Consider the following 72,089-nt stretch of genomic DNA (forward strand, 5'->3'; position numbering starts at 1 on the left):
GTTATGTTCTGGGTGTGGCGCGCTTCTCCGGTAAGCTGTTCCACGACGTGATCAGGTAAGCAGCATTTTATTTTTATTAGAAATGCTTTCACTTTGTAAGTTTACCTGTCGGGCGGACTGTTATGTTATTTTTGTGGGGGGGGGGGTACATTTCTTTGAATCTGTATTTTAAATTGCTTTTTTGACGAAAGCGCTATTGCTGTTACGTTGTAGGTGGGGTGCGCTTCTCCGGTAAGCTGTTCCACGGCGTGATCAGGTAAGCAGCATTTAATTTTTATTAGAAATGCTCTCTTTGTAAGTTTACCTGTCAGGCGGACTGTTATGTTATTTTTGTGGGGGGGGGTGGGTACATTGCTTTGAATCTGTATTTTAAATTGCTTTTTTGACGAAAGCGCTATTGATGTTATGTTCTGGGTGTGGCGCGCTTCTCCGGTAAGCTGTTCCACGACGTGATCAGGTAAGCAGCATTTAATTTTTATTAGAAATGCTTTCACTTTGTAAGTTTACCTGTCGGGCGGACTGTTATGTTATTTTTGTGGGGGGGGGGTACATTTCTTGGAATCTGTATTTTAAATTGCTTTTTTGACGAAAGCGCTATTGTTGTTATGTTCTGGGTGGGGCGCGTTCTCCGGTAAGCTGTTCCACGACGTGATCAGGTAAGCAGCATTTAATTTTTATTAGAAATGCTCTCTCTTTGTAAGTTTACCTGTCGGGCGGACTGTTATGTTATTTTTGTGGGGGGGGTGGGTACATTTCTTTGAATCTGTATTTTAAATTGCTTTTTTGACGAAAGCGCTATTGATGTTATGTTCTGGGTGTGCCGCGCTTCTCCGGTAAGCTGTTCCACGACGTGATCAGGTAAGCAGCATTTAATTTTTATTAGAAATGCTTTCACTTTGTAAGTTTACCTGTCGGGCGGACTATTATGTTATTTTTGTGGGGGGGGGGGTACATTTCTTTGAATCTGTATTTTAAATTGCTTTTTGGACGAAAGTGCTCTTGATGTTATGTTCTGGGTGTGGCGCGCTTCTCCGGTAAGCTGTTCCACGACGCGATCACGTAAGCAGCATTTTAGTTGTAAATGTCTTTTCACTTTGTAAGTTTACGTATTTTCCCGTTTTAGCTCTTAATGTATTTTTTCTGTTTCCTTTGTATGTTCGGCGGTGTCATGTGAGCTGTTATCAGGTAAGGAGCATTTTTATTAGAAATGTGCTTTCACTTTGTAAGTTTACCTGTCGGGCGAGCTGTTATGTTATTTTTGTGGGGGGGGCGTACATTTATTTGAATCGGTTTTTTAAATTGCTTTTTTGACGAAAGTGCTTTTGATGTTACGTTCTGGGTGGGGCGCGCTTCTCCGGTAAGCTGTTCCACGACGCGATCAGGTAAGCAGCATTTCATTTTGTTTACAAATGTGCTTTTAGTTTGTAAGATTACCTGTCGGGCGGACTGTTATGTTATTTTTGTGGGGGGGTTACATTTCTTTGAATTCATGGGAGCTAATGTTTCTTTTTGGCGCTTTGCCCGTGGTGCAAGTGTCCTCAGGTAAGGCATTTTGTATTCTTTTTTTGTTTAAAAAACTGTAGGGATGAAGATGCACCTCCTTTTCAGGATCGTGTCTCATGGTAACTATGGATGCTGTGTAAAGTCGGGTAAACAATTTTGGTCGATTTCATACTTTAGTGTACTTTTAGGTTTACTTAATACAAATTGCGCATGTTGTGTACTTTCTTTGTAGCAAAAATGTTACATTCTGTAAACTCGTGTTTTTGTTGTACATTTCTACAATTCCACTCAGCAGCACGTTCTTTTTTTTTTCCCCTTTTTTTGCAGACCATAAGGGACATGGCTCCAAATTGTCGGACACCATGCTTTGTTATTCAAGATAGGCTGATGTCGCACATCACTGCTAACTATTCGAACAAGCTACAACATCCACAGTCCTTTCATTCTTACAGGCAGCCTCCTATCTGCAATTTACATACGGCGAGACAGCAACATCCTCCGCAACATCACACCTACATGCTGTTCTTTAGTACAAAGAGTTGACCGCTTTTGTTATTTAATTAAGTAACTGTTAGTTTTTCTTTTTACAGTATTTAAAGGAGTAAGGCAACCGTCGGATTCATTTCTTGGAGCGAGCCCAGCAGGTATACTTCGAGGCAGCGGACTAAAGCTTTTCTGGGAAAACAGTAAGTAACTTAGTCTTCCTTTAAAAACAACGCCTCTTGCAATAGCGTGTTTGTATTATTTTCGGCTTTTGTTTTACCCTTCTCTTTGCCCTTTCAATACCATTGTGTTAATATGTTGGTTCTTTGCGTACACTTCACTACGAATTATTTCATAATATGTTGTTTCTTAGCGTACACAAAACTAAAAATTAATTAATTTTTAGAAACGTTACTTACGAGCACAAAGTTCTATGCATTTATGTCCGCTTTTGTTTTACCGTCTCTTTGCACATTTTGCTTTTACAGACCATTGTGTTAATATATTTTTTCGTAGCGCAGACTTCACTGAGAATTTATTATTTTTAGCAGGGCTACTTATGTGCACAAAGTTCTAGGCATTTATGTCCGCTTTTGTTTTACCGTCTCCTTGCACATGTTGCTTTTCCAGACCATTGTGTTAATATATTTTTTCGTAGCGCAGACTTCACGGAGAATTAATTATTTTTAGCAGGGCTACTTACGTGCACAAAGTTCTAGGCATTTATGTCCACTTTTGCTTTTCCTTCGCTTTGCTTATGTTTCATTTACAGATCATTGTGTTAAGATGTTGTTTCTTAGCGTATACTTCACTAAGAATTATTTGATAATGTGTTGTTTCTTAGCGTAGACTTCACTAAGAATTATTTCTTTTTTGCAACGTTACTTACGAGCACAAAGTTCGATGCATTTAGGTCCGCTTTTGTTTTACCGTCTCTTTGCACATGTTGCTCTTATAGACCATTGTGTTAATATATTGTATTTTATTTTTAGCAGCGCTACTAACGTGAACAAAGTTATATGCATTTCTGTCGCATTTGTTTTACTTTGTTTGCTCATGTTTGATTTACAGGCCGTTGTGTTTATGTTGTTTCTGAGCTCAGACTTGACTCAAAATTAATTTGTTTTTACTAGCGCTACTTACGTGTAGTGATATAGTACCAATTTATTGCATGTAAGCTTTAGAGAGGCTTCAACATTACACGCACGTCACTACAAAATTAGATACATTGCGCGCAAAATGTAGTTATACATTTGTTTTGAACTTTGCGTGTTTAACCTTCAACATTTACATGCATGTGCACTTTTCGATATCTTTACACACACACATACTAACATGAAGCAGGGAATTAACACAGTGACATCTTGTAAAATCTAAGAGTAGCACAGGAATGTGGCTCCCGCACATTTTCACGATCTCATAGTAACTATTAGTTGCATGTGATATAATATGTTGTTTCTTAGCGTACACTTCACTAAGAATTATTTGATAATGTGTTGTTTCTTAGCGTAGGCTTCACTAAGAATTATTTTTTTTTGGAACGTTACTTGCGAGCGCAAAGTTCTATGCATTTATGTCTGCTTTTGTTTTACCGTCTCTTTTTACATGTTGCTTTTATAGACCATTGCGTTAATATATTGTATTTTATTTTTAGCAGCGCTACTAACGTGAACAAAGTTATATGCATTTCTGTCGCATTTGTTTTACTTTGTTTGCTCATGTTTGATTTACAGGCCGTTGTGTTTATGTTGTTTCTGAGCTCAGACTTGACTCAAAATTATTTTGTTTTTACTAGCGCTACTTACGTCTAGTTATATAGTACCAATTTATTGCATGTAAGCTTTAGAGAGTCTTCAACATTACACGCACGTCACTACAAATTTAGATACATTGCGTGCAAAATGTAAGCCATTTGTTTTGACCATTACGTGTTTTACCTTCACCATTTACATGCATGTGCACTTTTCGATGTCTATACACACACACATACTAACTAACGTGAAGCAGGGAATTCGCACAGTGACATCTAGTAAAATCTAAGAGTAGCACAGGAATGTGGCTCCCGCACACTTTCAGTAACTCATATTAACTATTAATTTCATGTGATATAATACAAACTTGGACGCTCCTCACAAGTAAACTCTATGCGCTACTTATGTGCACAGAGTTCTATCCATTTATCTCGACTTCTCCTTTCACTTCTCTTTGATCTGCTTTTCTTTACAGGCCATTGCCTTAATATGATGTTGTTTTGCTTGCGCTTGTTATCTTTTACTAACACTATCATTTATTTACACAGGAGCAAAAAAACGTTAAACCATTTGAGACAGCTGCACCATCACCTACACATCTTAAAACTTTGTTCAGTGAACACGGTACGTTTATAATAACAAATGTTTGTTTACTTTACGCATTCTTCTTTGTATTACTTGCTGTCTGTCCTAGGCATTCTTTACTGCATAATTGCACAAAAACTTTCACTCGTGATGCTAACTTCAAGTATTGTTTGTGAGGGAGGTCTGCACTAGTAAGGTCGCATTTAGAAGGAGAGATTAACCAGCCTAAAGGTAAGGAAAACATGTAACAAACACTTTGTTCTACATTTCTGAGGGAGGTCTGCACTAGTAAGGTCGCATTTAGAAGGAGAGATTAACCAGCCTAAAGGTAAGGAAAACATGTAACAAACACTTTGTTCTAGTTTTCTCACACTCTTGCCTTCACTCTCCATCTACCTCCACATTTTATCTTCACTCTCTATCCTGCACTCTATCTTTCCTTTTCACACTCTTGCTCCTGCCTGCTCTCCTTTTTTCCTGTCGTCCCTATCCCTTCTGCTTTCTTTCACTCTATTCCTTCTGCCCTCCTTCTTTCTCTCTTCTGCCATCCCTCTCTTCTGCCTTCTTACTCCCTCCTGCCCTCCCTTCTTACTCCCTCCTGCCCTCCCTTTCCAGCTCTCTTCTGTTTTTTTCCTCCATCTCTCTTGTTCTCTACTTTCTGTTTCAATCTGTTTTCTTTTTGCCCTACCTTTCAATCTCTCTTCCTTTTGACCTCCTTCTATATCTCTCACACTCCTAGCTTTACTCTACATCTACCTCCCCTTTTTCTCCTCACTTTCTATCCTTCACTCTTTCTTTTCTTTTCACGCTCTTGGCCTCCTTCCTGCACTCCTTTCTTCATATCCCCTCCCTTTCAATCTCTCTTCCTTTTGACCTCCCTTTATATTTCTCTCACTCTTGGCTTCACTCTACACCTACCTCCATATTTTCTACTCACTTCCATCCTACACTCTTTCTACCTCATTCCTCTGTCTCTCCTATCTTCACTCTCTCTCAGGCTCTCCTTTAGCCTTTCTACTTTCTTCTCTTTCTTGCCTTCACTCTCCATCTACCCCCCATATTCTCATCACTCTCTATCCTGCACTGCTTACCTATTTTTTCACTCTCTCTTGCTCCTGCCCGCTTTACTGCTCCTTCTTTTTTGTTCTTCTTATCCCTTAGGCCTTGACTCGCACTATTTCCTCTGCCCTCCCTCTTGCTCTCTCTTCTGCCATCTATATCTCTTCTTCCGCCCTCCCTTTCCACCTCTCTTATGATCTTTCACCTTCTTATCCTCCATCTCTCTCTTGTTATCTCTTCTTACTGTTTCAATCTCTCTTCCTTTTGCCCTTCCTCTACATCTCTCACACTCCTGCTATCCTGCACTCTCTTCATTTTGACCTCTTCCTCAATCTCTTATTTCTCTCTCCTTGGTTTCAATGTCTCTTCCTTTCGCCCTCCCTCTACATCTCTCACACTCCTGCCTTTCACTCCATCTACATCCACATTTTCTACTCACTTTCTATCCCGCACTCCTTATCTTTTCTTTTCACACTCTCACGCTTCTGCCCTCCTTCCTGCTCTATTCTTTCCTGCCCTCTCTATCTCTTCTGCCTTCACTCACTCTATTACCTCTGCCCTTCTCTCTTCTGTTATCTCTCTTCTGCCTTTTTAGTCTCTACTGCCCTCCCTTTCCATCTCTTTCACCTTCTTGTCCTCCATCTCCCTCCTCCTCTAGCCCTCCTTCCCCTTTCCGCCCTCCCTCTCTTACCTGCTGCACTCTCCTTTCTGCCATTCTCACACTTTCCTATTTTCCCTCATGCCCGACAGGTAAACTTACAAAGTGAAAGCACATTTGTAAACAAAATGCTCCTTACCTGATTGCTTCTGCACAGGTCCATGTGTAAAGGGCAAGTGAAGAGAATGCATGAGTAAAGATGGTGTGTGCAGAGAAAGTGTTTTGCGGAGAAAGCAAGTTCAAAGAGATCAAGTGCAAATACTGCATGTTTAAGAGGCCATGTATAGAGGCTATACGTTGACAAGTGTTAATAAGAAAGTGAGTGCAGGTGAAAAATCTGCAAACTGCAATGGTGTTGCTTACGTGAGGCACTGTCAACTTGTACACAACTTTTCTTTCCTTTTTTCTGTCTACATTACCATACTAATACCTTTGTCTCTCTCCCTTCTATCCTCTTTCTTGCCCTACATCCCTCCTTCTCACTCCCTCCCCCTCTCCCACTCTGTCTCCCTTTCCACCTCTCTTTTCCATTATTATCCTCAATCTCTCTTTTTTCTCTCCTTTGTTTCAATCCCTCTTCCTTTTGTCCTCTCTCTACATCTCTCACACCCCTGCCTTACACTCTCCAACCCCATTTTTTTCCTCACTCTTTATCCTGCACTCCTTATGTTTTCTTTCCACACTCTCTCGCTCCTGTCTTCTTTCCTGCTCTATTCTTTCCTGGCCTCTCTATCCCTTTTGCCTTTTCTCACTCTAATACATCTGCCCTCCTTCTTGCTCTCTCTTCGGTTATCCCTCTCTTCTGCCTTCTTAGTCTCTACTGCCCTCCCTTTCCACCTCTCTTCTGCTTTCACCTTCTTGTCTTCCATCTCTTTCTCCTCCTCTAGTCCTCCTTCCCGCACTCCCTCTTAACAGCCGCCCTCTCCTTTCTGCCTTTCTCACACCCTCCTACCTTCCCTCATGCCCTCACTCCTTCATGCCCTCGCACTACTTCTTGCACTTTCTCATTCCTACACTACCTCTGTATCCTGTCCTCTCCTCTTTGCATATGCCCTCTCAACATGCGCTATCACTGCACACAGCCTCTCTACACACGGCCTCTCTGCACATGCCTCTCTCCATATGATCTCTCTGCACAGGTCCATGTGTAGAGAGGAAAAGTGAAGAGAAGGCATGAGTAAAGAGGGCGTGTGCAGAGAGGGTGTTTTCCGGGCAGGGCAAGTACAGAGAGATCAAGTGCAAATAGTGCATGTTTGAAAGGGCATGTGTAGAGGCTATAAATTGACCAGTGCTTATGATGAGAAAGTGAGTGCAGGTGACAACAAATCTGCAAACTCCAAGGGTGTTCCTTATGTGATGAGAACAAATCTGCAAACTCCAATGGTGTTGCTTTCCTGAGGCACTGTCAACTTTTTCACACTTTTTTTTCCTCTTTCTGTCTACATTACTACACTAATACCTGCCCCCTCTCTCCCTTCTATACTCTCTCTTTCTTGTCCTACATCCTTCCTTCTCACTCACTCCTTTTCTCCTCTCTCCTTTTCAACCTCTTCTGCTCTCTTTGACTTTATTGTCCTCAATCTCTTTTCTCTCTCTCCTTTGTTTCAATCTCACTTCCTTTCGCCCTCCCTCTACATCTCTCACACTCCTGCCTTTCACTCTCCATCTACATCCACATTTTCTACTCACTTTCTATCCCGCACTACTTATCTTTTCTTTCAACACTCTCTCGCTTCTGCCCTCCTTCCTGCTCTATTCTTTCCTGCCCTCCCTATCTCTTCTGCCTTCTCTCACTCTATTACCTCTGACCTTCTCTCTTCTGTTATCTCTCTCTTCTGCCTTTTTAGTCTCTACTGCCCGCCCTTTCCTTCTCTTTCACCTTCTTGTCCTCCATCTCTCTCTCTCCTCCTCTAGCCCTCCTTCTCCTTTCCGCACTCCCTCTCTTACATGCCGCCCTCTCCTTTCTGCCATTCTCACACTTTCCTATCTTCCCTCATGCCCGACAGGTAAACTTACAAAGTGAAAGCACATTTGTAAACAAAATGCTCCTTACCTGATTGCTTCTGCACAGGTCCATGTGTAAAGGGCAAGTGAAGAGAATGCATGAGTAAAGAAGGTGTGTGCAGAGAAAGTGTTTTGCAGAGAAAGCAAGTTCAAAGAGATTAAGTGCAAATACTGCATGTATAGAGGCTATACGTTGCCAAGTGTTCATAATAAGAAAGTGAGTGCAGGTGAAAAATCTGCAAACTGCAATGGTGTTGCTTACATGAGGCACTGTCAACTTGTACACAACTTTTCTTTCATTTTTTCTGTCTACATTACGATACTAATACCTTTGTCTCTCTCCCTTCTATCCTCTTTCTTGCCCTACATCCCTTCTTCTCACTCCCTCCCCCTCTCCCACTCTGTCTCCCTTTCCACCTCTCTTTTCCATTATTATCCTCAATCTCTCTTTTTTCTCTCCTTTGTTTCAATCCCTCTTCCTTTTGTCCTCTCTCTACATCTCTCACACCCCTGCCTTACACTCACCATCCCCATTATTTTCCTCACTCTTTATCCTGCACTCCTTATGTTTTCTTTCCACACTCTCTCGCTCCTGTCTTCCTTCCTGCTCTATTCTTTCCTGGCCTCTCTATCCCTTTTGCCTTTTCTCACTCTATTACATCTGCCCTCCTTCTTGCTCTCTCTTCGGTTATCCCTCTCTTCTGCCTTCTTAGTCTCTACTGCCCTCCCTTTCCACCTCTCTTCTGCTTTCACCTTCTTGTCTTCCATCTCTTTCTCCTCCTCTAGTCCTCCTTCCCGCACTCCCTCTTAACAGCCGCCCTCTCCTTTCTGCCTTTCTCACACCCTCCTACCTTCCCTCATGCCCTCACACTCCTTTATGCCCTTACACTCTCTTCTGCCTCTATTCCTTCCTGCCCTCCCTCTCTATTCTGCACTCGCTTCCTTTTGATCTTTCTTCTTTCTTACTCCTGTCCTCTTTCATGCCTTCCCTTTTCTTTCTGCCCTCTCTTCTTCTTCCATTTTTTTCTGCCCTCCCACTACTTCTTGCACTTTCTCATTCCTACACTACCTCTGTATCCTGTCCTCTCCTCTTTGCATATGCCCTCTCAACATGCGCTATCACTGCACACAGCCTCTCTACACACGGCCTCTCTGCACATGCCTCTCTCCATATGATCTCTCTGCACAGGTCCATGTGTAGAGAGGGCAAGTGAAGAGAAGGCATGAGTAAAGAGGGCGTGTGCAGAGAGGGTGTTTTCCGGACAGGCCAAGTACAGAGATCACGTGCAAATAGTGCATGTTTGAAAGGGCATGTGTAGAGGCTATAAGTTGACTAGTGCTTATGATGAGAAAGTGAGTGCAGGTAACAACAAATGTGCAAACTCCAATGGTGTTCCTTATGTGATGAGAACAAATCTGCAAACTCCAATGGTGTTGCTTTCCTGAGGCACTGTCAACTTTTTCACACTTTTTTTTCCTCTTTCTGTCTACATTACTACACTAATACCTGCTCCCTTCTACCCTCTCTTTCTTGTCCTACATCCTTCCTTCTCACTCACTCCCTTTCCCCCCTCTCCCACTCTGTCTCCCTTTCCACCTCTTTTTTCCATTATTATCCTCAATCTCTTTTTTCTCTCCTTTGTTTCAATCCCTCTTCCTTTTGTCCTCTCTCTACATCTCTCACACCCCTGCCTTACACTCTCCATCCCCATTTTTTTCCTCACTCTTTATCCTGCACTCCTTATGTTTTCTTTCCACACTCTCTCGCTCCTGTCTTCCTTCCTGCTCTATTCTTTCCTGGCCTCTCTATACCTTTTGCCTTTTCTTACTCTATTACATCTGCGGGAGGGGGCGGGAGAGGACACGGACGGCGGGAAACGTGCACAGGACAGCGAGGGGGGGGGCGGAAAGGCACACGGAGGGGGCGGGAATGGACAGCGCATCTGAAATCACTTTCAGTGAAACGGGAGGGAACGGGAAAAAACGTAACTCCGCCCAGGGAAAAAATCTCAGGAACGCCCCCGAATCTGGTCCGGCCTTGATGGACAGATCCGGCACTCAATGGCTAGCCTCCATTTATGGAGCTAGCCAATGAGAGCCGGGGGACGTTCCCGAAGTCCTTATTGTCAACAAAGGATTTCCTACGGAGTAAACAGAAAAAATACATTAAGAGCTAAAACTGGAAAATACGTAAACTTACAAAGTGAAAACACATTTACAAAAAAAAAATGCTCCTTACTTGATCGCGTCGTGGAACAGCTTACCGGAGAACGCGCCCCACCCAGAACATAACATCAATAGCGCTTTCGTCAAAAAAGCAATTTAAAATACATATTCAAAGAAATGTACCCACCCCCCCACAAAAATAACATAACAGTCCGCCCGACAGGTAAACTTACAAAGAGAGAGCATTTCTAATAAAAATTAAATGCTGCTTACCTGATTGCTTCTGCACAGGCCCATGTGTAAAGGGCAAGTGAAGAGAATGAATGCATGAGTAAAGAGGGTGTGTGCAGAGATGCTGTTTTGCAGAGAAAGTGTTTTGCAGAGAAAGCAAGTACAAAGAGATCAAGTGCAAATACTGCATGTTTAAGAGGCCATGTATAGAGGCTATACGTTGACAAGTGTTAATAAGAAAATGAGTGCAGGTGAAAAATCTGCAAACTGCAATGGTGTTGCTTACGTGAGGCACTGTCAACTTGTACACAACTTTGCTTTCCTTTTTTCAGTCTACATTACGATACTAATACCTTTGTCTCTCTCCCTTCTATCCTCTTTCTTGCCCTACATCCCTCCTTCTCACTCCCTCCCCCTCTCCCACTCTGTCTCCCTTTCCACCTCTCTTTTCCATTATTATCCTCAATCTCTCTTTTTTCTCTCCTTTGTTTCAATCCCTCTTCCTTTTGTCCTCTCTCTACATCTCTCACACCCCTGCCTTACACTCTCCATCCCCATTTTTTTCCTCACTCTTTATCCTGCACTCCTTATGTTTTCTTTCCACACTCTCTCGCTCCTGTCTTCCTTCCTGCTCTATTCTTTCCTGGCCTCTCTATCCCTTTTGCCTTTTCTCACTCTATTACATCTGCCCTCCTTCTTGCTCTCTCTTCGGTTATCCCTCTCTTCTGCCTTCTTAGTCTCTACTGCCCTCCCTTTCCACCTCTCTTCTGCTTTCACCTTCTTGTCTTCCATCTCTTTCTCCTCCTCTAGTCCTCCTTCCCGCACTCCCTCTTAACAGCCGCCCTCTCCTTTCTGCCTTTCTCACACCCTCCTACCTTCCCTCATGCCCTCACTCCTTCATGCCCTCGCACTACTTCTTGCACTTTCTCATTCCTACACTACCTCTGTATCCTGTCCTCTCCTCTTTGCATATGCCCTCTCAACATGCGCTATCACTGCACACAGCCTCTCTACACACGGCCTCTCTGCACATGCCTCTCTCCATATGATCTCTCTGCACAGGTCCATGTGTAGAGAGGAAAAGTGAAGAGAAGGCATGAGTAAAGAGGGCGTGTGCAGAGAGGGTGTTTTCCGGGCAGGGCAAGTACAGAGAGATCAAGTGCAAATAGTGCATGTTTGAAAGGGCATGTGTAGAGGCTATAAATTGACCAGTGCTTATGATGAGAAAGTGAGTGCAGGTGACAACAAATCTGCAAACTCCAAGGGTGTTCCTTATGTGATGAGAACAAATCTGCAAACTCCAATGGTGTTGCTTTCCTGAGGCACTGTCAACTTTTTCACACTTTTTTTTCCTCTTTCTGTCTACATTACTACACTAATACCTGCCCCCTCTCTCCCTTCTACACTCTCTCTTTCTTGTCCTACATCCTTCCTTCTCACTCACTCCTTTTCTCCTCTCTCCCTTTCAACCTCTTCTGCTCTCTTTGACTTTATTGTCCTCAATCTCTTTTCTCTCTCTCCTTTGTTTCAATCTCACTTCCTTTCGCCCTCCCTCTACATCTCTCACACTCCTGCCTTTCACTCTCCATCTACATCCACATTTTCTACTCACTTTCTATCCCGCACTACTTATCTTTTCTTTCAACACTCTCTCGCTTCTGCCCTCCTTCCTGCTCTATTCTTTCCTGCCCTCCCTATCTCTTCTGCCTTCTCTCACTCTATTACCTCTGACCTTCTCTCTTCTGTTATCTCTCTCTTCTGCCTTTTTAGTCTCTACTGCCCGCCCTTTCCTTCTCTTTCACCTTCTTGTCCTCCATCTCTCTCTCTCCTCCTCTAGCCCTCCTTCTCCTTTCCGCACTCCCTCTCTTACATGCCGCCCTCTCCTTTCTGCCATTCTCACACTTTCCTATCTTCCCTCATGCCCGACAGGTAAACTTACAAAGTGAAAGCACATTTGTAAACAAAATGCTCCTTACCTGATTGCTTCTGCACAGGTCCATGTGTAAAGGGCAAGTGAAGAGAATGCATGAGTAAAGAGGGTGTGTGCAGAGAAAGTGTTTTGCAGAGAAAGCAAGTTCAAAGAGATTAAGTGCAAATACTGCATGTATAGAGGCTATACGTTGCCAAGTGTTCATAATAAGAAAGTGAGTGCAGGTGAAAAATCTGCAAACTGCAATGGTGTTGCTTACGTGAGGCACTGTCAACTTGTACACAACTTTTCTTTCATTTTTTTTGTCTACATTACGATACTAATACCTTTGTCTCTCTCCCTTCTATCCTCTTTCTTGCCCTACATCCCTTCTTCTCACTCCCTCCCCCTCTCCCACTCTGTCTCCCTTTCCACCTCTCTTTTCCATTATTATCCTCAATCTCTCTTTTTTCTCTCCTTTGTTTCAATCCCTCTTCCTTTTGTCCTCTCTCTACATCTCTCACACCCCTGCCTTACACTCTCCATCCCCATTATTTTCCTCACTCTTTATCCTGCACTCCTTATGTTTTCTTTCCACACTCTCTCGCTCCTGTCTTCCTTCCTGCTCTATTCTTTCCTGGCCTCTCTATCCCTTTTGCCTTTTCTCACTCTATTACATCTGCCCTACTTCTTGCTCTCTCTTCGGTTATCCCTCTCTTCTGCCTTCTTAGTCTCTACTGCCCTCCCTTTCCACCTCTCTTCTGCTTTCACCTTCTTGTCTTCCATCTCTTTCTCCTCCTCTAGTCCTCCTTCCCGCACTCCCTCTTAACAGCCGCCCTCTCCTTTCTGCCTTTCTCACACCCTACTACCTTCCCTCATGCCCTCACACTCCTTTATGCCCTTACACTCTCTTCTGCCTCTATTCCTTCCTGCCCTCCCTCTCTATTCTGCACTCGCTTCCTTTTGATCTTTCTTCTTTCTTACTCCTGTCCTCTTTCATGCCTTCCCTTTTCTTTCTGCCCTCTCTTCTTCTTCCATTTTTTTCTGCCCTCCCACTACTTCTTGCACTTTCTCATTCCTACACTACCTCTGTATCCTGTCCTCTCCTCTTTGCATATGCCCTCTCAACATGCGCTATCACTGCACACAGCCTCTCTACACACGGCCTCTCTGCACATGCCTCTCTCCATATGATCTCTCTGCACAGGTCCATGTGTAGAGAGGGCAAGTGAAGAGAAGGCATGAGTAAAGAGGGCGTGTGCAGAGAGGGTGTTTTCCGGACAGGCCAAGTACAGAGATCACGTGCAAATAGTGCATGTTTGAAAGGGCATGTGTAGAGGCTATAAGTTGACTAGTGCTTATGATGAGAAAGTGAGTGCAGGTAACAACAAATGTGCAAACTCCAATGGTGTTCCTTATGTGATGAGAACAAATCTGCAAACTCCAATGGTGTTGCTTTCCTGAGGCACTGTCAACTTTTTCACACTTTTTTTTCCTCTTTCTGTCTACATTACTACACTAATACCTGCTCCCTTCTACCCTCTCTTTCTTGTCCTACATCCTTCCTTCTCACTCACTCCCTTTCCCCCCTCTCCCACTCTGTCTCCCTTTCCACCTCTTTTTTCCATTATTATCCTCAATCTCTTTTTTCTCTCCTTTGTTTCAATCCCTCTTCCTTTTGTCCTCTCTCTACATCTCTCACACCCCTGCCTTACACTCTCCATCCCCATTTTTTTCCTCACTCTTTATCCTGCACTCCTTATGTTTTCTTTCCACACTCTCTCGCTCCTGTCTTCCTTCCTGCTCTATTCTTTCCTGGCCTCTCTATACCTTTTGCCTTTTCTTACTCTATTACATCTGCGGGAGGGGGCGGGAGAGGACACGGACGGCGGGAAACGTGCACAGGACAGCGAGGGGGGGGCGGAAAGGCACACGGAGGGGGCGGGAATGGACAGCGCATCTGAAATCACTTTCAGTGAAACGGGAGGGAACGGGAAAAAACGTAACTCCGCTCAGGGAAAAAATCTCAGGAACGCCCCCGAATCTGGTCCGGCCTTGATGGACAGATCCGGCACTCAATGGCTAGCCTCCATTTATGGAGCTAGCCAATGAGAGCCGGGGGACGTTCCCGAAGTCCTTATTGTCAACAAAGGATTTCCTACGGAGTAAACAGAAAAAATACATTAAGAGCTAAAACTGGAAAATACGTAAACTTACAAAGTGAAAACACATTTACAAAAAAAAATGCTCCTTACTTGATCGCGTCGTGGAACAGCTTACCGGAGAACGCGCCCCACCCAGAACATAACATCAATAGCGCTTTCGTCAAAAAAGCAATTTAAAATACAGATTCAAAGAAATGTACCCACCCCCCCACAAAAATAACATAACAGTCCGCCCGACAGGTAAACTTACAAAGAGAGAGCATTTCTAATAAAAATTAAATGCTGCTTACCTGATTGCTTCTGCACAGGCCCATGTGTAAAGGGCAAGTGAAGAGAATGAATGCATGAGTAAAGAGGGTGTGTGCAGAGATGCTGTTTTGCAGAGAAAGTGTTTTGCAGAGAAAGCAAGTACAAAGAGATCAAGTGCAAATACTGCATGTTTAAGAGGCCATGTATAGAGGCTATACGTTGACAAGTGTTAATAAGAAAGTGAGTGCAGGTGAAAAATCTGCAAACTGCAATGGTGTTGCTTACGTGAGGCACTGTCAACTTGTACACAACTTTGCTTTCCTTTTTTCAGTCTGCATTACGATACTAATACCTTTGTCTCTCTCCCTTCTATCCTCTTTCTTGCCCTACATCCCTCCTTCTCACTCCCTCCCCCTCTCCCACTCTGTCTCCCTTTCCACCTCTCTTTTCCATTATTATCCTCAATCTCTCTTTTTTCTCTCCTTTGTTTCAATCCCTCTTCCTTTTGTCCTCTCTCTACATCTCTCACACCCCTGCCTTACACTCTCCATCCCCATTTTTTTCCTCACTCTTTATCCTGCACTCCTTATGTTTTCTTTCCACACTCTCTCGCTCCTGTCTTCCTTCCTGCTCTATTCTTTCCTGGCCTCTCTATCCCTTTTGCCTTTTCTCACTCTATTACATCTGCCCTCCTTCTTGCTCTCTCTTCGGTTATCCCTCTCTTCTGCCTTCTTAGTCTCTACTGCCCTCCCTTTCCACCTCTCTTCTGCTTTCACCTTCTTGTCTTCCATCTCTTTCTCCTCCTCTAGTCCTCCTTCCCGCACTCCCTCTTAACAGCCGCCCTCTCCTTTCTGCCTTTCTCACACCCTCCTACCTTCCCTCATGCCCTCACACTCCTTCATGCCCTCCCACTACTTCTTGCACTTTCTCATTCCTACACTACCTCTGTATCCTGTCCTCTCCTCTTTGCATATGCCCTCTCAACATGCGCTATCACTGCACACAGCCTCTCTACACACGGCCTCTCTGCACATGCCTCTCTCCATATGATCTCTCTGCACAGGTCCATGTGTAGAGAGGAAAAGTGAAGAGAAGGCATGAGTAAAGAGGGCGTGTGCAGAGAGGGTGTTTTCCGGGCAGGGCAAGTACAGAGAGATCAAGTGCAAATAGTGCATGTTTGAAAGGGCATGTGTAGAGGCTATAAATTGACCAGTGCTTATGATGAGAAAGTGAGTGCAGGTGACAACAAATCTGCAAACTCCAAGGGTGTTCCTTATGTGATGAGAACAAATCTGCAAACTCCAATGGTGTTGCTTTCCTGAGGCACTGTCAACTTTTTCACACTTTTTTTTCCTCTTTCTGTCTACATTACTACACTAATACCTGCCCCCTCTCTCCCTTCTACACTCTCTCTTTCTTGTCCTACATCCTTCCTTCTCACTCACTCCTTTTCTCCTCTCTCCCTTTCAACCTCTTCTGCTCTCTTTGACTTTATTGTCCTCAATCTCTTTTCTCTCTCTCCTTTGTTTCAATCTCACTTCCTTTCGCCCTCCCTCTACATCTCTCACACTCCTGCCTTTCACTCTCCATCTACATCCACATTTTCTACTCACTTTCTATCCCGCACTACTTATCTTTTCTTTCAACACTCTCTCGCTTCTGCCCTCCTTCCTGCTCTATTCTTTCCTGCCCTCCCTATCTCTTCTGCCTTCTCTCACTCTATTACCTCTGACCTTCTCTCTTCTGTTATCTCTCTCTTCTGCCTTTTTAGTCTCTACTGCCCGCCCTTTCCTTCTCTTTCACCTTCTTGTCCTCCATCTCTCTCTCTCCTCCTCTAGCCCTCCTTCTCCTTTCCGCACTCCCTCTCTTACATGCCGCCCTCTCCTTTCTGCCATTCTCACACTTTCCTATCTTCCCTCATGCCCGACAGGTAAACTTACAAAGTGAAAGCACATTTGTAAACAAAATGCTCCTTACCTGATTGCTTCTGCACAGGTCCATGTGTAAAGGGCAAGTGAAGAGAATGCATGAGTAAAGAGGGTGTGTGCAGAGAAAGTGTTTTGCAGAGAAAGCAAGTTCAAAGAGATTAAGTGCAAATACTGCATGTATAGAGGCTATACGTTGCCAAGTGTTCATAATAAGAAAGTGAGTGCAGGTGAAAAATCTGCAAACTGCAATGGTGTTGCTTACGTGAGGCACTGTCAACTTGTACACAACTTTTCTTTCATTTTTTCTGTCTACATTACGATACTAATACCTTTGTCTCTCTCCCTTCTATCCTCTTTCTTGCCCTACATCCCTTCTTCTCACTCCCTCCCCCTCTCCCACTCTGTCTCCCTTTCCACCTCTCTTTTCCATTATTATCCTCAATCTCTCTTTTTTCTCTCCTTTGTTTCAATCCCTCTTCCTTTTGTCCTCTCTCTACATCTCTCACACCCCTGCCTTACACTCTCCATCCCCATTATTTTCCTCACTCTTTATCCTGCACTCCTTATGTTTTCTTTCCACACTCTCTCGCTCCTGTCTTCCTTCCTGCTCTATTCTTTCCTGGCCTCTCTATCCCTTTTGCCTTTTCTCACTCTATTACATCTGCCCTCCTTCTTGCTCTCTCTTCGGTTATCCCTCTCTTCTGCCTTCTTAGTCTCTACTGCCCTCCCTTTCCACCTCTCTTCTGCTTTCACCTTCTTGTCTTCCATCTCTTTCTCCTCCTCTAGTCCTCCTTCCCGCACTCCCTCTTAACAGCCGCCCTCTCCTTTCTGCCTTTCTCACACCCTCCTACCTTCCCTCATGCCCTCACACTCCTTTATGCCCTTACACTCTCTTCTGCCTCTATTCCTTCCTGCCCTCCCTCTCTATTCTGCACTCGCTTCCTTTTGATCTTTCTTCTTTCTTACTCCTGTCCTCTTTCATGCCTTCCCTTTTCTTTCTGCCCTCTCTTCTTCTTCCATTTTTTTCTGCCCTCCCACTACTTCTTGCACTTTCTCATTCCTACACTACCTCTGTATCCTGTCCTCTCCTCTTTGCATATGCCCTCTCAACATGCGCTATCACTGCACACAGCCTCTCTACACACGGCCTCTCTGCACATGCCTCTCTCCATATGATCTCTCTGCACAGGTCCATGTGTAGAGAGGGCAAGTGAAGAGAAGGCATGAGTAAAGAGGGCGTGTGCAGAGAGGGTGTTTTCCGGACAGGCCAAGTACAGAGATCACGTGCAAATAGTGCATGTTTGAAAGGGCATGTGTAGAGGCTATAAGTTGACTAGTGCTTATGATGAGAAAGTGAGTGCAGGTAACAACAAATGTGCAAACTCCAATGGTGTTCCTTATGTGATGAGAACAAATCTGCAAACTCCAATGGTGTTGCTTTCCTGAGGCACTGTCAACTTTTTCACACTTTTTTTTCCTCTTTCTGTCTACATTACTACACTAATACATGCTCCCTTCTACCCTCTCTTTCTTGTCCTACATCCTTCCTTCTCACTCACTCCCTTTCCCCCCTCTCCCACTCTGTCTCCCTTTCCACCTCTTTTTTCCATTATTATCCTCAATCTCTTTTTTCTCTCCTTTGTTTCAATCCCTCTTCCTTTTGTCCTCTCTCTACATCTCTCACACCCCTGCCTTACACTCTCCATCCCCATTTTTTTCCTCACTCTTTATCCTGCACTCCTTATGTTTTCTTTCCACACTCTCTCGCTCCTGTCTTCCTTCCTGCTCTATTCTTTCCTGGCCTCTCTATACCTTTTGCCTTTTCTTACTCTATTACATCTGCGGGAGGGGGCGGGAGAGGACACGGACGGCGGGAAACGTGCACAGGACAGCGAGGGGGGGGCGGAAAGGCACACGGAGGGGGCGGGAATGGACAGCGCATCTGAAATCACTTTCAGTGAAACGGGAGGGAACGGGAAAAAACGTAACTCCGCCCAGGGAAAAAATCTCAGGAACGCCCCCGAATCTGGTCCGGCCTTGATGGACAGATCCGGCACTCAATGGCTAGCCTCCATTTATGGAGCTAGCCAATGAGAGCCGGGGGACGTTCCCGAAGTCCTTATTGTCAACAAAGGATTTCCTACGGAGTAAACAGAAAAATACATTAAGAGCTAAAACTGGAAAATACGTAAACTTACAAAGTGAAAACACATTTACAAAAAAAAAATGCTCCTTACTTGATCGCGTCGTGGAACAGCTTACCGGAGAACGCGCCCCACCCAGAACATAACATCAATAGCGCTTTCGTCAAAAAAGCAATTTAAAATACAGATTCAAAGAAATGTACCCACCCCCCCCACAAAAATAACATAACAGTCCGCCCGACAGGTAAACTTACAAAGAGAGAGCATTTCTAATAAAAATTAAATGCTGCTTACCTGATTGCTTCTGCACAGGCCCATGTGTAAAGGGCAAGTGAAGAGAATGAATGCATGAGTAAAGAGGGTGTGTGCAGAGATGCTGTTTTGCAGAGAAAGTGTTTTGCAGAGAAAGCAAGTACAAAGAGATCAAGTGCAAATACTGCATGTTTAAGAGGCCATGTATAGAGGCTATACGTTGACAAGTGTTAATAAGAAAGTGAGTGCAGGTGAAAAATCTGCAAACTGCAATGGTGTTGCTTACGTGAGGCACTGTCAACTTGTACACAACTTTGCTTTCCTTTTTTCAGTCTACATTACGATACTAATACCTTTGTCTCTCTCCCTTCTATCCTCTTTCTTGCCCTACATCCCTCCTTCTCACTCCCTCCCCCTCTCCCACTCTGTCTCCCTTTCCACCTCTCTTTTCCATTATTATCCTCAATCTCTCTTTTTTCTCTCCTTTGTTTCAATCCCTCTTCCTTTTGTCCTCTCTCTACATCTCTCACACCCCTGCCTTACACTCTCCATCCCCATTTTTTTCCTCACTCTTTATCCTGCACTCCTTATGTTTTCTTTCCACACTCTCTCGCTCCTGTCTTCCTTCCTGCTCTATTCTTTCCTGGCCTCTCTATCCCTTTTGCCTTTTCTCACTCTATTACATCTGCCCTCCTTCTTGCTCTCTCTTCGGTTATCCCTCTCTTCTGCCTTCTTAGTCTCTACTGCCCTCCCTTTCCACCTCTCTTCTGCTTTCACCTTCTTGTCTTCCATCTCTTTCTCCTCCTCTAGTCCTCCTTCCCGCACTCCCTCTTAACAGCCGCCCTCTCCTTTCTGCCTTTCTCACACCCTCCTACCTTCCCTCATGCCCTCACTCCTTCATGCCCTCGCACTACTTCTTGCACTTTCTCATTCCTACACTACCTCTGTATCCTGTCCTCTCCTCTTTGCATATGCCCTCTCAACATGCGCTATCACTGCACACAGCCTCTCTACACACGGCCTCTCTGCACATGCCTCTCTCCATATGATCTCTCTGCACAGGTCCATGTGTAGAGAGGAAAAGTGAAGAGAAGGCATGAGTAAAGAGGGCGTGTGCAGAGAGGGTGTTTTCCGGGCAGGGCAAGTACAGAGATCACGTGCAAATAGTGCATGTTTGAAAGGGCATGTGTAGAGGCTATAAATTGACCAGTGCTTATGATGAGAAAGTGAGTGCAGGTGACAACAAATCTGCAAACTCCAAGGGTGTTCCTTATGTGATGAGAACAAATCTGCAAACTCCAATGGTGTTGCTTTCCTGAGGCACTGTCAACTTTTTCACACTTTTTTTTCCTCTTTCTGTCTACATTACTACACTAATACCTGCCCCCTCTCTCCCTTCTACACTCTCTCTTTCTTGTCCTACATCCTTCCTTCTCACTCACTCCTTTTCTCCTCTCTCCCTTTCAACCTCTTCTGCTCTCTTTGACTTTATTGTCCTCAATCTCTTTTCTCTCTCTCCTTTGTTTCAATCTCACTTCCTTTCGCCCTCCCTCTACATCTCTCACACTCCTGCCTTTCACTCTCCATCTACATCCACATTTTCTACTCACTTTCTATCCCGCACTACTTATCTTTTCTTTCAACACTCTCTCGCTTCTGCCCTCCTTCCTGCTCTATTCTTTCCTGCCCTCCCTATCTCTTCTGCCTTCTCTCACTCTATTACCTCTGACCTTCTCTCTTCTGTTATCTCTCTCTTCTGCCTTTTTAGTCTCTACTGCCCGCCCTTTCCTTCTCTTTCACCTTCTTGTCCTCCATCTCTCTCTCTCTCCTCCTCTAGCCCTCCTTCTCCTTTCCGCACTCCCTCTCTTACATGCCGCCCTCTCCTTTCTGCCATTCTCACACTTTCCTATCTTCCCTCATGCCCGACAGGTAAACTTACAAAGTGAAAGCACATTTGTAAACAAAATGCTCCTTACCTGATTGCTTCTGCACAGGTCCATGTGTAAAGGGCAAGTGAAGAGAATGCATGAGTAAAGAGGGTGTGTGCAGAGAAAGTGTTTTGCAGAGAAAGCAAGTTCAAAGAGATTAAGTGCAAATACTGCATATATAGAGGGTATACGTTGCCAAGTGTTCATAATAAGAAAGTGAGTGCAGGTGAAAAATCTGCAAACTGCAATGGTGTTGCTTACGTGAGGCACTGTCAACTTGTACACAACTTTTCTTTCATTTTTTGTGTCTACATTACGATACTAATACCTTTGTCTCTCTCCCTTCTATCCTCTTTCTTGCCCTACATCCCTTCTTCTCACTCCCTCCCCCTCTCCCACTCTGTCTCCCTTTCCACCTCTCTTTTACATTATTATCCTCAATCTCTCTTTTTTCTCTCCTTTGTTTCAATCCCTCTTCCTTTTGTCCTCTCTCTACATCTCTCACACCCCTGCCTTACACTCTCCAACACCATTTTTTTCCTCACTCTTTATCCTCCACTCCTTATGTTTTCTTTCCACACTCTCTCGCTCCTGTCTTCCTTCCTGCTCTATTCTTTCCTGGCCTCTCTATCTCTTTTGCCTTTTCTCACTCTTACATCTGCCCTCCTTCTTGCTCTCTCTTCCGTTATCCCTCTCTTCTGCCTTCTTAGTCTCTACTGCCCGCCCTTTCCACCTCTCTTATGCTTTCACCTTCTTGTCTTCCATCTCTTTCTCCTCCTCTAGTCCTCCTTCCCGCACTCCCTCTTAACAGCCGCCCTCTCCTTTCTGCCTTTCTCACACCCTCCTACCTTCCCTCATGCCCTCACACTCCTTCATGCCCTCCCACTACTTCTTGCACTTTCTCATTCCTACACTACCTCTGTATCCTGTCCTCTCCTCTTTGCATATGCCCTCTCAACATGCGCTATCACTGCACACAGCCTCTCTACACACGGCCTCTCTGCACATGCCTCTCTCCATATGATCTCTCTGCACAGGTCCATGTGTAGAGAGGAAAAGTGAAGAGAAGGCATGAGTAAAGAGGGCGTGTGCAGAGAGGGTGTTTTCCGGGCAGGGCAAGTACAGAGAGATCAAGTGCAAATAGTGCATGTTTGAAAGGGCATGTGTAGAGGCTATAAGTTGACCAGTGCTTATGATGAGAAAGTGAGTGCAGGTGACAACAAATGTGCAAACTCCAATGGTGTTCCTTATGTGATGAGAACAAATCTGCAAACTCCAATGGTGTTGCTTTCCTGAGGCACTGTCAACTTTTTCCAACATTTTTTTCCTCTTTCTGTCTACATTACTACACTAATACCTGCCCCCTCTCTCCCTTCTACACTCTCTCTTTCTTGTCCTACATCCTTCCTTCTCACTCACTCCTTTCCCCTCTCTTCCACTCTCTCCCTTTCAACCTCTCTTCTGCTCTCTTTGACTTTATTGTCCTCAATCTCTTTTCTCTCTCTCCTTTGTTTCAATCTCACTTCCTTTCGCCCTCCCTCTACATCTCTCACACTCCTGCCTTTCACTCTCCATCTACATCCACATTTACTACTCACTTTCTATCCCGCACTCCTTATCTTTTCTTTCAACACTCTCTCGCTTCTGCCCTCCTTCCTGCTCTATTCTTTCCTGCCCTCCCTATCTCTTCTGCCTTCTCTCACTCTATTACCTCTGACCTTCTCTCTTCTGTTATCTCTCTCTTCTGCCTTTTTAGTCTCTACTGCCCGCCCTTTCCTTCTCTTTCACCTTCTTGTCCTCCATCTCTCTCTCTCCTCCTCTAGCCCTCCTTCTCCTTTCCGCACTCCCTCTCTTACATGCCGCCCTCTCCTTTCTGCCATTCTCACACTTTCTACTCACTTTCTATCCCGCACTCCTTATCTTTTCTTTCAACACTCTCTCGCTTCTGCCCTCCTTCCTGCTCTATTCTTTCCTGCCCTCCCTATCTCTTCTGCCTTCTCTCACTCTATTACCTCTGACCTTCTCTCTTCTGTTATCTCTCTCTTCTGCCTTTTTAGTCTCTACTGCCCGCCCTTTCCTTCTCTTTCACCTTCTTGTCCTCCATCTCTCTCTCTCCTCCTCTAGCCCTCCTTCTCTTTTCCGCACTCCCTCTCTTACATGCCGCCCTCTCCTTTCTGCCATTCTCACACTTTCCTATCTTCCCTCATGCCCGACAGGTAAACTTACAAAGTGAAAGCACATTTGTAAACAAAATGCTCCTTACCTGATTGCTTCTGCACAGGTCCATGTGTAAAGGGCAAGTGAAGAGAATGCATGAGTAAAGAGGGTGTGTGCAGAGAAAGTGTTTTGCAGAGAAAGCAAGTTCAAAGAGATTAAGTGCAAATACTGCATGTATAGAGGCTATACGTTGCCAAGTGTTAATAATAAGAAAGTGAGTGCAGGTGAAAAATCTGCAAACTGCAATGGTGTTGCTTACGTGAGGCACTGTCAACTTGTACACAACTTTTCTTTCCTTTTTTCTGTCTACATTACCATACTAATACCTTTGTCTCTCTCCCTTCTATCCTCTTTCTTGCCCTACATCCCTCCTTCTCACTCCCTCCCCCTCTCCCACTCTGTCTCCCTTTCCACCTCTCTTTTCCATTATTATCCTCAATCTCTCTTTTTTCTCTCCTTTGTTTCAATCCCTCTTCCTTTTGTCCTCTCTCTACATCTCTCACACCCCTGCCTTACACTCTCCAACCCCATTTTTTTTTCCTCACTCTTTATCCTCCACTCCTTATGTATTCTTTCCACACTCTCTCGCTCCTGTCTTCCTTCCTGCTCTATTCTTTCCTGGCCTCTCTATCCCTGTTGCCTTTTCTCACTCTATTACATCTGCCCTCCTTCTTGCTCTCTCTTCGGTTATCCCTCTCTTCTGCCTTCTTAGTCTCTACTGCCCTCCCTTTCCACCTCTCTTCTGCTTTCACCTTCTTGTCTTCCATCTCTTTCTCCTCCTCTAGTCCTCCTTCCCGCACTCCCTCTTAACAGCCGCCCTCTCCTTTCTGCCTTTCTCACACCCTACTACCTTCCCTCATGCCCTCACTCCTTCATGCCCTCCCACTACTTCTTGCACTTTCTCATTCCTACACTACCTCTGTATCCTGTCCTCTCCTCTTTGCATATGCCCTCTCAACATGCGCTATCACTGCACACAGCCTCTCTACACACGGCCTCTCTGCACATGCCTCTCTCCATATGATCTCTCTGCACAGGTCCATGTGTAGAGAGGAAAAGTGAAGAGAAGGCATGAGTAAAGAGGGCGTGTGCAGAGAGGGTGTTTACCGGGCAGGGCAAGTACAGAGAGATCAAGTGCAAATAGTGCATGTTTGAAAGGGCATGTGTAGAGGCTATAAGTTGACCAGTGCTTATGATGAGAAAGTGAGTGCAGGTGACAACAAATCTGCAAACTCCAAGGGTGTTCCTTATGTGATGAGAACAAATCTGCAAACTCCAATGGTGTTGCTTTCCTGAGGCACTGTCAACTTTTTCACACATTTTTTGCCTCTTTCTGTCTACATTACTACACTAATACCTGCCCCCTCTCTCCCTTCTACACTCTCTCTTTCTTGTCCTACATCCTTCCTTCTCACTCACTCCTTTTCTCCTCTCTCCCTTTCAACCTCTCTTCTGCTCTCTTTGACTTTATTGTCCTCAATCTCTTTTCTCTCTCTCCTTTGTTTCAATCTCACTTCCTTTCGCCCTCCCTCTACATCTCTCACACTCCTGCCTTTCACTCTCCATCTACATCCACATTTTCTACTCACTTTCTATCCCGCACTCCTTCTTTTCTTTCAACACTCTCTCGCTTCTGCCCTCCTTCCTGCTCTATTCTTTCCTGCCCTCCCTATCTCTTCTGCCTTCTCTCACTCTATTACCTCTGACCTTCTCTCTTCTGTTATCTCTCTCTTCTGCCTTTTTAGTCTCTACTGCCCGCCCTTTCCTTCTCTTTCACCTTCTTGTCCTCCATCTCTCTCTCTCCTCCTCTAGCCCTCCTTCTCCTTTCCGCACTCCCTCTCTTACATGCCGCCCTCTCCTTTCTGCCATTCTCACACTTTCCTATCTTCCCTCATGCCCGACAGGTAAAATTACAAAGTGAAATATCATTTGTAAACAAAATGCTCCTTACCTGATTGCTTCTGCACAGGTCCATGTGTAAAGGGCAAGTGAAGAGAATGCATGAGTAAAGAGGGTGTGTGCAGAGAAAGCAAATTCAAAGAGATTAAGTGCAAATACTGCATGTATAGAGGCTATACGTTGCCAAGTGTTAATAATAAGAAAGTGAGTGCAGGTGAAAAATCTGCAAACTGCAATGGTGTTGCTTACGTGAGGCACTGTCAACTTGTACACAACTTTTATTTCCTTTTTTTCTGTCTACATTACGATACTAATACCTTTAGCTCTCTCCCTTCTATCCTCTTTCTTGCCCTACATCCCTCCTTCTCACTCCCTCCCCCCTCTCCCACTCTGTCTCCCTTTCCGCCTCTCTTTTCCATTATTATCCTCAATCTCTCTTTTTTAGCTCCTTTGTTTCAATCCCTCTTCCTTTTGTCCTTTCTCTACATCTCTCACACCCCTGCCTTACACTCTCCATCCCCATTTTTTTCCTCACTCTTTATCCTGCACTCCTTATGTTTTCTTTCCACACTCTCTCGCTCCTGTCTTCCTTCCTGCTCTATTCTTTCCTGGCCTCTCTATCCCTTTTGCCTTTTCTCACTCTATTACATCTGCCCTCCTTCTTGCTCTCTCTTCGGTTATCCCTCTCTTCTGCCTTCTTAGTCTCTTCTGCCCTCCCTTTCCACCTCTCTTCTGCTTTCACCTTCTTGTCTTCCATCTCTTTCTCCTCCTCTAGTCCTCCTTCCTGCACTCCCTCTTAACAGCCGCCCACACTCCTTCATGCCCTTACACTCTCTTCTGCCTCTATTCCTTCCTGCCCTCCCTCTCTATCCTGCACTCGCTTCCTTTTGATCTTTCTTCTTTCTTACTCCTGTCCTCTTTCATGCCTTCCCTTTTTGCCCTCTTCTTCCATTTTTTGCAGCCCTCCCACTACTTCTTGCACTTTCTCATTCCTACACTACCTCTGTATCCTGTCCTCTCCTCTTTGCATATGCCCTCTCAACATGCGCTATCACTGCACACAGCCTCTCTACACACGGCCTCTCTGCACATGCCTCTCTCCATATGATCTCTCTGCACAGGTCCATGTGTAGAGAGGGAAAGTGAAGAGAAGGCATGAGTAAAGAGGGCGTGTGCAAAGAGGGTGTTTTTTGGACAGGGCAAGTACCGAGAGATCAAGTGCAAATAGTGCATGTTTGAAAGGGCATGTGTAGAGGCTATAAGTTGACCAGTGCTTATGATGAGAAAGTGAGTGCAGGTGACAACAAATCTGCAAACTCCAAGGGTGTTCCTTATGTGATGAGAACAAATCTGCAAACTCCAATGGTGTTGCTTTCCAGAGGCACTGTAAACTTTTTCACACATTTTTTTCCTCTTTCTGTCTACATTACTACACTAATACCTGCCCCCTCTCTCCCTTCTACACTCTCTCTTTCTTGTCCTACATCCTTCCTTCTCACTCACTCCTTTTCTCCTCTCTCCCTTTCAACCTCTCTTCTGCTCTCTTTGACTTTATTGTCCTCAATCTCTTTTCTCTCTCTCCTTTGTTTCAATCTCACTTCCTTTCGCCCTCCCTCTACATCTCTCACACTCCTGCCTTTCACTCTCCATCTACATCCACATTTTCTACTCACTTTCTATCCCGCACTCCGTATTTTTTCTTTCAACACTCTCTCGCTTCTGCCCTCCTTCCTGCTCTATTCTATCCTGCCCTCCCTATCTCTTCTGCCTTCTCTCACTCTATTACCTCTAACCTTCTCTCTTCTGTTATCTCTCTCTTCTGCCTTTTTAGTCTCTACTGCCCTCCCTTTCCATCTCTCTTTCATCTTCTTGTCCTCCATCTCTCTCTCCTCCTCTAGTCCTCCTTCTCCTTTCCGCCCTCCCTCTCTTACCTGCCGCCCTCTCTCCCACTCTGTTCTGCTCTCTTTTTATGCCCTACCTCTCTTTCTTGCCCCCTCTTTCTTCTGCACTCATCATCTACCCTCTCTCGTCCTTTCTTGCTCTTCCTCTCTCTTCTGCCGCTGTCTCCTGCCCTCCCCCTCCTTCCTGACCATACTCTCTTTGGCCTTCCCTTCTTTCCTCAATCTACATCCCTCCCCCTTCCTTTTTGACTTCTCTCCTACTCCTACACACCCACCCCCCACATCCTGCCCTCACTCTCCCTCCTGTCCTGTCTCTCATTCTTTCCTTCTCCCTTCCTCCACCATCTCTCTTAAATTCCATTTCTATCACTTATTCTCTTGCTCTCAATCTCCGTGTCTCTCCCTCTTGCCCTCTCTCATTTATCTTCACTTTCTATCTTGCCCTCTCTCACCTTCTTGCACTCTACACATGCACTCTTTACACACACACACTCTCTACACACAATGTATCATACACACTTAACATACAATATATGCTACATTATTCTTTAAAACTTACTCAAAAACAGGTTTCATTACTACAAATGCATTAATTAAAATCCTTTGCTAAATACTTTTAGATAGAAAGTTATTTAAGAACATACAGACACTTTTGTAAGAGCATAAATGATTTTTTTAAAAAACATTATGTGAACACATTTATAAGGCTTCTTTTCAATCTTTACTAGGTTGCCACTCATATATTGGAAATCAGACTGGAAACATTGTTTGTCAGAACATCATCAGTGAAAACATCACCAAGGTAGAAGTATCTATTTTTTGTATATATCCACCTGTAAGTACAGAAATAGTTAGAAAAAGAACTATATCAACACTTTATATATATATATATATATATATATATATATATATATATATATATAATCTCTATATATACACACCAACATTGACAATTGTTTCATTATTAAGCATTGCTAATTCTTTATCCAACACTCGCTAGGACAAAGTACCTTTATTTTATTAACAGCCTAAATAGTAAAACATAATCACAATATCCGAAGGGTATATATATATATATCAGAACAAATAGAACTCCTCAATATATCTATCTATATATATATATATAGCTATATATATATATATATATATATATATATCTATATATATAGATATATAGATATATATATAGATAGATATTTATAAAGCATTTTTGCAAATAAAGTACCTTAATATTTGCTACTGTCACATAAAGACAAATAGGTACTACCTTCACATAAAAGTAAATAATTACTTCCTTCAAATAAATATATATATATATATATATATATATATATATATATATATATATATATATATATACATACATACACACATAGGTAAAACAAAAATTAAATCAATAACAAAAGTAATCCAATAAGGAATTGCTATTACAATTAGTGAAAGATGCTGCACATACTACACGCAGATTATCATCAAGGCCATTACAAATTTTCAGCTAATTCAAGAGGGTATCAGTGCTTACCAAATAGTACATTGGCAATTTTACATAACTATTCCAAACATGCCAATACATGGACGAAAGAAGACTTGCATTACATTATGGAATTAGGTGATGCTTTATATACAGATATGCATTCAATTCATAAACAAAAACGTAGGCATCCTGACGAGTTACCAAACTTTATAGAACACAATAAGACTATCTATTCACTTAAGCTTAAAGAACCTTCTTATGGAGACATATTACACCAATTTGACCCTTCTTTGCCAAATTTGCAAACAATATTAAAACATGCACTTGATTTAAACTCAGGTGTTTTAATTTGCATGGAAATGTATGTAATATCCATTTTTAAAACAAATAATTCATTCTTTGTTTTTGACTCACATAGTCGTGATAGCACTGGAATGCCTCACCCAGATGGAACATGTATTACTATACAGTTCACATTTGAAAAACTTTTCGAGTACATCACAAATCTGGCACACTATCTTAAGAAACCAAATATAAATTCCGTAGTCTATGAATTAACTCCAATACAGCTTAGTACGATAAAAAAAGAGTCACTTCAAAAAGCAATGGTAATTAATGAACAAAATCAGAATGCTGTAGCACCGAAAACACTTTATGTGTATTCTACTAAAGTAAGTCCGCATTTTTTCACACAGGCATTTCAAACGCGGATAGAAACTGCAAAACAAAGCATTTACCGATCTAAATGTAAGCAATTTAGTTATACAGAACAGCCATTACTATCTTTACATAATACTCCTAGTACTTCTACATATTCAAGTACACTTTTAACTCCAACAACAACTCCTAGAGATATACATAAAACAAACAGCCAAAACATAACTGCAACACAATATACTAATATACCACAAGACACTACTATTACTAACACATATGCAAGTATACTTAAGAAAACACTTAAAGGCAACACAGAAAGAGAACATATTAGTAGCACACACATAAATGTACAACAACACACAATATCAACAAAGAAGTTACATACCAACACATATTCAAGTATTACTGAAAGTAATTCCATAATACTTTCTGAAAGTATAGACAATAGCACATTGCACAACAAGCAAACTAACACACATAATACCAACATACATCAAAATATTTTAACAGAAGCACAACAAGAATTAGCTTATTTAAATAACACACATACACAGGAAACAATTACACAGAATGCAAATAGTATACAATATACACAGTCTTTACAAAATAGTATATTTGCTATTCTACAGAACTACTGTAAACCAGCATATATTTGGGATACTGGAGATTTCCAATGTATTATGAATCTCGGAGATGCTTTGTACACAGACATGCACTCTATTAATAAACAACATTGTATGCAACCTCAAAATTTACCTAATTATATAGATAGCAATGACATAGTATATTCTATTAAGCTAAAGACTTGCTTTAAAGACGAAGTAACAAAATCAGCACAAACTTTACATAGTAAATTGATAACGACATTAGCTTCTACTATAAATTCGCAACATGGTGTATTAATCTGTATAGGTAAATATGCAATTGCTGTATTTAAAACTATACATCCATACTTTATATTTGATTCACATAGCCAAAATGAAAATGCAATACCACATCCTAATGGAACATGTATTGCTATACCAATGGACTCTATTAATCTTATTATGGAATACATACTAAAGTTAGCTGATAGAGAAAAGATTACAAATTCAGCAAGTGTTACTTTAGAGTTCACTACAGTGAACATAAAAAAATTAGCAAAATATCATTACAGAAGACACAAAGAAACCATAAAAATGGAAAGTGTAAGTCTATGAAAAGCATATATGTCCATAAGACACTTATATCTCTAAATGCATTACCAGAGATTCCTTTAAGTAACTTACAAGTAGAAAGTACTATAATAAACATACAAAGCAGCAATAGTCAAGCCAATACACTAGATTTACCAACACACACTAATTTGCATTCACACATAGCTATTACCAATACTGATATAATAAAGACAATAACAGCCAATAATGTTTCTGAGACTCAAACAACAAATAGTACACAAAATCTCAGGAATAGGAAAAGAAAACACACACAACGCACAGAAAATGCACTTAATAGCATGAATAATACAGATCAAACAACAAATGATATAATTAGTATATTCCATGCTGAAATAAGATATGGTCCTGAGTACACTTGCACTATTTGCAATCAACTATGGCATAAGCAAAGTCTAATAAAAACAAACAATATTAGTAAGCGGGCAAAATTCATAGAATGTAACATTAGCAAGTGTACAACTGATGAGATATGCCAAACATGTTACACGTATATTTGTAAGGACAAAATACCTCCATGTTCAGTTTATAATGGGATGACATTCCCACATATCCCACCAGTATTAAACTTGCATAACTTAGAGGAAAGATTAGTGTCACCAAGAATCCCTTTTTTACAAATTAAAACATTACCACGTGGATTCCAAAAATCCCTATCAGGTGCTGTAGTAAATGTACCTGCTGATGTTATGACAACTGTAACTGTTTTACCAAGACAAATGGATGATAACATGACAATTCCGATAAAATTGAAACGGAAATTAAGTTATAAATCTTATACCCATTTTGAAAATGTTAGACCTAACAAAGTAAAACGTGCAGCTTTACATTTAGCAACTACTAGCAGTTTGTTTCAAGAATATGGAATAACTATTAATAAAGATTGGGATTATACAACACAAGATATACAGTCTTGTGATGAGACTTCAGATACAAAAATTACATCTGATTCTTCAGACAACCTTCCAGCAGGAAATTTAGATACTATGTTAAATAATGAAACGATTACTACTGAAACAAATAATATTTTAAGTTTAGCACCTGCAGAATATAACACCCCAAGAGGCTTATATGAAGACAAAGATTCAGAATATTTAGCATTCCCAACTATATTTTGCGGGAAACGAAGGCCAACTAATAAAGAAAGGCATGTACCAATACATTACAGCACAATCTGTCAAGCAGAAGTAAGAAGTAATGATCTAAGAGTAGCCAAGTCTATTACTAATATTTTCTTTAAAGTAAAAGCATTACAAATTAAACAAATACAGAGCAAAATATTTATCTCGCTTAGAAAATACTTAACGAATGGAAACATTATAACTGCAACAGACATAAAAGAAAAATTAGATACCATTTTACAGTTTAATGAAGGTTACAAAATTCTTAAAACAATACGTAGTTCACCACCATATTGGGAGCAATGCAAAAAAGACCTCTTTGCTATGATTAGACAATTAGGATTACCGACGTGTTTTTTAACCTTATCAGCAGCAGAAACAAAATGGTATCACTTAATTAACATATTATTGCGTATTGAAAAACAACCAGAATGCACAAAAGAAGAATTTGAAAATATGTCATGGGAAACTAAATGCAAATTAATCCAGCAAAATCCCATTACATGTGCAAGACATTTCGACTTCCAAGTTAGGAAATTATTTAATTGTCTTTTATTGCATGAAAGTAATCCAATTGGCAAAATTATTGATTACTTTTATAGAGTGGAATTCCAGCAACGTGGATCACCACATATACATGCTATCCTTTGGATCGAAAATGCCCCTCTATATGAAAGTTCAGATATAGATGAAGTCACTACTTTCATTAATAAGTATGTTACATGTGCAAAATCTCAAGAACCAGCTATACAGTCTTTACTACCCCTACAAAGACACGGCCATACCAAAAACTGCCGTATCAAACATAAAAGAACATGCAAATATCATTATCCCAGATATCCAATGCCTGAAACTTTTATCCTAGAACCAATAGAACTAGACAAAACAGATACAGAGCTCTTACAGCAAATTGAACTAATACATCTAACTATAAACAGCCAAGAATTCCAAAATTATACTTTTGAACAGTTTTTAGATACAATGGACATAGATCTAAATCAATATACTTTATGTATACGATCTATAATCCAAAAAAATACTATTTTCCTAAAAAGGACACCAGCTGAATGCTTTATAAATAACTACAATCCAACTATTTTGCAAGCATGGCAAGCAAACATAGATATACAATACATTTTAGATGCATATGCATGTGCTGTGTATATTGTATCATATATAAGTAAATCACAGCGAGGAATGAGCAAACTAATTGCCCAAGCAGCTAAAGAAGTACATCACAATCCAAGTATTAAAGAACAACTTAAGCATATTGGTAACAAATTTTTAAACTGTAGCGAAATAAGTGCACAAGAAGCAGCCTATCTTATACTTCAAATTCCTTTACGGAAAAGTTCAAGATCTTTTGTATTTATTAATACAAGTCCTAATGGAAAGCGTACATACTTATTAAAAGACCTTGAAACCATCAATTTGTTACCAGATACATCTTGTAAAATACAATATGATAATGTTATAGTGAGGTACAGCAAACGCCCTAATAAATTAGAAACATGTACATTGGCTGACTATGCATCTATGTATAATGAAAAGAAAAAATGTCAAAAAAAACAAGAAACAGGGCATGACAATTTCCTTACTGAAAATAACTTCCATAGCTCAGATGAAGAAGAACTTGAGATAAATTTACTAGACGAAACAGACTACATAAAAAGAAAAAAAGCAAAAGTAATTCGCTATTGCAGATTTAATGTAAAAAATGACTCAGAAAATTACTATAGAGAATTGCTAATGCTTTTTTACCCATGGCGAAATGAAAATCAAATAATTAATAACAACAAAACATATTATGAACGCTATCTCCAACTTAAAGACACAGTAGACTTTAATCATAATAAATATAATAAGCATTGTAGACAACTAACAACTGCTAGCAATGAAAACAGTGTATTAGATACATTAATACCACCAATAGATAGTGAAGCAGAAGATTCCATATCCCATGAAATGCAAGATAATGAAAGGCCATTATATGACCTATCATTTGATTTAGGCATTAGAAGTACAAGTATAGAAGAAACACTAACAAATAACATAATGCCAAAAGAACAATATGACAGTATAATGCAAAATCTTACAGCAGAACAACTTAACTTTATATATCATCATTTGCATTAGGTTAAAACAGAAGAAACACCCTGCTACACATTTTGTACTGGTGGTGCAGGAGTAGGCAAAAGCTTCCTTATTACAGCACTTCACCAAACATTTGTACGTTATTACAATACAAAAGCAGGAGAAAACCCAGATAACATATATGTATTGCTTACAGCTCCAACAGGCAAAGCAGCATATAACATTCAGGGCAAAACACTACATAGTACCTTTAAAATACCAATTTCACAAACACTAACTTATAAACAGCTAACTCATGAAAATAGAAGTAGACTACAAAGTGAGCTAATGCATCTAAAATTGCTAATAATAGATGAAATATCAATGGTGGGAGCTAATGTATTTAATTTCATACATAATAGACTACAAGAAATAAAAATGTCTAATCTCCCTTTTGGTGGAATATCTATTTTAGCAATAGGAGACTTTTACCAATTAAAGCCAGTTTTTGACACATACATATTTGACAATCCGAAACATTCATACAGGCCAGTAAGTACCAATTTATGGCAAACACATTTTAAGTTATTTGAGTTAACTAAAATCATAAGACAACAAAATGATTCAGCATTTGCAGAACTACTAAACAGATTAAGAGAAGGGAAACAAACTAATGAAGATATAAGAGAGATACAAACACGAGAAATAGAACCACCTGAAAACATTCGCAAAACTATACCATATATTATGGGAACTAACAATGAAGTGAATAACATAAATAGTGCAGTTTTATTACAACATATAACGCAATACACAGTATACACAGCTACAGCAATAGATACAGTTGCATCAGACCTAAGTGAAGTAGTAAAAAAAAAATACTAAACAAGTTACCAGCAGACAGTACTAAAACAATGGGCCTGCCATCAATATTGCATTACAATTAAGATATGACTTAACTTGCAATATACATGTCAATGATGGATTAACAAATGGTGCAACAGGAATAGTGGAATTTGTAGAAACAATAAATAACAGCCCAAGTGTAATTTGGATAAGATTTGATAAAGAAACAGTTGGAAAACTAACAAGACAAGCAAACAGACACATATATCACAGTAACATTTTGCCTCATTGGACACCAATTCATGCTATAACACGACATTTTCAATTTACACAGAAATATATAACAATAATACGCAAACAATTCCCATTGCGCCAATCATCTGCACGTACTATACATAGGACACAGGGAGAAACTATAGAACCACTTTACATACACTTTAACAATAGCAAAGTACATCATTTGCATTACGTAGCTTTAAGCAGAGCTAAATCATTAGCCAACATATATGTTGGACAGGCCGCATGTTCAGGCGGTCCCCCCTCCCCGCAATGGGACCGGGACCCTGGCTCTCCCTGCATCCCCAGCCAGAGTCCCCAACCGACCACCCAAAGTACCCTGCAATCCCTCCACTACAAGACACCAGCTCCGGACCCAGCTGGCCCGGGTCACCATCCACACCTCGACATCGACCCGGCCGCCATCTTGGGGCACTGCAGCACGAGGCCGCGTGGCCTCAACTCGACCCTAACCCTGGGCCCGGCCGGGCCCGCCACCGAGGCACCAACCTCCCCCCAGGAGGCAGAGTGACCACTTGGCGAGTCAATGGGAGAAGGAATCGTCAACGGCTCTCCTCCGCCAGGTGTCGATCACCCCAGGCCGCCCTGGGCACTGGCTCCACCCCCCTGCTGGGTGTCTGGACTCCCTCATCCCGGACCTCCCGGCCCCCAGGCGCGAGGGTCCGGACATCAAAGGGGACCAGACCTATAACTGGGGCAGTGCCAGACCAGGAAGGGAGTTGTATCCTGGAGTCGAGAGACCCGAGAAGAACTCATCCGTGACTGGCCTCTTGGCGCTGCCTCGGCCCTCTGCCTCGTGAAACCATCGACTTGGCCTGCTGGCGCTGCCGCGGCCCTCTGCCTCGTGAAACCATCGACTTGGCCTGCTGGCGCTGCCGCGGCCCTCTGCCTCGTGAAACCATCGTCTCGGCCTGCTGGCGCTGCCGCGGCCCTCTGCCTCGTGAAACCATCGACTTGGCCTGCTGGCGCTGCCGCGGCCCTCTGCCTCGTGAAACCATCGTCTCGGCCTGCTGGCGCTGCCGCGGCCCTCTGCCTCGTGAAACCATCGACTTGGCCTGCTGGCGCTGCCGCGGCCCTCTGCCTTGTGAGACTACCATCTTGGCCTGCTGGCGCTGCCGCGGCCCGATCCACAGACACTCCAGCTCGAGGATTGTGAGCTCGCCTCTTACCCCTACCTGTACCTATCCGGTACCAAGACTGTCCCGCTACCCCCTTTCCCTACAGAGACTAGAAGTGAGAGGACCCCCGGGTCCGAGATATCCTGTATCGCTGATATCCTTGCCTGAAGAACCTTCTATAAAGCATTGAACTCGACTTGGTGTGGTGCCTGTTTGTGGGGAGGGAGGTAACTTGTCTGTACGATCGCCAGGAGACGGTCCCCCTCGGGGATCTCTCCCTCAGTATCCGGCCGACCCTCAGGGTCCCCGTCTAACATTGGTGGCAGCGGCGGGATCCGAACCTACGCATAATCGTACAGAAAGTCACCCGACCCACGACACACGACCACCATGACAACAGAGAGCGGAACAACGGAGAAATTCCAGATGGAAAAATTGGAAGACTACAACCACCGAGAACTGAAGCAATATTGCATGGAACTTGGTCTCCCAACCACGGGTCTGAGTACGAAGGAAGACTTCAAACGAGCCCTAGAAGCCTGGGCGGAAATGGGTACGGCCGTACCCCGAACACAAACAACCGAAACGAGCCCCGCACCAACTAAAGAAAGAGCGGGTCTCTCCCTGGAAGAGATCCGAGAAAGAGAAAACACCAGACTCCACGAATTAGAACTAGCCCGACTTCGCTTGGATGGAGAACTCAAGCTGGCAGAACAAAAAATAACCCTGGAACACTTACGGCTCAGGGAAGAGCGAGAAGACAAGCAAAGACAGAGAGAGCTAGAGGAAAAGAAACTAGAGTACGAACATGAGCGCAATCTCAAAGCACTGGAGATCCAGAAACAGAATAAAGACCTCGGGCTCCCCGAACGACCGACCCCGTCTGCCTCGACCGAACCCAAGGTTCACATCCCCAAAGATGTCATCCGGGAATACCACAAGAACGATGATATACAGCAGTGGTTTAAAGCCTATGAGGTGGCAATGACCTCCCACCGGATTCCCCGAAGCGATTGGGGAGCCGGATTATGGGGGAGGTTTGTCAACGAAGGGCGGGACGCCCTGCTGCAACTCCCGGACCAGCTGATGACCTCCTACGACCACATGAAGGCCGCCCTCCTCACTCGATACGGGCTCACACCTGAGATGTACCGCCAACGGTTCCGCGACTGCAAACGGATTCCGGGTACAACTTGGGTGGAGTACGTGAACTTTTTTAGCCGAGCCTTCGAGGGGTGGATCAAGGGCAACAAAGTAACCACCTACGAACAACTCTTTGACCTTATCGTATGGGAACACCTGTCGAGCAACTGCTTCGTGGAGCTCCGGCAACACCTCCTGGACAGTAAGCTAACCGACCCTCGACAACTCGCCGTCGAAGCTGACCGGTGGGAAAGCACCCGAGTTGGCCGGAACGCACCCAGCGAATTATCCAGACCGTATCGCCCCCGAGGGGGAGGAGGAAGTCAGGGTCGGGGGAGAGACCCCGGCCCCTCGTCACCCCCCAGAAACCCCTCGACCCCGGTTGGCCGAGGAAGCCCTGCCGTCCGGGCCGGTTTCCGGGCCAACATTACGTGCCACAGGTGCCAGCGACCCGGCCACTACGCCAGTGATCCCAACTGCCCAAAGAATCCGAACACTACCCCCCGCCAAGTTGCCGCGGCGGCCCTAGGGGAAGAACTAATCCCGGAAGACCAAGAAGAGTACGAGACCGATCCCGCTGAATGGGCACCCGCCGCCATGGCACTGGTCTGCTTAGGGGAGAGAGACATGATTCCGCGGGCCCCCCTTCCCGCCAACACACAGAAGTACGGTCAATGGGTCAACATTAATGGCCGCCGGGCGGAAGCCCTCCGCGACACCGGGGCCAGTGTAACGGCGGTCCGACGCCACCTCGTCACTCCAGACCAAATCTTGCCGAACATTCTTTGCCCTGTCCGATCAGCCGACAACTCCGAAAGCCTATGCCATATGGCCTGCGTCCCCTTCGAGTGGGGAGGAGTAACAGGGATGTTAAAAGTAACTGTCCGCGATGATGCCCCCGTGGACTGCCTCCTAGGAAACGACCTTGAAAGCTCTCCCTGGGCAGCTGTCGAACGGAGGGAGCACCTGGGGATGCTTGGCCTCCCCGAATGGGTCTGCGTCACGACCCGGTCCATGACCGCCCGCGCGGTCCCCAGTCTAGAAGAGCCCGAGTGGCCGGAACCTCCTCCCGCGCTCATCCCAGAGGAGGCCGCCCCAGAAGCCAGTCCCTCGACCCAAACCGAAGAAGGACCCGACCAGCTTCGGGACGTCCCTGACCTGGCACAATGGCGGCAGGAGGGAGGCCCCACTCAGGAACAATTCCGGGCCGAACAGAAAGCATGTCCCTCTCTCGAAGGACTCCGGCAGCAAGCCCTGGCCCAGAGCACCGGGGATACCTCGGGGGCCCACTGGATCTACTGGGACCAAGACCTGCTCTACAGCGAGCAGAAAATTGCAGAACTAGGAGCCAGTCGGGTGCTGGTGGTGCCCCTTCGCTTCCGAGACTTCCTCCTGAACTTAGCCCACGATGTCCCCCTTGCCGGACACCTGGGACAGGATAAAACCTACGACCGCCTGGTGACCCATTTTTTCTGGCCCCAAATGCGAAAGGATGTCACCAACCACTGCAAGGCCTGCCCCACCTGCCAGGCCAGCGGAAAAAGTGGCCGAAAAATCAAAGCACCTTTACAACCCTTTCCGGTCGTCACCACCCCGTTTGAACGAGTGGGAATAGACATTGTGGGGCCCCTCGACCCTCGAACAGCCCAAGGACACCGGTTCATCCTGGTCCTAGTAGACCACGCCACCCACTATCCCGAGGCCATCCCTCTCCGGACTGTGACGGCCCCCGTGGTGGGCCGAGCTCTGATGGGGATCTTCTCCCGGGTGGGGTTCCCCCGGGAGGTCGTCAGTGACAGGGGCACGAACTTTATCTCCAAATATATGAAGTCTCTCTGGCAACAATGCGGGGTCACCTACAAATTTACGACCCCCTATCACCCGCAAGGAAACGGACTGGTTGAGAGGTTCAACCGCACCCTCAAAGGGATGATTATGGGCCTAGAAGAACCCCTTCGACGCCAGTGGGACGTGCTACTTCCATGCCTCCTGTTTGCCTATCGAGAGGTCCCGCAGAAATCCCTCGGCTTCAGCCCTTTCGAACTCCTGTACGGGCACCCCGTCCGGGGTCCCCTCAGCCTAGTCAAGGAAGGTTGGGAGCAGCCCCCCCAGAAAACTCCCCCGGACATCTACAGGTACCTCCTGGCTCTCCGCAACCAGACCCGGCGGTTCCGAGACACCGCCAAAGCCAATCTCGAGGCCAGCCAGGAGGACATGAAGAGGTGGTACGATCAGCACGCGTCCTCCATTGAGTTCGAACCGGGACAACAGGTCTGGGTGATGTCCCCGGTTGAACCCTGTGCACTCCAAGACAGATGGTCCGGGCCCTTCAAGGTGATCGAACGCAAGGGGCCCGTCACCTATTTAATCGACATGGAGACTGCCCGAAACCCCCTACGGGTCCTCCATGCCAACAGGCTCAAACCCCATTTTGTGCGATCCGAACTCAGCCTCCTGATGGCTACCGATAATGGGACAGAAGAAGACTCCGAACCCCTTCCGGACTTACTAAGGGTCCTCGAACGGGATGGCTCAGTGGAAGGGGTCCAGCTCTCCGAGGCCCTGTCCCCGGAGCAACGCCAAGACTGCCAAACGCTCCTAAGGCGGTTCGCCTCCCTGTTCTCCCTCACCCCCGGAGTCACCCCCTGGTGCCTTCACGATGTGGACACCGGGGACAGCTCTCCTATTCGACACCGGGCGTACCGCGTACCCGACCGGGTGCGCACCTGCATCCAGACCGAGGTGTCCAAAATGCTGACCCTGGGAGTGATCGAACCCTCAGACAGCCCCTGGGCGAGCCCAGTCGTCCTGGTTCCCAAAGCGGCCGCCCCGGGCGTTGCCCCTGGGCTCCGGTTCTGCGTGGACTATCGGGGGCTGAATGCAGTTACCAGGACCGACGCTCATCCCATCCCCCGGGCAGATGAGCTAATTGACCGGATGGGGGCCGCCCGCTACCTGAGCATCTTCGACCTAACAGCGGGCTACTGGCAGATCGCCCTCACCCCTAGGGCCCAAGAACGTTCCGCCTTCTCTACCCCGGACGGGCACTACCACTTTAAAGTAATGCCCTTCGGCATGAAAAACGCCCCGGCAACGTTCCAACGGCTGGTAAACCAGGTACTGGCGGGCCTGGAAGACTTCAGTGCCGCCTACCTGGACGACATTGCTGTGTACAGCCACCAGTGGACCGACCACCTCCGCCACCTGCGGGAGGTTCTACACGCCCTCCAGCAAGCCGGGCTCACCATCAAGGCCAGCAAGTGCCAGGTTGGCCAAGGGTCCGTGACCTACCTGGGACACCAAGTGGGAAGCGGGCTGGTGGCCCCTCTCCAACTCAAGATTGCTGCCATCCAGGCCTGGCAACCCCCTACGACCCAAACGGAGGTCCGGGCCTTCCTGGGGCTCACCGGATACTACCGGCGGTTCGTGAAGGACTATGGTAGCATCGTAGGGCCCCTCACAGAGCTCACCTCCAAGAAGGGCCCCAAAACCGTCAACTGGACCCCGGACTGCCAATCGGCCTTCGAGAAACTAAAGACCGCCATGTGCACGGCCCCCGTGCTCCAGGCTCCCGACTACAGCCGGGAATTCATTGTGCAGACGGACGCCTCCGATCATGGTGTGGGGGCCGTCCTCTCCCAACTCAACGCCGAAGGGGTCGACCATCCGGTGGTCTTCATCAGCAGACGCCTCTTGCCCCGAGAACAGCGCTGGAGCACCATTGAGAGAGAGGCCTTCGCCGTAGTCTGGGCACTCGAAAAGCTCCAGCCATACCTCTTCGGCACCCACTTCCGGGTGCAAACAGACCACCGACCCCTGCAATGGCTGATGCAAATGCGGGGGGAGAACCCGAAGCTGTTGCGCTGGTCCATCTCCCTGCAGGGGATGGACTTCACGGTGGAACATCGTCCAGGCCAGGACCACGCCAATGCCGACGGCCTGTCACGCTTTTTCCGCCTCAGCGAGGAGAGTCCCCAGGAAGATGGCTGACTCTCCCCGCCTTCAGCTGGGGGGGACGCATGTTGGACAGGCCGCATGTTCAGGCGGTCCCCCCTCCCCGCAATGGGACCGGGACCCTGGCTCTCCCTGCATCCCCAGCCAGAGTCCCCAACCGACCACCCAAAGTACCCTGCAATCCCTCCACTACAAGACACCAGCTCCGGACCCAGCTGGCCCGGGTCACCATCCACACCTCGACATCGACCCGGCCGCCATCTTGGGGCACTGCAGCACGAGGCCGCGTGGCCTCAACTCGACCCTAACCCTGGGCCCGGCCGGGCCCGCCACCGAGGCACCAACCTCCCCCCAGGAGGCAGAGTGACCACTTGGCGAGTCAATGGGAGAAGGAATCGTCAACGGCTCTCCTCCGCCAGGTGTCGATCACCCCAGGCCGCCCTGGGCACTGGCTCCACCCCCCTGCTGGGTGTCTGGACTCCCTCATCCCGGACCTCCCGGCCCCCAGGCGCGAGGGTCCGGACATCAAAGGGGACCAGACCTATAACTGGGGCAGTGCCAGACCAGGAAGGGAGTTGTATCCTGGAGTCGAGAGACCCGAGAAGAACTCATCCGTGACTGGCCTGCTGGCGCTGCCGCGGCCCTCTGCCTCGTGAAACCATCGACTTGGCCTGCTGGCGCTGCCGCGGCCCTCTGCCTCGTGAAACCATCGACTTGGCCTGCTGGCGCTGCCGCGGCCCTCTGCCTCGTGAAACCATCGTCTCGGCCTGCTGGCGCTGCCGCGGCCCTCTGCCTCGTGAAACCATCGACTTGGCCTGCTGGCGCTGCCGCGGCCCTCTGCCTCGTGAAACCATCGTCTCGGCCTGCTGGCGCTGCCGCGGCCCTCTGCCTCGTGAAACCATCGACTTGGCCTGCTGGCGCTGCCGCGGCCCTCTGCCTTGTGAGACTACCATCTTGGCCTGCTGGCGCTGCCGCGGCCCGATCCACAGACACTCCAGCTCGAGGATTGTGAGCTCGCCTCTTACCCCTACCTGTACCTATCCGGTACCAAGACTGTCCCGCTACCCCCTTTCCCTACAGAGACTAGAAGTGAGAGGACCCCCGGGTCCGAGATATCCTGTATCGCTGATATCCTTGCCTGAAGAACCTTCTATAAAGCATTGAACTCGACTTGGTGTGGTGCCTGTTTGTGGGGAGGGAGGTAACTTGTCTGTACGATCGCCAGGAGACGGTCCCCCTCGGGGATCTCTCCCTCAGTATCCGGCCGACCCTCAGGGTCCCCGTCTAACAATATATGTAAAAAACTTCCAGCAAGACAAAATAGCTGTTCATCCAAAAGTACATGAAGAAATGACACGCTTACGCACAGACATGCAATTGCACATATCAGTACCACAGTTAGAGTGCTATAACGAAGACTGTAACATAATTGTGCATAACATAAGATCCCTGCAAAGAAATTACACTGCTATAAAATCTGACAAAAATATCATGAATAGCGACATAATATGCCTCACTGAGATAAATACCACTAGAAAAGCAGATATGAATAGTTTCTTACTAGAACAATATCATCTAGTAATATTTGATAAATTTCACAATCAGCAAACAAAACATGGAATTGCCATTTATTACAGAAAAAACATTTGCTTATTACCAATATATAAAACACTACATGAAATCGACTTTTTATATTTCACTCAGCATCTTAATAATTGTGACTACTTATTTGTTACACTATACAAACCACCACATGTAAGTCTACAAACATTATTACACGATTTAACTACCATACTCAACTTTTATCCAAATTATAAATATGTAATCATGGGAGACTTCAACATAGATTTAACACAAAGAACACTAAACACAACTTTGCTATTAGAATATATGCTAGAACAATTTCAATGTCAGCAAAAAGTACAACAATACACAACAGACTACAATTCAACATTAGACCATATCTATACTAATGTAGATGTAATGCACTATGGTACATTAGAATCATATTATAGTGATCACAAAGCATTATGGGTAGCAGTTTAAATGCAAACAATCTCCTTTAACATGTGCTTTTATTCCAGCTAATTACAAAGGGGAAAAAATGTCCAGAATGTGTACTAACATTTACTCTCATTTCAGATGATTTCCATAGAAGAACTTAAACAAATGAAAGAAGCCGAAAGCAAACCTTACCAAAAATCCATCAGAGCGAACGTTGTGAAATGTTCAACAAAAACAAACTATAAAAACGCAAAACAAGAGGACAGAGTATTATATCACCTTGCTCTAGCTGATCACAGTGCTTCCATCAAAGCAACATGCTACAATGAAGACTTTTATCAACAAACAAAAGAAGGAAATGCAATAATAATTCGGAATTTCCTAACTAAAAACAATGTCGTCATCATCACAAAGCAAACTAAGATAGCAAGATTAAAACCCTTCACTATATCTCCGGAAATATTGCAGGAAGCGGAAAATATTCTACAACCACCTGCTCCACCTATTTCACCAATAAAAACTGTCAAAGGAGCAAAATTACGCACATTAATGAGCATATCAGGAACAATTACTGAAGTAAGCTCATACACAATCTTTACACACACCCTTTCCAAAACTATCTTTAACACACACTCTTCGCACAAACTCATTCGCGCACACACTTTCACACAAAAAAACAACAATCTTTCACAAAGACACTTCCTCAAACACTCTGTCACTCCCACACTCTGTCACTCCCACACTGTCACTCCCACACTCTGTCGCTCCCAGAGTGTGGGAGGGACAAACTGGGAGTGTGGGAGAGACAGACTGGGGGAGTGTGGGCGCAACAAACTGCGAGTGTAAGAGCGACAGACTGTGGGAGCGACAGACTGTGGGAGCAACAGTGTCGCTACTACACTCCCACACTCTGTCACTGCCACAGTGTGGGAGCAACAAATTGTGAGTGTGTGGAAGCGACAGACTGGGAGTGTGGGAACAACAGACTGGGAGTGTGAAAGCAACAGAGTGTGGGAGCGACACTATTGCTCCCACACTCTGTCGCTCCCACCCTCCCAGTCTGTTGCTCCCACACTCCCAGTCTGTCGCTCCCACACTCTGTCGCTCCCACAGTCTGTCGCTCCCACACTGTGGAAACAACAAAGTGCAGGATCAACAGAGTGGGAGTATAGTAGCGACACTGTCGCTCCCACACTCTGCCACTCCCGCACTCTATCACTCCCACACTGTAGGAGCGACATTGTCGCTACTACACTCCCACACTCTGTCACTCTATTGCTCCCACACTCTGTCGCTCCCAGAGTGTGGGAGCAACAGAATGACAGAGGGTGGGAGTGTAGTAGCGACCCTGTCGCTCCCACACTCTGTCGCTCCGACACTCCGTAGCTCCCACAGTGTGGGATCAACAATAAGAGTGTGGGAACGACAGACTGTGGGAGTGTGGAAACAACAGACTGGGAGTGTGAAAGCGACGGAATGTGGGAGTGTAGTAGCAAAAAAGTCCCACACTGTCGCTCCCACACTCCCAGTCATTTGCTCCCACACTCCCACAGTCTGTCGCTCCCACACTCTGGGAGCAACAGAGTGTGGGAGTGTAGTAGCGGCACTTTCGCTCCCACACTCTGCCGCTCCCGCACTCTGTCGCTCCCACAGTGTGGAAGCAACAAACGGAGTGTGGGAGCGACAGACTGTGGGAGTGTGGGAACAACAGACTAGGAGTGTGAAAGCGACGGAGTGTGGGAGTGTAGTAGCGACAATTGCTCCCACACTGTCGCTCCCACACTCCCAGTCTGTTGCTCCCACACTCCCACAGTCTGTCGCTCCCACACTCTGGGAGCAACAGAGTGTGGGAGTGTAGTAGCGACACTTTCGCTCTATCACTCACACACTGTGGAAGCAATAGTGTTGCTACTACACTTCCACACTCTGTCACTCTATTGCTCCCACACTCTGTCGCTCCCAGAGTGTGGGAGCAACAGACTGGGGGAGCGACAGACTGTGGGAGTGTGGAAACAACAGACTGGGAGTGTGAAAGCGACAGAGTGTGGGAGTGACAGAGTGTGGGAGTGTAGTAGCGACACTTGCTCCCACACTGTCGCTCCCACACTCCCAGTCTGTTGCTCCCACACTCCCACAGTCTGTCGCTCCCACACTCTGGGAGCAACAGAGTGTGGGAGTGTAGTAGCGACACTTTCGCTCTATCACTCACACACTGTGGGAGCGATAGTATTGCTACTACACTTCCACACTCTGTCACTCTATTGCTCCCACACTCTGTCGCTCCCAGAGTGTGGGAGCAACAGACTGGGGGAGCGACAGACTGTGGGAGTGTGGAAACAACAGACTGGGAGTGTGAAAGCGACAGAGTGTGGGAGTGACAGAGTGTGGGAGTGTAGTAGCGACACTTGCTCCCACACTGTCGCTCCCACACTCCCAGTCTGTTGCTCCCACAGTCTGTCGCTCCCACACTCTGGGAGCAACTGAGTGTGGGAGTGTAGTAGCGACACTTGCTCCCACACTGTCGCTCCCACACTCCCAGTCTGTTGCTCCCACACTCTGGGAGCAACAGAGTGTGGGAGTGTAGTAGCGACACTTTCGCTCTATCACTCGCACACTATGGGAGCGATAGTGTTGCTACTACACTTCCACACTCTGTCACTCTATTGCTCCCACACTCTGTCGCTCCCAGAGTGTGGGAGCAACAGACTGGGGGAGCGACAGACTGTGGGAGTGTGGAAACAACAGACTGGGAGTGTGAAAGCGACGGAATGTGGGAGTGTAGTAGCAAAAAAGTCCCACACTGTCGCTCCCACACTCCCAGTCATTTGCTCCCACACTCCCACAGTCTGTCGCTCCCACACTCTGAGAGCAACAGAGTGTGGGAGTGTAGTAGCGGCACTTTCGCTCCCACACTCTGGCGCTCCCGCACTCTGTCGCTCCCACAGTGTGGAAGCAACAAACCGAGTGTGGGAGCGACAGACTGTGGGAGTGTGGGAACAACAGACTAGGAGTGTGAAAGCGACGGAGTGTGGGAGTGTAGTAGCGACACTTGCTCCCACACTGTCGCTCCCACACTCCCAGTCTGTTGCTCCCACACTCCCACAGTCTGTCGCTCCCACACTCTGGGAGCAACAGAGTGTGGGAGTGTAGTAGCGACACTTTCGCTCTATCACTCACACACTGTGGGAGCGATAGTGTTGCTACTACACTTCCACACTCTGTCACTCTATTGCTCCCACACTCTGTCGCTCCCAGAGTGTGGGAGCAACAGACTGGGGGAGCGACAGACTGTGGGAGTGTGGAAACAACAGACTTGGAGTGTGAAAGCGACAGAGTGTGGGAGTGACAGAGTGTGGGAGTGTAGTAGCGACACTTGCTCCCACACTGTCGCTCCCACACTCCCAGTCTGTTGCTCCCACACTCTGGGAGCAACAGAGTGTGGGAGTGTAGTAGCGACACTTTCGCTCTATCACTCACACACTATGGGAGCGATAGTGTTGCTACTACACTTCCACACTCTGTCACTCTATTGCTCCCACACTCTGTCGCTCCCAGAGTGTGGGAGCAACAGACTGGGGGAGCGACAGACTGTGGGAGTGTGGAAACAACAGACTGGGAGTGTGAAAGCGACGGAATGTGGGAGTGTAGTAGCAAAAAAGTCCCACACTGTCGCTCCCACACTCCCAGTCATTTGCTCCCACACTCCCACAGTCTGTCGCTCCCACACTCTGGGAGCAACAGAGTGTGGGAGTGTAGTAGCGGCACTTTCGCTCCCACACTCTGCCGCTCCCGCACTCTGTCGCTCCCACAGTGTGGAAGCAACAAACCGAGTGTGGGAGCGACAGACTGTGGGAGTGTGGGAACAACAGACTAGGAGTGTGAAAGCGACGGAGTGTGGGAGTGTAGTAGCGACACTTGCTCCCACACTGTCGCTCCCACACTCCCAGTCTGTTGCTCCCACACTCCCACAGTCTGTTGCTCCCACACTCTGGGAGCAACAGAGTGTAGGAGTGTAGTAGCGACACTCGCTCCCACACTCTGCCGCTCCCGCACTCTCACTCACACACAGTGTCGCTACTACACTCCTACACTCTGTCACTCTATTGCTCCCACACTCTGTCGCTCCCAGAGTGTGAGAGCAACAGACTGCGAGTGTGGAAATGACAAAGTGTGGGAGCGACAGAGTATGGGAGCAACAAAGTTACAGAGTGTGGAAGTGTAGTAGCAACACTGTCGCTCCCACAGTGTGGGAGCGATCGAGTGTTGGAGCAACAGAGTGAGGGAGCAACAGTGTTGCTACTACACTCCCACACTGTCACTTTGTCGCTCCCACACTCTGTCACTTCCGCACTCCCACACTCTGTCGCTTTCACACTCCCAGTCTGTTGTTTCCACACTCCCACAGTCTGTCGCTCCCACACTCTCACAGTTTGTTGCTCCCACACTGTGTGAGCGACGGAGTGTCGGAGCGACAGAGTGTGGGAGCGACAGGGTCGCTACTACACTCCCACCCTCTGTCATTCTGTTGCTCCCACACTCTGGGAGCGACAGAGTGTGGGAGCAATAGAGTGACAGAGTGTGGGAATGTAGTAGCGACAATGTCGCTCCTACAGTGTGGGAGTGATAGAGTGCGGGAGTGGCAGAGTGTGGCAGCGACAGTGTCGCTACTATACTCCCACAGTCTGTTGATCCTGCACTTTGTCACTCCCACACTGTGGAAGCAACAGAGTGTGGGAGCAACAGAGTGTGGGAGCGACAGACTGGGAGTGTGGGAACAACAGACTGGGAGTGTGAAAGCAACAGAGTGTGGGAGCGACACTATTGCTCCCACACTCTGTCGCTCCCACACTCCCAGCCTGTTGCTCCCACACTCCCAGTCTGTCACTCCCACACTCTGTCGCTCCCACACTCTGTCGCTCCCACACTGTGGAAACAACAAAGTGCAGGATCAACAGAGTGGGAGTATAGTAGCGACACTGTCGCTCCCACACTCTGCCACTCCCGCACTCTATCACTCCCACACTGTAGGAGCGACATTGTCGCTACTACACTCCCACACTCTGTCACTCTATTGCTCCCACACTCTGTCGCTCCCAGAGTGTGGGAGCAACAGAATGACAGAGGGTGGGAGTGTAGTAGCGACCCTGTCGCTCCCACACTCTGTCGCTCCGACACTCCGTAGCTCCCACAGTGTGGGAACAACAAACTGAGAGTGTGGGAGCGACAGACTGTGGGAGTGTGGAAACAACAGACTGGGAGTGTGAAAGCAACAGAATGTGGGAGTGTAGTAGCAAAAAAGTCCCACACTGTCGCTCCCACACTCACAGTCATTTGCTCCCACACTCTCACAGTCTGTCGCTCCCACACTCTGGGAGCAACAGAGTGTGGGAGTGTAGTAGCGGCACTTTCGCTCCCACACTCTGCCGCTCCCGCACTCTGTCGCTCCCACAGTGTGGAAGCAACAAACCGAGTGTGGGAGCGACAGACTGTGGGAGTGTGGGAACAACAGACTAGGAGTGTGAAAGCGACAGAGTGTGGGAGTGTAGTAGCGACACTTGCTCCCACACTCTGCCGCTCCCACACTCTATCACTCACACACAGTGTCGCTACTACACTCCCACACTCTGTCACTCTATTGCTCCCACACTCTGTCGCTCCCACAGTGTGGGAGCAACAGACTGCGAGTGTGGAAATGACAGTGTAGGAGCGACAGAGTATGGGAGCGACAAAGTGACAGAGTGTGGGAGTGTAGTAGCAACACTCGCTCCCACAGTGTGGGAGCGATCGAGTGTGGGAGCAACAAAGTGTGGGAGCAACAGTGTTGCTACTACACTCCCACACTGTCACTTTGTCGCTCCCACACTCTGTCACTTCCACACTCGCACAGTCTGTTACTCCCACAGTCTGGGAGCGACAGAGTGGGAGTGACAGAGTGTGGGAGTGTAGTAGCGCCACTATTGCTCCCACACTCTGTTGCTCCCACACTCCCAGTCTGTTGCTCCCACACTCTGTCGCTCCCACACTCTGTCGCTCCCACACTCTGTGTCGCTCCAACACTGTGGGAGCAACAGAGTGCAGGAGCAACAAAGTGTGGAAATATAGTAGCGACACTGTCGCTCCCACACTGTCGCTCCCAGTGTGGGAGTGACATAGTGCGGGAGCGACAGTGTCGCTACTACACTCCCACACTCTGTCGCTCCCACACTCCCACTCTGGGACTGTGGGAGCGACAGACTGTGGGAGCAACAGTGTCGCTACTACACTCCCACACTCTGTCACTCCCACAGTGTGGGAGCAACAAACTGAGAGTGTGGGAGCGACAGAGTGTGGGAGCGACAGTGTCGCTACTACACTTCCACCCTCTGTCATTCTGTTGCTCCCACACTCTGTCGCTCCCACACTCTCACTCTGACACTCCCACACACTGTCGCTCCCACACTCGGTTGCTCGTACACTCCCACTCTGTCGCTCCCACACTCCCACTCTGTCCCTCCCCCACTCTGTCGCTCTCCCCCACTCTGTCGCTCTCCCCCACTCTGTCGCTCTCCCCCACTCTGTCGCTCTCCCACACTCTGTCGCTCCCACACTCTGTCGCTCCCACACTCTGTCGCTCCCACACTCTGTCACACCACACTAAATATTTCGATTTGTCTTACAGGAAGAAGAAACAAAAAATATTTTGGTTGCTGGGCAGGAAACAAAACTTAAATGAATTACAGTAAACGATACAACTGACTCAATCAAAATAACACTTTGGAGAGATGCCGCAGATTTCCAAATACAAATCGGCTCCTACGTCAAAATAACTCACTTATCAGTGCACGAATTTCAGAATAATAAAATGTTAAATACAACACGGAATACGCAATTTCAAGTAAGTAAAACTATTTATTAATAACACACTACTACTAATTTTGCTACTTACTCATTACTATATACAACTATAGCTCTATGATCAATTTCTACTCCCTATGCACTCCCTATGCACTCTGCACTCCCTATGCACTCTGCACTCCCTATGCACTCTGCACTCCCTATGCACTCTGCACTCCCTATGCACTCTGCACTCCCTATGCACTCTGCACTCTTTATGCACTCTGCACTCTTTATGCACTCTGCACTCTTTATGCACTCTGCACGCTCTGCACTCTTTATGCACTCTGCACTCTTTATGCACTCTGCACTCTTTATGCACTCTGCACTCTTTATGCTCTGCACTCTTTATGCACTCTGCACTCTTTATGCACTCTGCACTTCCTATGCACTCTGCACTCCCTATGCACTCTGCACTCTTTATGCACTCTGCACTCTTTATGCACTCTGCACTCTTTATGCTCTGCACTCTTTATGCACTCTTTATGCACTCTGCACTTCCTATGCACTCTGCACTCCCTATGCACTCTGCACTCCCTATGCACTCTGCACTCCCTATGCACTCTGCACTCCCTATGCACTCTGCACTCTTTATGCACTCTGCACTCTTTATGCACTCTGCACTCTTTATGCACTCTGCACTCTTTATGCACTCTTTATGCTCTGCACTCTTTATGCACTCTGCACTCTTTATGCACTCTGCACTTCCTATGCACTCTGCACTCCCTATGCACTCTGCACTCCCTATGCACTCTGCACTCCCTATGCACTCTGCACTCCCTATGCACTCTGCACTCCCTATGCACTCTGCACTCCCTATGCACTCTGCACTCCCTATGCACTCTGCACTCTTTATGCACCCTGCACTCTTTATGCACTCTGCACTCTTTATGCACTCTGCACTCTTTATGCACTCTGCACTCTTTATGCACTCTGCACTCTTTATGCACTCTGCACTCCCTATGCACTCTGCACTCCCTATGCACTCTGCACTCTTTATGCACTCTGCACTCTTTATGCACTCTGCACTCTTTATGCACTCTGCACTCTTTATGCACTCTGCACTCTTTATGCACTCTGCACTCTTTATGCACTCTGCACTCTTTATGCACTCTGCACTCTTTATGCACTCTGCACTCCCTATGAACTCTGCACTTCTTATGCACTCTCTCTGCACTCCCTATGCACTCTGCACTCCCTATGCACTACTATATACTCTCATAAATGCTATCTTCTATTACCTTCACCATGTATTAACTTCATTTGCACCAAAATATAAAAACATTTTTTTATCTTTAGGGCAACAAAAACAATAAAAAACAAAAAAACAGCAACTAACTCATTTCTTTTTTCTCCACAGAAAATACAACCACCACAAGAAGAAATTACGTTAACAATATATGCAATAGAAAAAACAAATCAAGAACATTGTACTATTGCTATACAAATAGAAAATGCTGAAAACTGTCAAAACGCTGACATAAACAATACAGTTATAATGGACTACTTCAATATACCAGCCGACATTGATGACTTGGAAAAAGCATTAATAGAACACCTACCAAAAACAGTAAATGTGATTTTCCAGAATGGATACATCATCAAAATACTTTCCTAAAAAAATACTGCACAAAACTTTGCATTAATAAAAAGTAATAAAAAGTCAATATATATACTTTAATAAAAAAATGATAACCTTTTTTTCATGTCCTTTCATTCTTATAAACAAAGTACATAAATATATATTACTGTGCTATCATATATATATTACATCTCTAAACAAAATGCTAACATTTTTTTTTTTGTAAAACAATTTTTATTGCAGATAATAATGCAAACATTACAGGTATTTCTCATGTAAGAGCATGCGGGATCTCAAAATAATCAAGTCTCTGCTATATAATTTTCCACATCATCTCGATTCGTGGTCTGGGGCTGGGTGGTAGTTGTCACACCAATTGCTTCCCCTTCATCACCACTCAATGGCGTATCTGATGATCAACCGCTGTCTGCTTTTAACTTTACTTTCCCCCCTCCACCAACCCCCCCTTCCAGCATCCGGTCCGTTCAAACTGTTAGGTCGGTGGCAATGGAATGTTGCAACCCCCCCCCCCCCACCTTCCGTACCCTCCCCCCACCCACGGTGGTCAATGGTGTCTCGTGTCTGGGTTGTCGCATGTTGAAGTGTGTTGGTGACCTGCGGAGTCTGGAGATGTCTAAGGAGTGTGTGTGTCCATGGTGGGAGCTATGGCGGGTATCACCTCCCCGGGTTCCCCAGGGTCCTCAGCTTCATCTTCTCCCTCGCTCTCTACTGTGTTATCCCTAAGTGCCTGGACTAGAGTTTCCCAAGCTAGTGCCGCTTCCTGGGCCTTCTCGTCAGGCCCCCGTCGAGCCAGTTGATATCTGATCGTGCTCTCCGCCGCCGCCCATTTCTGGAACTCAGTCAGCCATTTCCTATGTGTCGGCGCTGCCTTCGCTTTCCATCCCCTAGTGAGTTCCCTCTTCGCAAGGAGTAGGCCCATGTCTATAAATTTGCTTGTCAGTTTATTCTTACGTGTGTGCGGAAACCAGTGTAGGAGTGTAGTTGCACTATCGTAGTGTAGCTCCCTCTCTGTGACCGCGTTCATGGTATCGCCCACATCCCTCCAGAAGTCCTGTAAGTGTGGGCAGTCCCTCAGCATGTGCAGTAAGTCTGCGTCCAACCGTGCGCATCTAGGACACGCTGCATCCTCTGCTCCAAAGTATTGCGCTATTTTGTGCGGAGTGAGATAAGCCCTATGAAGGATGTAGAGCTGTATTAACTGGAACCGAGCGTTCCTGGTGCTCTTCTTGGGCCTCTGAACCAACTGGGCCCACGTCGTATCCGGGATCTCCCTCTGCAGGTCAGTCTCCCATTGGGTTTTTAAGCGCGTAAGGGGTCGTAAGGTGCTCTCGAGTATTCTGGAGTGTAGGCACGTGACTGCCTTGACCGTGCCTGCGGCCATCATCACATACTGACACGGTGGCGACGTCGTGGGTTCACACAGTCCCTCGCCCCAGTGCGCTTGGATCCCTCGTACCACCGCCGCGTGTAGCAAATAGTCACCTCTCGGAAGGTCGAATTGTTCCTGTAAGGATTGATACGGCGCGAGTACCCCGTCAGTGAAGAGGTCTCCCACCATCTGTAAGCCAGCCTCCTCCCAACTCTGAAGGCTCGACCAGTCGCCTCCATGCGGCAGTGCCGTGAGCATACCCAGTGGAATTTCGGGTGCGTACGGGTGACCGGTGCCCGCGCGCTTATGCACGCGGTTCCAGCAGAGCCTCAATGTCCGCTCCTCCTGAGATAAGTCTCTGAGTGCTAGCTTCTGCTGCAGGGTGATGTATGCTAGCACATGGCGAGGGGTGCCAGTGTCCCTTTCCTGCTCCGGGCCCCGGTATACCCTTGCCACTTCCTGTGTGAGGAATTGCAGCTGGGCGGCCAAATAATAATACTCGAAATCAGGGACCGCGAGTCCGCCCTCGTTCTTCGGGCGGGTCAGGGTCGCCAAGGCTATCCTCCGCCTGCCAGCCCCCCACAGAAAGGACACTACCTGGGATCTTAGCCGTCGAAATACGGCACTTGGAATCCACACTGGCAAGGTTCGAAAGAAGTACAGTAACCGCGGCAGGGCGATCATTTTTAGCAACGAGACCCGGCCTGTCATTGACAGCGGGAGGGTGGCCCAGAAAAGCATGTTACCCTGCAGTGCTCGGATGCAACGGTTTATATTGCCTTCTAGCAAATCTGCGGGTTCGTGGTAAATGTACACCCCTAGGTAGGGCAAACAGGCCGGCTCCCAGCGGGGCTCGGGACGGGTCATGGGGCACCTCTCCGCTTTCCGGAGGGGAAAGAGGCAAGTCTTCGCCCAGTTCACCTTCAGGCCCGATACATCTCCGAAGCGCGCCAACAGGTCTTCCGCCCCCACCACTGCCTCTTCGGCATTCTCCAGGAACAGTAGGAGGTCGTCCGCATATAATGATATGTAATGACGGGTCCCGTCCACCTCCAGTCCTTGGTAGGAGTCACCTTTCCTAGCTAGTGCTGCCAGCGGCTCTATCGCGAGGGCGAACAGCAAGGGAGAGAGTGCACACCCTTGTCTAGTGCCCCTAAGCACTGCATATTTATCCGATATCAACGCTCCTATTCGCACCCTAGCGCCCGCTGACGCATACAGCACCTCCGTCCACCGCACGTACTCATCCCCAATGCCGAAGCTTCGCAGCACTTTGTACAAGTAGCCCCATTCCAGGCTGTCGAAGGCTTTTTCTATGTCGATCGCCATCACCACCGGGGCCTTGGCGGTCGGAGGAGGATCCGCTACGAGCCTCAGCAACCTACGGATGTTGTGAGACGTATTCCTAGTGGGGATAAAGCCCGACTGATCCTTGTGAACCAAGTCTTGCATGTGGGCCATCAGCCTGGTGGCCAGGACAGTGCTCAAGATTTTATAGTCCGTCGTGAGCATCGACAGTGGTCTGTACGATGCCGGGTCAGAGCTGGTCCTATGCGGCTTGAGCAAGGGGATCATGAGCGCCTCGCGCATCGAACAGGGCAATTCCCCCCTCTCTTTCGCCTCGTTATATATGATTTGGAGCCGAGGGGCTAGGATATCAATGTATTTACCATAGAACTCGACGGGCAGGCCGTCCACTCCCGGCGTTTTCCCGCGCGCCATTTTCTTTATGGCCCCCCTAATTTCCGCTAGGTCAATCGGGCCCCCAAGGGCTTCCGCTTGGTCCGGTTCTAGGCACGGCAAGTGTATCTCAGACAACAAGTTCTCTAATATCTCGGTTCGGTCCGCTGGGCTTCCCCTATACAGTCGCTCGTAGTACGCTTTAAAGCATTGTAAAATGTCTGGCTGGGTGTAACACTTGGTGCCGTTCGTATCAATCAGGGACAATATTGGAGCAGCACCCCTATTGGGGTTTGCCAACCAGGCTAGGAGCGTCCCTGTCTTATCTCCCTCAGCGAGCGCTTTGGTTAAGTATGTTTTGTGATCAAAACAGCGAAGGCGCTCCACCTCTACCGCCAGCGCTTCCCGCGCCGAGCATACGCTATCCTGCATGTCAGGGTGGTTGGGCCGTCGTTTCTCCACCTCCCGCAAGGCTTGCTCGGCCTTGTCCACATCTTCTACCAGTGTTCGCCGCACCCCCGCGAACTTCCCTATACAATGCCCCCTTACTACCACCTTGAGCGCGTCCCATTCCACCGCCCTGGAAGAGGCCGTCCCCTCATTTTCGGCAAAGTAGTGGGTGATTCTATCTTCCAACGCTCCGCTGAACGGCGGATCGTCCAAAGTGTCCGGATGAAGCCGCCACGTCGGAATTGGTGAAACCACATTCATCCAGGCAAAGGTAAGAAGTAGGGGGTTGTGGTCCGAGATCGTGCGTGCTAGATATTCAGTATGGGCAACCATTGGTAACACCGACTGGGAGCAGAGGAACGTGTCGATGCGCACGTGGAGGTCGTGTATACCCGAATAAAAGGAGTAATCCCTTGCAGTGGGGTGGTGGGCGCGCCATGCATCCGTCAGGTCCCACAGCCCCTGCCAGTTTGATCTGTGTTTTGCCAGTCTGTGAACTGGGGATGCGTGTAGTGGTGGGTGCGACCTATCGAGGGTGGCATCTGCCACGGAGTTGAGATCCCCCCCCAGTAGCACTGAACCTGTTAAATAGGAGGCTAGCTGTTTGGTCAGTCTATTGAAGTACGATGCTTGCTCTACATTTGGCGCATAGGCGCTGCAAAGTGTCAACTGACGCCCCCGAAGCAAACCCTCAACCGCCACATACCTCCCTTCCGGGTCTACTGTGTGCCTAGTAACTTGAAAGGGAACCCCCGCCCGGATCCAAAGAAGTGTTCCCCTGGCAAACGCCGAGTACGTGGTGTGGAATAAGTGCCCCCTCCATCTCCTCTGCAGTGCGGTGCCCTCCTTCTTAGTTAAGTGGGTCTCTTGGAGGAAGGCAATGTGTATCCCCCTGCGAACCAGGTAGGCGTGTACCTTGTGTCTCTTAGTCATGGAATTTAGTCCCTGCACATTCCAGGACACACACTTCAACGAACCCATGTCAGCCATCACCCCAGTCAGCGCAGGTTAGATCAATAAATTTCCGCTTCCGGACACCAGACATCTTCCCACCACTTCCCATCCCCACCCCCCCGCCCAACTTCCCAACCCCAAGTGCACCTCGAGTCACCCCAACTACTCCAGGTCCCCCCTCCCCCAGAACAGGACCCAACTGCGAAGCTGAGGCACCCATCCAAACTAGTGAGCAAACGTGCTCACGTAAACTTGTAGTCCGCAGTAATCACCACGGAGGCCTTATGGGCCCTGTGGTGCGTGAGCTGGCTACTGAACCTCTCAAGCCTCGGTCCCAGGTCCCTCCGCCCCACAATACTCAATGCGACTTATAAAAGGAAAGTCTCACAGTAGTCTGTTCCAATATCCATGGGGGGCGCCGCCTCCAGGTTCTCTTCACTAAGAGGCCGCGGACAGCTGTCAGGGTTCAACGATTTCCCCCGACGTCTGGGGGGTGATCTTCGGGCCCCTAGCCCCCTCCAGTCCCGAGAAGTCAGTGTCCGATCCCGTGGCCAGGGCCTCAGAGGCCGATTCTCTTGCCGAGTGGACCGACGCCGTTCCCGACACCTCTTTAACCGCCTGTAGCGCAGCTCTCCGTTCTTCTTCAGTTTGCGACGTAGAAGGCTTCTTGGATCCCCGGTTGCGCCCCCGGAGTCTTCTCGACCGCCTGATCGCATGATTCTGGTGCTCCTCCTCGGCCCGAAAGCGAGCCCCATCCGTGCCCGCCTTGTAGGTGTCCCACCAGGCCCAGGCATCCGCCGGAGATTCAAAGAACAACGCCTTGTCGTCTACTATCACACGTAGCTTGGCCGGGAATAGCAGGGAGTATTGCAGACCCTCGGTACGTAGCTCCTTTTTGATGGTTAGGAAGGAGGCTCGCTGTTTTTGGGTTTCAAATGTATAGTCTGGGAACAGCGTGACGTTACTATTGTCCACTTGAAATGGGCCCGCTTCCCTGGCCCGCTGAAGGAGCCAGTCTCTGTCTTTATAATGGAGCAATTTGATAACCACCGTTCGCGGCGGGAGACCCTGGCGTGGGGGTCGGGAAGGCACGCGGTGCGCCCTCTCAAGTGTGAAGAAGGGAGATAAGCCCTCCGGGGCAACCACGGTTTTGAACCAGTCAGTCAGGTTGTGGTAAATAAATAAATAATACCCTATTTTTGACTAGACTTATAGCATAACAGATAGCTCAATAAAATAAGAGTCAAGATTCGAGGTAGTAGGAGTTTCTGCAGGTTTATTACAGCATAAGGACAGGATCAGGACAACCTGCATAGGAACAGAATGACAGGGCCCAGCAGGACAACTGGGGCCCAACAGGGGAAAAGAGGCCCAGCAGCTGCTGGGGCTAGGTCTGGGATGAGCGCGCTAGCTTTTAATAATAATACATTGACTTATATACATAGCGCAAACACATAGCATTACATTGCAGTAGGCGTAGCAGTGGGTGGAGCAGAAGGCGTGACGCGTAGCAGTCGCGAGAGATAACAGTAAAAGTAGGTGTAACTGGGCGTATACATAGACATGTGGTGCAAACGTAACAGAATATGTCATGAATGGGCGGAAACGTTGGAGGGGGCTACCTAAGGAGCCGGGACCTCTAACCTAATGGTGCGCGAAAACTGGCAATGACGTGTTACTAGGAGAAGCTGGGGGCTACGAACTCTGTGCTAGGAGCAGAGACTAGAGTCTGGAGGGTCGGAGCGACATGTACCTAAACCCTATCTGGTATCTGATGTTTAGGGAACATGTTGATATAAACTAGAAGTCATGAGGGGAAAAGCTAACTTGACTCTAAGACTGGACCATGCATTATTCTACATGTAGTGCGTGATGAAGAATACTAAATGACCATTAAATACAGTATTTCTCTAACGTGGAGACGAGAAGGCTAGACAATGACGGAAACTATTGATGCAGTTCAGTAGCTTAGGAATGCAGAGAGGAGGACTGAACTGATAGCTGGAACTATAACATACTTTTGGCAGACTCAGAGGCAGAGCCAAGCTACACCGGGCACTGCGAGGCAGGAAGTAAGTGAAGGGTCGAGGATACAGGTGGGGGCTGTATCGCTCCTCAGCGAGGCTTTCAGGAGACAGGAGCTGAATCTGTGGTCCGGGCCCTTTTTAGGCCTGGAAACGGGGATTTTATAATGGAATAACGTGCACACTGGGAAACGTGGTAACATAACTTTACATAGGCCTGATATTCGTAGTATTCACGAGGACTGGAAACTAACATACTAGAGGTAGACACAACTGGAATTGCGTCATTAATCAGGCATGGGAAATAACATATGCATATTGGTCATGCACACATAACATATGATGGATGAAGCGTAGGGACACAGAACATGGCAAAATTTACTTTTCCACATTCCCTCCTTGTCACTACGTTTCCATCAGGAAACATCAATTTTCATGATACCATCTATCATTTCATACAGTACCATTTGCTCGTCTCGAATTGTCTTGGAACGGGATTTAGAACGGGGCTTGGGACTAGGAATACAAGAGGTAGCACACATGCTGCAAATCGCAGGGCCACATTGTATACAGAGGCAGCAGCTAAATATGATCGCTACTGCAATACCTAGAAAGGACAGGACTTTCCATCCCCATGCGGAAATTATATTCCAGAACCAACCGGACCATGTCCAGGTGCCTGGATCTTGATGTAACAGATGGGCAATTTTATGGAGTCTGGTTATAGCTGAATAAACAGACGGCGCGTTATTTGGAATGAAAATGCAGCAACTAGATCCGATGACTCTACAGGCCCCGCCCCTATCGGCCAGTATGACGTCAAGGACGAGACGATTTTGCAAAACGACAAATCTCATAGCAGATTGTTCTTCGGTTAAGTTACCTAGAGCAGAGGCGGTCTCATTTACTACAGCTTCAAGGGTTCTTGTTAACCTACGGATCAGTTTACTATTCTGGACAGGTCCTACAAAGAAGAAGAAACCTTTATTGAAATCTGTATACTGTTCTAGAGTAGTTTCAGTATAATCGACAATTGGGGACTCCCTTCTATGTCTAATGTGTACTAGATGTGTGTTTCTGTGATAATCAGATGGCGCTAGGAAAACAGGTGGTAGTAGGAAGGCAATGTAACAGGTTCCCTCCCAATCGAGGGGCAGACGGACATATGCAGTTTGACCACAAATAAAATAAGAATGACGTGAAGCTTTGAAAATAGATTTCCCACTGTCACTATACTTGATAACAGTAGTACATTCACTATGACCTATGTGTACAGAACCATAACTACGGACACATAATTCGCCTTTGACAGGTAGTACTGAAATAGCAGGTAAGTCTGGAGTAGTATCAGACTGAACATTCAGGACGTGAAGCTCGACGAATAATTACCTAAATTATAAACTTCATTTTCTAGATCTAAACCTGTTCTGTGGGGGAGACCTTGCTTGTCTGGAAAACATGTACTGTTAAGAAAAGACATATCTGTTGAGGATGACGTTAACGTGGACCATGCTCCACACGAACCATTATGTGAGAATGGATAAGGAAAGAGTGGCAGAACTCCCTTCGGTGTCTGAAAAGGGGGGAGTCGACCACACACCCAACAATTTGTGGCATTGCTGGTCTGGTGTGAGTAATGTAACATACGGATAAATGTGTTGTTGCGCATAGCGAGGCGGTATGAATATTCGTGAGGAGGCAGATCACTAAACGTGTGCTCTACTGTAGCATTAGTAGACATATTAGCATGAGGAACTGGAAAGTACAGATAGAACGCATAGCTGGTGCAGGAAATCAAAATGCTGATGAATAATACGAAACTCAGAAAAACGATACATCTGATTGAACTTTGACTGACTCTCTCACTATGGGGGTCTATTTTATACATGTCAGAAACAATCTAACCGTTTCACCTAGGGGAGGACTTATACAATCAAACTGACTGACTTATTTTACTAGACCTTAATTTGAGCTTATACTCCTGCTGCGGAGTTTTCTCTAACAAGGGAGGGGTTGTAATAATGTCTTGTGCGGGACAGTCCTTTAAAATAATGTTCTGGCAATCTTTCGAATCCTGGAAATCCTTGGAAATGTTTTTGGAGACTGATTTCAATCCTTTGAAAAGTTTTACATGAGAAAGGTGGACCCACCCCTTCCTGCCTTCCAACTTGACGGCAGTACGGGTGGTCAAGAGGACCTGGCGTGGCTCCTTCCAACGTGGTTCCAGCGGACTTGATCTGTCAAAATTTCTGATCATCACCAAGGAGCCTGGAACGATCTCGTGCGGTGCCACCTCGGTATTGTCTGGAAATGCGGCGGCAACCTGTGAACGACATGAGTTGAGGGCAGACATCAAGGAAGCTAGGTAATCTGTCAGCATATTACATGAAACATCGGTAATACTTCGGGGTCTAGGAGTACCCCACATGTTAGGGGGGCGGCCGAATACGACCTCATACGGGGACAGACCTGATCTGGAATGTGCGACCATGCGCATATAAAACAAAGCGACTGGCAGAGCTACTAGCCAGTCTACACCTTTGTCCTTACAGACTTTTGCAATGCGGATTTTCAGAGTCTGATTATGTCTCTCTACGAGACCGGCTGCTTCAGGATGGCGTACACAATGGAACTTCCACTGGTACCCTAACAAAAGGGAAACGTGTTTCATGAGTTCAGATGAGAATGGCTGGCCGTTATCAGAATATACGACTCTAGGGAGTCCGTATCTAGGGAAAAATTCACGAACCAACTGCTTGGCAGTGGTCGCGGCTGTGTAATCTGGGACTGGATATGCTTCTGTCCACCTGGACAAAGCGCATACTACTACAAGGACATACTTGAAACCTCGACATCGCTCCATTTGAATATAATCCATCTGGAGGACCTCAAAAGGGTGGTCAGGGGGCTGGAAACCACCTTGTTCCACCGGGACACTTTTACCTGGATTAAACTGACAACATATCATACAGGTGCGGACTTTCTGCTTGGCTGCAGCTCGTAAATGCTTGTTGAACCAAATGTTCTGGATACTGTCTAACATAGCTTTTTCTCCTAAATGTGCTGGACTATGTGCGGTATTGATAATGACTTGAACCATAGAATCGGGGAGAAACCATGTGGCTCTACCCTTCGTTAACCATCCTTGATCTGTCTGGACCCCTCCTTGTTCAGACCATTTCTTGATTTCATCGGGGGTAGCATGTAACTGAATATCTATGACATCTTGTGTAGGGTCCTTAACTGTCATGCATGTAGTCAGATCTGGAGTATGTGTCATGTTTACTGGAATGTCTGGAGTCTGTGCTGTAAGCTTGGCTGTACGGTCTGCTAGATCATTGCCTTGGGAAATAATGTCAGTGACTTTCGTATGTGCTTTGCATTTCATGATAGCAATAGATGTCGGTAAATGTATGGCATCTAACAGGGCTTGAATAAGGAGACCATGCTGAATCTTGGTTCCATGAGAAGTCATGAAACCTCTCTCCTGCCAGAGCACTCCGAAGTCGTGTACAACTCCGAATGCGTAACGTGAATCTGTGTAAACATTAACTTTCAGGTTCTTGGCATGTATACAGGCTTGTGTCAGAGCGACTAGCTCTGCTGCTTGAGCGGACAGGGTGTCAATACGGTGTGTTTCAATAACTTCAGTGTCAGTAGTCACTGCATACGCGGCGACTAGTTCTCCTGTATTAGTTCTCATACATGAACCATCCACATAAAGTGTCAGGTCGGGATCTGGTAACGGAATATCTGTCAGGTCTTGTCTTGGCTTTGTCGTAATGTTAACTACTTCCACACAGTCATGTGGGACTGGATTTAAACTAACTGATGGTAACAGTGTAGCAGGATTCAGAACGTTGCAGCGTCTGATTTCTATGTGTGGCTGGAACAGTGTCAATTCATAACCTGTTAAACGTGCAATTGTCAAGTGCTGAGTTTGTGTTCGGTTTAAAAGAACTTCTACTGAATGTGGGACTTGTACTGTCAGGGAGTGTCCTAAAACTATGGAATCACTTTGTCTGATAGCTAGTGCTGTGGCTGCAACTGACTTGAGGCACGCAGGCAACGCCTGGGCGACTGGATCTAATGTGCTAGAAAAATAAGCACAGGGCTTGTATTGTCCTGCTTGATCTTGTGTGAGAACAGATAATGCTGTACCTTCGCGTTCAGTAACAAAAAGTGTAAAAGGCTTACTGTAGTTCGGTGTAGCTAGAACTGGAGCTTGACATAGGGCTTTCTTTAACTCGTTGAAACTAAGTGTATGTTCAGATGTCCAAGGGAGGACAGTCGATACGGCTGCCTCCTGTGTCGTTAACTGTATCAGTGGCTTGGCTAGAAATGCATACTGGGGAATCCATTGTCTACAATAAGAAGTAAGGCCGATAAAAGCACGTACCTCCTTCTGGGTTCTGGGCTGGGGAAGACTCGCTATTAACTGGATACGGTCGGGTGTCAACTGCCTACCCCTCTTGGACAGCAAGTGTCCTAAGTATACCACTTGCTGGACACAGAATTGAAGCTTCGAAGGTGACACCTTGTGCCCCATCTCGGCTAGAAAATACAGAACTGTCAGTGATGCGCGCTCGCAGTCACGTTCAGAACGGGCTGTGATCAGTAGATCATCGACATACTGGAGCAGGGCAGTGTCAGTTGGCATGTGAATATTGTCTAGTTGTCTCTTAAGTGCTTGACTGTAAATACTAGGGCTTTCTGTGAAACCTTGAGGAGCGCGTGTGAACATATAGCTCCTTCCATTTAAACAAAATCCGAAAAGAAACTGGCTGTCTGGATGAATTGGAACACTAAAAAATGCATTCTTAAGGTCTATAACAGTGAAGAACGTGGCTTCGGAATCAATGGCTGTTAACAGGGAAGAAATATCTGGAACAACTGGGTACTGAGGAATAATACATTTATTAAGCTCTCGTAAATCAATCACTAATCGATATACTGGGGGTGCATTCGGATCAGTACGTTTCATGACTGGAATGATCGGAGAATTACATACATTGGAGTCAGTTTCTACAACTACTCCTTGAGCCATGAGCTCGTCAATAATTTTGGATAAGGCTGCTACAGCCTCGGGTGGCAATCTGTACTGTCTGATTCGGGGTAACACTACACCTGGTTTGAGAGTCACACGATGGGGTGTGATTTGCATGTAACCTACATCAGTTGGACCTTGCGCCCATAAATGCTGCGGAACATTAGACAATCTTGAATCAAAATCTCGTAATACATAGTGACCCTTAAAGTCACGTAGGAACAGACGTATTCCCTCTGGGGAACAGCATATAACTGCACCTAACTCTTTCAGTGTCTTAATACCTAATAGATTTTCTGGACATGACTTAGTAAGTAACAGATCAGTAGTACGGGACAATGGACCTACTTCTAGAGTAACTGGCTTAGATATCTCATTAACGATGGGTTTTCCTGAAAATCCAAGGGAAACATTTCTTGAGCCTGAGAGCGGAGCCCCTGGAACTTCGGCATGACTAATTGTGGTCCTACTTGCCCCTGTATCGATCAAAAACTTTCTATCTTTCCCTAATACTTGACTGTGAACATAGGGACCTTCTTGATCTACAGGTATCTCGATGAGAGGCAAGCCTACCTCCCTCTCTAGGCTGTTTCATGAATATGACTGGTACTCTGGATACTCAGACTGTGCATACTGGTACATCTGTGATGTGACATGCTGTGTTGCAGCAATAGGCTGCGGTACTGTAACTGTCTGTTGTGCATTCTGTAGCTGAGGAATCTGTGAAACTTGTTCTTGTCTAGGCGGACGTGGTCTTTCTTTAGTCTTACCAGTGGCTATGTTGTGTTTCAGAACTGCACACTCGTTTATAAAATGACCTGGCTGTTTACAATAATTGCAGTTCCCTTTAACGGGAGCTGCAGGATGACTGGCTTGATTCGGACCCCTCTTCTGACTGTCTTGAGGAACAGATTGTGCAACTAGCACTTTCATTTTCGTGTCTTTCATACGTTTTCTCTCGTGTTCTTGCTCTTCCCTGATTCTATTCTGGTGGTACTGGAGCATCTGGAGCATCTGGGACGGAGTATTTGCTTGCCAGGTGCTTTCGACTTTCAAAACTCTATTTTTAATTTGTGGACTTGAATTCTCGACTAATTTAGTAACGAAAAGGTGAGGGTATGACTCACTACTTGTCTTGAGACCACTGTTGATACTGAAACATTTCTCAAATCTAGAATAAAAATCACTAATATCTTCATCTTGTTTCTGTTTACAGGCTGAGATTGCATCCCAGTCTTCTTTCCTAGTTGTCAATAATCTGGGTAAAACTTGAATCAGTAATTCTGGTAATTCTTTACATTTATCTCCAAGACCGGTACCTGGTACTCGTGCCTTGTCTTCAGCTTCTAGAGCTGTCCAATCGATCTTTTTCTCTCCCACCTCCCATTCTTTTTCCTTTAACTTTTCATACACCCCTGCGGGTAACAGGACCTTTAACATTTTAATGATGTCTGGGTAAGTATATTCTCCCATACGGAGCATGTCTTTTAATTCTCTATGGAACCCTGCTGGATCTTTGTCATGACAGGGAATTAATTTCTTCATTTCAAGAAGTTCCATCTTTGATATTGGAGTGTATACAAACACTCGTTGCATTACGCCACCCGCCCCTTGGACTGGGTGGACTTCTCGTAACGGATTCTGTCTGTCTATGTAGAATGATTTACTTTCTGGGGGTGAGACATGAACAAAATGCGGGTTCAAAAACGTTCTATATTTGTGGCGCTGTTCTAGAATGACACTAATTAAATCGGTACCTAGACCTCTCCATCTATACTGGAGTAACTCGTTCAGGACATCGTGTAACGGGCCTGGATCAGAATGTTGACCCTCATACAGAGTAATGAGGTGCTGGATCATATACATACCCACCAGTCGTTGCTCGGCTGGGGGCAGTTTCAGAAACATTTGTGCCACTATTTCGTCTGGAAAAGTGGTAGAATCAGTAATCCATCGGACTGCTGATCGGGCTAGTTCTTGTTCATGCATGGTACTTAATTCACTGTAACCGATTCGTGATTTCAGAATGTGATCAGTAGCTTGAAATACTTGTTCTAGAGAACCTAGTTCTGGCGCTGTATGATGAAAAATAGACTTGTGTTCTAGGCGTAAATGGCGATCTGGAAATCTAGATTTTCCTACATATGCTATTCTGGCGGGATTCTCGTCTTCCTCTTCAGGATCAGAGATACTTTCTTTCTCGCTTACTTGTGCTGCTTTACGCTGGTCGTGTAACCTTATTATTTCTTTACGAATTTTCTTGTACATACTCTCCATGGCACTGACGGTCTTGTGCTTACCCTCGGCTATATTATCACTCCACCTTGTCAGGATTCTCATTTCGGCGGGATCTTTAGACGGGTAATCTTGCTCTCTTATTAGACAATTGATCAGGAACTTTAATATCATGAGCTGAATCTCGGCTTTCCTTTGAGACATAATCTCGCCAATACTTTCTGGATCATCCCCTGTACGGATGAAACGATATATTCTGTCTAGATCTTCTTTCATATTCGGCAAGGTGACTAGATACTCGGTCACTCTCCTTACACGTAAGGAATATAAAACCATAGTATATTCGCCTGGAACTGGATCATAGACACATTCGTTAAGGGCTTGCCTGATTTCTGTAACAGACTTATTACTTTTAGGAGTACGCTGTGATGCTTGAGCATGTAATTCGAGTGCTGATAAACGCTTGTGTGGCGGCGGGGTTTGAGGAGTAGCTCCTCCTGCGGCCCCTAGACTAGAGTCGTCTACTGAGGCTCTACGTCCTGGCAGAGTGGGAAATGGAACTGTAGGCTGGACCGGGGGTACCGTAACAGGTACTCCGGTGTCTGGAGGAGCGGGAAGTGCCTGATTTACAGGGACTGGCGGAGCGCGAACAGGATTTGCATATTCGGGGACTGTGTCGTCTAGATAGGACGAAATAAAAATATCAGCTGCGGTCGGTTTGTGACGTAGCTTGGTCGGAATTAATGGTGGCGGGAAATTACAAGATGCCTCTGGGGTCGCTTTTGGCAAGCCCTCGGCAAGGAGAGGATACATACCCTTAATAAGGGCATGCCTCTGTCTGTCTGACTGTTCTGCTTTGACTTGTTCACCTATCTCGATTAATTCTCTTTCTTGGGCTCGTTCCTGGGATTCTCTACTTAACTCTAACTTTCTGACTTCCTTTTCCGTTCTTCTATGCGCTTCCTTACGCCATAACTCGATGGCATCTTTCTGTGACTGTCTGGCTTTCTTTTTCCATAATGCTTCTTCTACTCGCATGATACATTCGGCATCCCATGTACCCGATACGGGCCATCTATACTTTTCTTCTAACTGTTTGGTATACTCTACCCATAAATCTAGATACATTATGGCGCTTATGCCATGTTTCTGATACATAAAATGACCTGGACTGTCCCTAGGTGGGACAGGAACCGCTTCCTCTAACAGACCCTTTCTAGTTTTTAACTGACGTAACTTGGAAAATATAGGCATGACTGAACTGTAATCTGGACAAAATACAATACACAATAAGAACACGAAATCACATCGCACTCATACCACAACAGTAAAATACATGAAGAACATTTATAAATAACAGTTCGAACAGAATATTACCTGGAATACTGAGAACAGAAATACAAGAATTTTCTCGAGAACGGGACAGACTAGAGTTACTGGATGCACTGCTGTAACAGTACGGAACATACCGGTCCCATAAAGGAACGCATCAGGACCCGTATCCACCTAGGTGAACACTTCGTTTGTGAGTCTGGGCACCACCAACCCACGGACCAGGAGTCAATTTAAATTGGTCCTGTCTAGATACTACCCCAGCAATGGTACTCACCGGGCAGCACGGAACGGAAGGCCTCGGACGGGACTGGACTGCTACGACGACGGACTTCGGACTTCGGACTTCAGTTACGGGTGGGCCTCCGGATACCTCGGACCTTGGACTCTCGGCTTGGGCTCTGGTCGGGACTCGCCGCGTTCCTCCACCGTCTCGTTTGGATGCTGGACCGCCTCCTCCGTCTCCTCCGTGGGCCTGAGGGATACTTGAGCAGAAATATCTGCCACTGCGCAGAAGAGTTCCGTCACGACTGCAGAGGGTCAGGGGGTCGGCGTGGCTTCACCGACGCGTGGGGAAAGGGCAAGTCCCTATTCGGGCGCCATTATGTGGTAAATAAATAAATAATACCCTATTTTTGACTAGACTTATAGCATAACAGATAGCTCAATAAAATAAGAGTCAAGATTCGAGGTAGTAGGAGTTTCTGCAGGTTTATTACAGCATAAGGACAGGATCAGGACAACCTGCATAGGAACAGAATGACAGGGCCCAGCAGGACAACTGGGGCCCAACAGGGGAAAAGAGGCCCAGCAGCTGCTGGGGCTAGGTCTGGGATGAGCGCGCTAGCTTTTAATAATAATACATTGACTTATATACATAGCGCAAACACATAGCATTACATTGCAGTAGGCGTAGCAGTGGGTGGAGCAGAAGGCGTGACGCGTAGCAGTCGCGAGAGATAACAGTAAAAGTAGGTGTAACTGGGCGTATACATAGACATGTGGTGCAAACGTAACAGAATATGTCATGAATGGGCGGAAACGTTGGAGGGGGCTACCTAAGGAGCCGGGACCTCTAACCTAATGGTGCGCGAAAACTGGCAATGACGTGTTACTAGGAGAAGCTGGGGGCTACGAACTCTGTGCTAGGAGCAGAGACTAGAGTCTGGAGGGTCGGAGCGACATGTACCTAAACCCTATCTGGTATCTGATGTTTAGGGAACATGTTGATATAAACTAGAAGTCATGAGGGGAAAAGCTAACTTGACTCTAAGACTGGACCATGCATTATTCTACATGTAGTGCGTGATGAAGAATACTAAATGACCATTAAATACAGTATTTCTCTAACGTGGAGACGAGAAGGCTAGACAATGACGGAAACTATTGATGCAGTTCAGTAGCTTAGGAATGCAGAGAGGAGGACTGAACTGATAGCTGGAACTATAACATACTTTTGGCAGACTCAGAGGCAGAGCCAAGCTACACCGGGCACTGCGAGGCAGGAAGTAAGTGAAGGGTCGAGGATACAGGTGGGGGCTGTATCGCTCCTCAGCGAGGCTTTCAGGAGACAGGAGCTGAATCTGTGGTCCGGGCCCTTTTTAGGCCTGGAAACGGGGATTTTATAATGGAATAACGTGCACACTGGGAAACGTGGTAACATAACTTTACATAGGCCTGATATTCGTAGTATTCACGAGGACTGGAAACTAACATACTAGAGGTAGACACAACTGGAATTGCGTCATTAATCAGGCATGGGAAATAACATATGCATATTGGTCATGCACACATAACATATGATGGATGAAGCGTAGGGACACAGAACATGGCAAAATTTACTTTTCCACAAGGTAGCCCACCATGTCCGTGCCTTCTTTCTTTTCCGGCAGGCCAACCAGGCGTACGTTATTTCGCCGACTGCGGTTTTCAGCGTCCTCCGCTCTCTTCTCCAGGGCCTGTATCCGCTCCATCGCTTCCGTGAGTCGTCCCTCCATCGATTTGTGGGCCGGCACGACATCTTGTAGGGCAACTTCCGTGGCCTTGACCCTGTCTTGTAGCTTCGCATGATCTGCGCGCAGGTGCCCCAGCCCCGTCGCTACTTGACCAATATCATGTTGTAGGGCCTCCTTCGTGGCAGCAATGGCGTCTAGAATCCGGTCCTGCATCAGCTGGAGCTCCGTGGGGGGTTGCGGGGAGTCGTCTGGCGCTTCCGTGGCTGGGCTCCCGTCCCCTTTGGGTCCTCTAGGCTTACCCATCCTGCACCTCCCAGCAATTCAGGGCCCTCCGGGCGGTCCGGCGTCAACGACGTCTCCCGCAGTAGGCCGCTGCTAGCCCCAATGCAGTCTCGCAACCAGCCGTCGTCGGGCGGAGAGCCGGGTCTTTGGGGGTCGTGCGGCAGAGATCAGAATTGGCGCCAGTGAACCGTTATGGCACATCCGCTTCTCCCGGTAGCCAGGCGCCAGGGGTCTGCACTGGGGTCCACCAGCCGGCCCCGCCTGCCGGTCAGCAGTCCGTGGAGCTCCCCTCAGCGGTACAGCAGCGCCACTGACCCGGAGCCACCCTCCACGCAGGGATCACCACCGGGTGCCAGAGGTGGGGTGGAAAGCGTAGGATCCACAGGGCCCCAGCGGGCGTATTTCTCCCTCCGGTCCCGATCCCCCGCGTCCCTCGGGTCTAGGGCCGATTCAATGCCCCTCCGTCGCGGAGACAGTCGCACCCTGCACGGTCGGTCCGGGTTGGGCCACCGCCCAAGCAAGTCGCTGGCCCCGTCGTCGGGCTATAATGTGTCCCCCTGAGCAGGGTCGTGCTTCCTCCGGGCAGCCTCCACTCACAGTGTCCATGGATGGCCCTCCCAAAGCAGGCCTGTAGTGTCACGGCCGCTTCCGGGGGTATTGCGCCGGTGTAGGGCTCAGAGGCGCCCACAGGGATCACAGGCCTCAAAGCCGGGGCCTCGAGTAAGCCCCCTCGCTGTTGTGGGCGGAGCTCCGCTAGAACCCCACTCCCGGGCGGACCTCGCACCGATCACAGGATCTGCCGCCGCTCCAGGGGGCCGCCGCCGCCGCTCTCCACCAGACCCGCACTCCACTGTGCCCCACGCTGTGGCCTCAGGACCTCCGGAGCGGGCACGTCTCTACTCCGCAGTGGCAGCGATGCAGGGAGCCGCCATCTTGTCCCCAGCCGTCTCGGGAACCTCTCACCCCTCAGCGTCCGGTATATTCGGCGTAGCGGCGCTCCGACCCCACCGGAACAGACCTGTGGGTTGGCTCCGGGATCGACCCGATTTCCACGGGGATCCCGGGTCTAAATCAGGATGAAAGGCGGATTACAGGGCTGAGGGTCGGGAGCCTCGCTAGGCTGCGACCGTGTCCATCGGCTGCTAGCCACGCCCCCAAACAAAATGCTAACATGCTTTATCAAATAACTTGTATTGTAATACAAAGTGCATCTGCAAATAATTGCATTATAAATGCACTGCACATTTATGTGTAAAGTAAAACACATCAACGTTTTACACATAATTGAAAGAAAATACAAAACACCATTTATCAAAAGCTCAAACTTTAACAAATGGAGTACAGAGTAAGGAGTGCATAGAGCATGACGAGTGCATAGGGAGTGCATAGGCAGTGCAGAGTACATAGGGAATGCAAAGTCCAGAAGGAGTGCATAGGAAGTGCAGAGTGCATTAAAAATGCAAAGTGCATAGGGAGTGTAGAGTGCATAGGGAGTGCAGGATGTATAGACAGTGCCTAGAGAGTGCATAGGTAATGCAGAGTGCATATGGAGTACAGAGTGCATAGAGAATGCAGAGAGAGTGCATAATAAATGCAGAGTGCATAGGGAGTGCAGAGTGCCTAGGGAATGCAGAGTGACTGCAAAAAATAAAGTGCATAGAGAGTGCATAGGTAATGCAGAATGCATACAAAGTGCAGAGAGAGGGCGGAGTACAGAAAACTTGCAGAGTGCATAGACCCTGCGGAGTGCATAGAGAGTACTGTATAGGGAGTGCACTGCATAGGGAGTGCATAGGACGTGGAAAGTTCAGAGTACAGAGTGCTGCATAGGGAGTGCAGAGTGCATAGGGAGTGCAGAGTGCATAGAGAATGCAGACTGCATAGAGATTGCAGAGTGCATAGGTAATGCAAAATGCATACAAAGTGCAAAGTACATAGGGAGGGAAGAGAGAGTGCATAGGGAGTACAGAGTCCATAGGGAATGCAGAGAGTGTACAGTGCATAGGGAGTGCAGAGTGCATAGGAAGTGCAGAGTGCATACAGAGTGCTGCATAGGGAGTGGAGAGTACAGAGTGCTGCAGAGGGAGTACAGAGTGCATAGGGAATACAGGGAGTGTAGAGTGCAGAGTGACTCCAAATAAAGTGCATAGCAAGTGCATAGGTGATGCAGAATGCATACAAAGTGCAGAGAAGTGCATAGGGAGTACAGAGTGCATAGGGAATGCAGAGAGTGCACAGTGCATAGGGAGTGCATAATACGTGCAGAGTGCATAGGGAGTGCGGAGTACAGGAAAAAAAGTACCTAGAGTGCATAAACAGTGCATAGACAGTGCAGAGTGCATAGAGAGTACAAAGTGCTGTATAGGGACATAGGGAGTGCATAGGAAGTGCACCGTGCATAGAGAGTGCATGATGAGTGCAGAATGCATAGGAAGTGCAGAGTGCATACAGAGTGCTGCATAGGGAGTGCACAGTGCATAGGGAGTGCATAAGAAGTGGAAACTGCAGAGTACATAGAGAGTACAGAGTGCTGCATAGGGAGTACAGAGTGCATAAAGAGTGCATAGGGAGTGCAGAGTGCATAGGGAGTGCAGAGTGCATAGGAAGTGCAGTGCATAGGGAATGCAGACTGCATAGGGAGTGCATAGGAAGTTCAGAATGCATAGTGACTGCAAAAAAAAGTGCATAGAGTGCATAGATAATGCAGAATGCATACAAAGTGCAGAGTGCATAGGGAGTGCAGAGAGTGCGAAATACAGAAAACATAGAAAGTGCATAGGCAGTGCAGAGTGCATAGACAGTGCACAGAGAGTGCATAGAGTACAAAGTGCTGCATAGGGAGTGCAGAGTGCATAGAAAGTGCATAATGAGTGCATAGGAAGTGCAGAGTGCTGCATAGGGAGTGCACAGTGCATAGGGAGTGCATAGGAAGTGGAAAGTGCAGAGTACATAGAGAGTACAGAGTGCTGCATAGGGAGTACACAGTGTATAGGGAGTGCATAGGAAGTGCAGAGTGCATAGGGAATGCAGACTGCATAAAGAGTGCAGAGTGCATAGGGAGTGCAGAGTAACTGCAAAAAAAATAAGGGCAATGTAAATGACAATGCCATTTACTTATCTGTTTTAAAAACAAAAACAGATAAACAAAATTTAGGCATATACAATGCCAATAACTCAAAATTTTCCAAAGGCGAAACCATTGCATTGTAAATGCTTGTTTCTCTTTCCTTTTAGTCTTTACAGACACTCACATTCTTCATGTGCCTCTGCTTTAGTATTCTTCTTCTCTCTTTCTTTGTTTCACAGCCTTATATTTTTTACATTTTCTCTCTTACACTTTGTTATATCTTTT

At 46.8% G+C, this 72,089-nt stretch overlaps 1 long non-coding RNA gene across 1 annotated transcript; it reads left to right on the top strand.

The window, feature by feature from the left end:
• The first annotated feature begins 4,005 nt into the window (after positions 1–4,005).
• Positions 4,006–51,498, top strand: LOC144770282 (uncharacterized). Its single transcript, XR_013598860.1, has 5 exons — positions 4,006–4,361; positions 27,761–27,834; positions 43,072–43,509; positions 49,592–49,807; positions 51,167–51,498. It is a non-coding gene; the product is annotated as an uncharacterized LOC144770282 (long non-coding RNA).
• Positions 51,499–72,089: the final 20,591 nt, after the last annotated feature.

Source organism: Lissotriton helveticus, chromosome 1_1 (assembly GCF_964261635.1).
Source record: "Lissotriton helveticus chromosome 1_1, aLisHel1.1, whole genome shotgun sequence".
Classification (NCBI taxonomy): Eukaryota; Metazoa; Chordata; class Amphibia; order Caudata; family Salamandridae; genus Lissotriton; species Lissotriton helveticus.